The 72,089-nt window shown below is 32.8% G+C and overlaps 1 protein-coding gene and 1 long non-coding RNA gene across 3 annotated transcripts; both read left to right on the top strand.

Moving 5' to 3' along the window:
- Positions 1–43,114: 43,114 nt before the first annotated feature.
- Positions 43,115–63,311, top strand: LOC143078892 (uncharacterized). The gene is made up of 4 exons (XR_012979296.1): positions 43,115–43,486; positions 47,840–48,001; positions 50,201–50,311; positions 63,244–63,311. It is a non-coding gene; the product is annotated as an uncharacterized LOC143078892 (long non-coding RNA).
- On the top strand, positions 57,127–61,724 carry LOC143078891 (uncharacterized). 2 transcript variants are annotated; one of them, XM_076253921.1, is made up of 9 exons: positions 57,127–57,331; positions 57,650–57,826; positions 58,055–58,231; positions 58,461–58,637; positions 58,866–59,042; positions 59,272–59,516; positions 60,006–60,063; positions 60,566–60,728; positions 61,345–61,724. In XM_076253921.1, the coding sequence occupies exons 1-9, from the start codon at positions 57,128–57,130 to the stop codon at positions 61,350–61,352; spliced, it is 1,386 nt and encodes a 461-aa protein (XP_076110036.1). In that variant the 5' UTR covers position 57,127; the 3' UTR covers positions 61,353–61,724. The 2 variants fall into 2 exon arrangements, 1 of the variants encoding a protein (XP_076110036.1); XR_012979295.1 differs by lacking the exon at positions 60,006–60,063 and having other exon boundaries at positions 61,345–61,721.
- Positions 63,312–72,089: the final 8,778 nt, after the last annotated feature.

Here is a 72,089-nt window from a genome sequence, read left to right as displayed (position 1 = left end):
ATTATTTGTTTATATGGATGCCACCTTTAACCTTAATAAAGGCAATATGCTTAAACCATTTACCGGTATGTTAAATAAAATGTCAGCCTTAAGACGAATTGAACTTAACCTCCGATACAAAAAGGTAATTCAAAAGAAAAACTAAGAAGTTTAGGAACAAAACTTTGTGACCAAGCTATGTAGTAGCAGAAATTTTAGTAAAAGATCTTCAAAATTCAGGAGAAGTTTGAATAAAAGATTTGCAAAATGTCTAAATGAATGAATGAATTTTTTTTCAGGGTAAATTCCCTTGAATGACAATTTTGAGCAATTTGAATGGTTTGCCTATTATTCACAAACTATTGTAGATATGAAAGTAACTTTACAAAACAAATTGATTGCCAAAACTGGAAAGACAAAAACTTCACATGGCCTTGACTTTTTATTAGAGTTATTGCCCTTGAATAACCTTTTGTATCCATTATTGCATTTTGTTGAAAAGATCTTAATTTCCAAAACTGCTGAACCAATTAAAACCTTAAATCAGATATGAATGATCATTAGTGCCTAGATCTTAGATTGTGAATATTACATTTGGTTCATCAACCAACATATTGCCACTAGGAATATAATACACACTTAAAAACTTGTGAAGATCTGACAAGGGTACATGATTATCATATTCTAACTTTCAAATTGGCCAGGTTCCATATTAGGGTTATTTGCTTAACATGATGATTTTTATCAATTTTAGATTATTTGACATTATTTTGAAAACAATAATAGAGACCTGTTTACAGCAAAAATGAAAAACAGCATACTAAGATAATATATTGATTTTTAATGACCACCTAGAAGAGGGCTGTTTGAATTTAAGTGTGTGCTCAGGGAAGAAGTTGAAAAGAAAGGATTTACCCAAATATTCTTGTAAATTATAATCGATTTTGGGTATTTTTAAAAGTTAATATTAAAGGGGAAGTAACCTAGAATAATTAAGAAAAATATAAAAATAAGGACAATACTATAAATGAAATTTGAGACAAAATATGTCATGTGTCAAGACAATAAGTGGTTCACATCATTAATATCTAATGTCCTTTAATAATTAGACCCAAGTCTATCAAACAAGACCAATTTACAAAGATGCATGTGCGGAGGCAATAAGTACAAGGTTCTATACAGTAAAGTTTCTTTAAACATCAATAGACAATAAAACAGTACGATAGATGTTGATTAAAAGCTTTGACTGAAATTGTATCATTAATTATTAAAAGAGTCTATTCCCTTTCCTACAACTCAATTTTCACATGATTACACAGTTAGCAAACAATAAAAGTGAAAAATGACCAATAATAAAAAGTAAAGTGCAGAGATTCACGCCAGTAAACTGCAGTTCTATTATCATTCCATTCATTACTAGATATTGATAGCTGTTTTAATGTCTCTTTGTCCATCATGCCGTATTTCTAGCATTTTTCATTTTAATCGTGAAATTTGTCATTTTGTCACTAAATAGAAAAATAATACTCTATAATGTGAGATTTCAAAGGGATTCGGCAAAATGAAATTATTTTTATATGATTTGAATTGCAGTTAATGAAAGTAGTAAGTTCAAACGAAGCTCTTAAATGGTTGATTTTTGCATTTCTATTGAATGCAAGTTGTTTCTAGTTTAACATGGATTAACAACGGCTGATCTTGATGTATTGGGAAGTAATTCATACTATTTCTTCTTAATGTTCCCTTTTGCAAAGATCAACCTAGAAGTTCTTAAGTGGGAGGGTTTGACAAAACTTCTCTTTGGCCTTGGAATCAAAAAAGAAAATAAGAGTTGTGTGTTAATTTATTCCTTAGATCATTACAGGACATTAGTTCAAGACATATTATTGTTTGAAATTCTAATTCTTGCATATCTTTTTTTGACATTTAAGACTTATTGAATACAAACAATAATTAATACTTGGCAATATAACCTAAATATAAAAACAGGAAAAAATTAGCAATTTATCAAGGATCTTTGTATAAAATAAATCTCCATGTTTCTGACAAATTGTGTTTTGTTTGGAAAAAAAATGGTCCTGGTCTATTATAAGACCACAGACTGTGCAAACTGCAGCAAAAGTTACTAGTTTGATGGCCTAGAGAAGTTGGACATTTTCGGTCGATTAAGTATTTGTCAAAACTTTGTTTAGACACATAAGAAAAATGTTGAAATAATGGTCTCTGGACTAGTAGTTGGATACGATTTTTGTGTAGACTGTGGAGTTGTACTATTCAACTGGACTTTTGTATGATTTAACTGAATCTTTATGATCTCAAATTAATTGAAATAGACACATTGTCATGGCAGTTCAGTAAAAACATTAGACAACTATATTTTTATGACTCAATTGAGACATTGGTTTTCTGTGATAAAATAATTACAAAGTTATTACTTCAAAAACAAGTTATAATGGTAATAAACTGTCCTGATAAAACATGGGAGTAAAACTTTATATGTAGAAATCAATAGAGACCTGGCCAATTACCTCACTAGACTTATGTCATTTTGAGTAGATAAAGAACTCCATAAACAAACTGTTAGTCCAATTGCCAATATAAACATTCGTAGAAAAATATGAAAAGCAGAACGCTTGATATTGGTATATTCTCTGGCGTTTATATTGATTAGGTTTGATAGAATTCAGTGCCATTGCATATTGCCTTATCTTTTATTACATACAAAGAATATAGATTGTGACTTGTTGTGAATATAAGTCCCATAGGAAGGCAATTACCATCCATAAACTTGATGATATCATCTGCCTTCGATGAAATATTTTACATGAGAGCGAGTACTATAATTACATTGAACAGAAAGTAACATGTATCAATCTACATATTATAAACTTGTTAAATCAAGATATATGTTTTTTACAGCTTTTATAAACTTGTTAAATCATCATAAATGTTTTTCTCCGCTTTTTTTTCAAATAGTGAAGTTACAGTAATTAAATAATTCCATTTCTTCAAAGTGACAAATTACGTACTAGATAATGCATGTTTTGTAACTGATACTATCAACAAACTTATTGTTGACTTTGATCGGATGTAATTTTCACACCACATTAGTAAGAATAGAAACATACAATCACACGTTCTTGGTTGTATCGTTTACTGTTACAATGGTAATGTACGAGATAATATCAGTGTTCTCTGTACTTTTATAAATTTAACACTTTATAATGGCTTTTAAGCTTATCCTGTAAACAGAAGCTCTGATGTACAGGATATAAGGAAATCAAGGCAGAATTTGTTCTAACTACATTATGAAGATTTTTTTATGGGTATTGAAGTGCCATTATAGAATTTACATCAGGGACAACATTTTTGATAGCGGTCTCTTTCTGCATGATTGATTATAGGATTGTACTTGTTTATCTTTTGATTTTGTGCTGCTGTTTCTTTCTTTCTGATGTATCTTTTATAGATACTCCTTTGAAAGTTTTACCGCAGAAAATTTCTCACAGATGATTCCAAGATAATAAATATGCTTGCACGTTAAAATTGTCCTATGCCTCATGAGATATATTGTAACAGGTTAAGATGTCTATGTGTAATGCAAGGATTGGTTTTTGATTACAAGATAAGCTATAGATCCTGTCCTTAAGTTTGATATTTTGTAATACAGGTCTACATAAACTGGTTAGATTTTTTATCACTATCGCATCATTGAATATTGATAAACATATATAAGTATTCTTGTTGAGGAGTGTTTAACATATAGGGATATTTTTAAGAAGTGTTTTAACTTTAGAGGATTCCAGTCGGGTCAAACTAATGGCTTCATAATTGGTATTTTCTTCTTCACCCCTAAGCATGTGGCTTCAAGGATTAAGAGCAAAGTCAGATTAACTTGGAGTCAGATTGATATATCTGAGTAGGATGATATGTCTTGGTGTGTACTGTTACCCTGTGAACTAGCACTTTTTAAAAATCTAGTGTTGTTCTAGTATAAAGCATGGTTTATCTTCATATGGCATTCTTATGTTCTTTTTTCTACTCTTGCACAATTAGTTTAATAGCCATCCATCAACATCACTATTCAACAGTATTTTGGTCTCCTTGACCTTCATGTGACACTTGTTTGACTTTGGATAAGTTTTACTAAATCCAATAATGGTGATGTTCTTGCTTTGTAATCATTGGTTTAGTCTAAGATAAGATCAGCAATGATTAGTTATTATGCCCTTCTACAAATGTTACATATATTGTTTTCCACCCTTGCCCATCTTTCTGTACTGTGATATACAAAGGTACCCCCCAATGAGACCCCCACTCAACACTGCTTTTTATGAAAAGCTGCAGAAATAGACAGTTTCTCGTTTCATGTTTTTTATATAGATTAGACTTGGTTTTCCCAGTTGAATGGTTTTACAATAGTCATTTTTGGGGCCCTTATAGCTTACTGTTCCATGTGAGCCAATGCTCTGTGTTGAAGAACGTACTTTGACCAACAATTGTTTTTATTTTACACTTTGTGACTTGGATGGAGAGTTGTCTCATATGCTCTCAAACCACATCTTCTTATATCTATGGCCTAATTCATCTTTCAAAGAAAGTGTAATTCTAGAAATTCTAACTTTGAATACCTGTGTTACATCATCTGGCTTCTATTCATTATAAACAGAACTACCGACTCAATTCTACTGACTCAATTCTCTATTGATTAACAGTAGAATTGTCTATCGTATAATGATGGAAATTCCATTTTCTATGTAACACATCGCGATTTATATTGAATATTATATACATGTTTTGTGAATTATTATCCATATTGCTATGTATAAATGAATTTGAAAAATCTAGATTTGTTTGTCTCTGCCAGTTGCATGTCTGCAAACGACAAAAAGCTTAAAACTGGCAATGAAATTGATTATTAAATCACAACGAATTAATCTTTTTTTATATATGAATTGAATTATGGTTTTTATATTTGACTCATACAAGAGGTTTTTTTATTTTATTGGGATAATTTTAATCTTATTAGGAATGTCAGACTGTTGATGCTTTTGGCTCCATGCTGCTTAACAAATTCATGTTATGTATAAAGTCATGAATGATAAGGAAATACTTCATGTCAACTCCCTCAGATTTTCATTTAATTTAAATCTTACGTTTTAGTCTCTATCGGTAATGGCATTAACACAATTTTCATTTACATTGAATCTGGCTTTTTAGTCTCTGTTTACAGTAATGATATTCACACAGGTTGAGGTGGTCCCTTGAATCTGACATTAGGTTGTTTTTTGTGATAAAATATAAGATCTCTCACAATTTGCCTTTAGTACTAGAGTGATTTAAGACTTGCCATATATAGTAATTTTTTTTCTCCATTTGAAGGTATCATTGTTATGTTTTCTATCTTATATGGACATCATAGACAACCTGCCTATAGATATTAGAAGATGTGGTATGAGTGCCAATGAGACAACTCTCCGTCCATGTCACAACTTGTAAAAGTAAACCATACTGAACTAGTATATATAATTGTTTAGGGGCCAGCTGAAGAACACCTCTGGTTGCGGGAATTTCTCGATTTGTAATCATTGGAGAAGCAGAAGGGAAATTAGGTTTGCACTCTATCCGGTCAGTCCATCTAAGAAGTTTCCCCCCTGACACCTTCTTGTATAATGCTTCTATTATTAGAAATTGCTATACCCTATAGTCATATCATTAGAAGTAACAGATTAAATTTGATATGTTTCAACTGTCCTAGCTACAATTCCATCCTCTTTTCCTCTTTGCTTAGATTATGACATAATTACAGAGTTAATATTCAACTATTTTGTGCATGTATCATAGTTAAATGAATCTGAGTAAAATGTCTCAAACAAATTTTTTTGTTACCAAAGAGACCCAATCTCCTTGATTTAAACAAAATTTTCAGGTTGGTTTTTGCAGAGTTGGGGACTTAAAATGAACTTTAAATGAACATTTCAAAAATGTATGTCAAGTAATGAAACTATGTATATATCCTTGCATTTATTCTTCAGTAGAAAATTACATAAATCAGAAAGCAATTATATCTTATGATTATGTTGTTGTTGCATGATCTTGGTGAAAAAGACTTTGTTGACTGCAGTAAATTCAGAAATTTTTGCGTGCATTTATTATTGCTATTTTGTCATGCGATTTTAATTTTAACGATTTTGAGAAAAATCCTGTTTAACTCATATTAAATATTTCAAATTGCGAGTTTAAATTATTGTGTTTACAACTCTGTCGCATTTTTTGCAATAAGAAAAACCTCGCAATAATTTCTGAATTTACAGCATTATTTAGTACACTATAAGTAACTACATAAAAGTAATGATCATCCAAAGAAAGATAACTAAATAGCAACCCTCCAGAACAGAGGTGTAAATACCAGGCTTTAGATAACTAAATAGCAACCCTCCAGAACAGAGGTGTAAATACCATGCTTTAGATAACTAAATAGCAACCCTCCAGAACAGAGGTGTAAATACCAGGCTTTAGATAACTAAATAGCAACCCTCCGGAACAGAGGTGTAAATACCATGCTTTAGATAACTAAATAACAACCCTCCAGAACAGAGGTGTAAATACCATGCTTTAGATAACTAAATAACAACCCTCCAGAACAGAGGTGTAAATACCAGGCTTTAGATAACTAAATAACAACCCTCCAGAACAGAGGTGTAAATACCATGCTTTAGATAACTAAATAGCAACCCTCCAGAACAGAGGTGTAAATACCAGGCTTTAGATAACTAAATAACAACCCTCCAGAACAGAGGTGTAAATACCATGCTTTAGATAACTAAATAGCAACCCTCCAGAACAGAGGTGTAAATACCAGGCTTTAGATAACTAAATAGCAACCCTCCAGAACAGAGGTGTAAATACCATGCTTTAGATAACTAAATAGCAACCCTCCAGAACAGAGGTGTAAATACCATGCTTTAGATAACTGAATAGCAACCCTCCAGAACAGAGGTGTAAATACCATGCTTTAGATAACTAAATAGCAACCCTCCAGAACAGAGGTGTAAATACCAGGCTTTAGATAACTAAATAGCAACCCTCCAGAACAGAGGTGTAAATACCATGCTTTAGATAACTAAATAGCAACCCTCCAGAACAGAGGTGTAAATACCAGGCTTTAGATAACTAAATAGCAACCCTCCAGAACAGAGGTGTAAATACCAGGCTTTAGATAACTAAATAGCAACCCTCCAGAACAGAGGTGTAAATACCATGCTTTAGATAACTGAATAGCAACCCTCCAGAACAGAGGTGTAAATACCATGCTTTAGATAACTAAATAGCAACCCTCCAGAACAGAGGTGTAAATACCAGGCTTTAGATAACTAAATAGCAACCCTCCAGAACAGAGGTGTAAATACCATGCTTTAGATAACTAAATAGCAACCCTCCAGAACAGAGGTGTAAATACCATGCTTTAGATAACTGAATAGCAACCCTCCAGAACAGAGGTGTAAATACCATGCTTTAGATAACTAAATAGCAACCCTCCAGAACAGAGGTGTAAATACCAGGCTTTAGATAACTAAATAGCAACCCTCCAGAACAGAGGTGTAAATACCATGCTTTAGATAACTAAATAGCAACCCTCCAGAACAGAGGTGTAAATACCAGGCTTTAGATAACTAAATAGCAACCCTCCAGAACAGAGGTGTAAATACCATGCTTTAGATAACTAAATAGCAACCCTCCAGAACAGAGGTGTAAATACCATGCTTTAGATAACTGAATAGCAACCCTCCAGAACAGAGGTGTAAATACCATGCTTTAGATAACTAAATAGCAACCCTCCAGAACAGAGGTGTAAATACCAGGCTTTAGATAACTAAATAGCAACCCTCCAGAACAGAGGTGTAAATACCATGCTTTAGATAACTAAATAGCAACCCTCCAGAACAGAGGTGTAAATACCAGGCTTTAGATAACTAAATAGCAACCCTCCAGAACAGAGGTGTAAATACCATGCTTTAGATAACTAAATAGCAACCCTCCAGAACAGAGGTGTAAATACCATGCTTTAGATAACTAAATAGCAACCCTCCAGAACAGAGGTGTAAATACCAGGCTTTAGATAACTAAATAGCAACCCTCCAGAACAGAGGTGTAAATACCATGCTTTAGATAACTAAATAGCAACCCTCCAGAACAGAGGTGTAAATACCAGGCTTTAGATAACTAAATAGCAACCCTCCAGAACAGAGGTGTAAATACCATGCTTTAGATAACTAAATAGCAACCCTCCAGAACAGAGCTGTAAATACCAGGCTTTAGATAACTAAATAGCAACCCTCCAGAACAGAGGTGTAAATACCATGCTTTAGATAACTAAATAGCAACCCTCCAGAACAGAGGTGTAAATACCATGCTTTAGATAACTAAATAGCAACCCTCCAGAACAGAGCTGTAAATACCATGCTTTAGATAACTGAATAGCAACCCTCCAGAACAGAGGTGTAAATACCAGGCTTTAGATAACTGAATAGCAACCCTCCAGAACAGAGGTGTAAATACCATGCTTTAGATAACTAAATAGCAACCCTCCAGAACAGAGGTGTAAATACCAGGCTTTAGATAACTGAATAGCAACCCTCCAGAACAGAGGTGTAAATACCATGCTTTAGATAACTGAATAGCAACCCTCCAGAACAGAGCTGTAAACACCCTCCAGAACAGAGGTGTAAATACCAGGCTTTAGATAACTGAATAGCAACCCTCCAGAACAGAGGTGTAAATACCATGCTTTAGATAACTGAATAGCAACCCTCCAGAACAGAGCTGTAAATACCATGCTTTAGATAACTGAATAGCAACCCTCCAGAACAGAGGTGTAAATACCAGGCTTTAGATAACTAAATAGCAACCCTCCAGAACAGAGGTGTAAATACCATGCTTTAGATAACTAAATAGCAACCCTCCAGAACAGAGGTGTAAATACCATGCTTTAGATAACTGAATAGCAACCCTCCAGAACAGAGGTGTAAATACCAGGCTTGAGATAACTAAATAGCAACCCTCCAGAACAGAGGTGTAAATACCAGGCTTTAGATAACTGAATAGCAACCCTCCAGAACAGAGGTGTAAATACCATGCTTTAGATAACTAAATAGCAACCCTCCAGAACAGAGGTGTAAATACCATGCTTTAGATAACTAAATAGCAACCCTCCAGAACAGAGGTGTAAATACCATGCTTTAGATAACTAAATAGCAAACCTCCAGAACAGAGGTGTAAATACCATGCTTTAGATAACTAAATAGCAACCCTCCAGAACAGAGGTGTAAATACCAGGCTTTAGATAACTAAATAGCAACCCTCCAGAACAGAGCTGTAAATACCATGCTTTAGATAACTAAATAGCAAACCTCCAGAACAGAGGTGTAAATACCATGCTTTATTTATCGGCCCATGCTTAAATACTTATAAGGAAAAAAAATTTAAATTTGAAGTGTTAGCAATAATACCAGGTACTTCATTAAGATATGCTGTCAAGGAATACAATCCAGGGGAGATTACCCATGTTTGTATATTGATAAACCTATCGATACAGGTGTTTGACTACCTGTCGAGTTGAGATCATGATGATCAATTTGACGTGGATTTAATGTAATATGTTTGACAGAAATCTGTAAATGATGAGGTGTTAAATGTGTTCAGAGTTTAGCTTGTCGCTAAGGAAGGATCAATTGTACGAATTAATACTCTTTACAATTGCATGGATGGGATAACATTTGCTTGTCCAATGATAATTTTTATATAAATGTGTATTGTAGGGTTGTTTATAAGATAGAGAAAATAAGTTTTTTGATAATAGTTTATGTTAGGCGTTGATAGTAATGTAAAGATATGTTACTGATTTTAGTGATAATTAGTGTTAAAAAGCAAGAGTGCAACACTGCAATGACTGTTTTTTAATTTTGAAATTCCTCCTTGAAGAGGAAAAAACTCATGTTGTAGAGTTAGATCATCCATAACATTTGCCCACATCTCTTTTTATTCATACAACTACTTAGAAAAACTGTAACTATATATGAGGGTGAAGTAACATTTTTTAGCTTTCTGTTGAATCAATTAGATTTAAATTGGTCTCTAATTTGATATGGAAAAAAATAATATAGATAAAGATCATCTCTCATTGTGCTGATCCATTCTGGTATGCTCCAAACAGTTATTATTAAGTTTTTTCTCAGTAAAAATTCAGAAAATATACAACAAAATCAAAATTATTTGGCCATATACTGCCTGATCTGCCCACTACTACAATGTTTGTAACCAGGGTATGAAGGGTTCCGTAGAAAGACGACAACAGAAACCAGAATATCAACGTGGAGCTTACAACAGATACCATGATATGACGATGATGGTTCTGAGCCAACAACAGATATCAGAGAACAGCATAGAGACAACAGATACCATGTTATGCAGATGACAGCACTGAGCCAAAAAAAAACCAAAGAGCAGCATAGTGAAAACAGCTACCATGATATAAAATGACAGTTCTGAGCCAAAAACAGGTAACAGAGAGCAGCATAGATCCATCAGATGCTATGTAGATTGCAACACTGAGCCAACAAAACATAACAAGGAGCTGCATTGAGACAACAGAAACCATGATATAGAAATGGCAAAACTAAGCCAAAAACAGATACAAGGATATATAAAGTCCAGCACAGAGCCAACATCACATATCAGGATTTGAAATGGACAGTGCATAGGCAACAATTCATATCAGAATGAGATATGAAATGGCCAACCCAGAGACAAAACACATATCAAGACGTGAAGGGCAACTCAGAGGCAACAAAACATATCAAGATAGCACAGAGACAACAATGAATGGTGAAGGAACAGCAACCCAGAGACAGCAACACATATCAGGATAAGAAATGGACCACTCAAAGACAACAATATATTAGGTTAGCACAGAGACAACAATGAATGCTGAACAAACAGCAACACTGAAACAACAATGGACAACTCAAAGACAACAATAGTTAACAGGATCGCACAGAGACAACAATGACTGCTGAAGGAACAGCAACACTGAAACAACAATAATGGACAACTCAAAGACAACTATAGATATCTGACAGGATAGTACAGAGACAACAATGACTGCTGAAGGAACATCAACACTGAAACAACAACAATGGACAACTCAAAGACAACAATAGTTAACAGGATAGCACAGAGACAACAATGAATGCTGAAGGAACAGCAACACTGAAACAACAACAATGGACAACTCGAAGACAACAATAGTTAACAGGATAGCACAGAGACAACAATGAATGCTGAAGGAACAGCAACACTGAAACAACAACAATGGACAACTCAAAGACAACAATAGTTAACAGGATAGCACAGAGACAACAATGAATGCTGAAGGAACAGCAACACTGAAACAACAACAATGGACAACTCGAAGACAACAATAGTTAACAGGATAACACAGAGACAACAATGACCACTGAAGGAACAGCAGTTGTTAACTTCTATGCCATTTGGTCTCTGGTGGAGAGTGTGTCCTTTACAATCACACCACATCTTCTTATTTTTATAACAGAAGGCAGTATCTATCAGCAAAGGTTGGCCACAGTTTATTAAACAGCAATTAAACATTTTCTGAAGTATCAATACTAGTCCTAATTGTTCATGTATTTTGTTTATTGTATTTATTTTATAGAGCTTTGAAGCTGAATAGAATAAGGTTAATGTCACAGAGTTCTTCGGTTGTAAATATGTTAACTGTTAAATGATTCAGACAGCTATTATTCTGCTAGTAATTTATTTAGTATCTAGTACTGTTTCCATAAAAAGTTGTATAATATATATTCTAGGATCGTATTATTCTCACTTTCAAGTTAGATAATAGCTAATGTTTCCACTGTTAACATCTATGACGTTATTGGATCTTACTATTGTTGTTAAACAAATGCTGTAACACATAAAAGGCTTTTAGTTAGCACTATGTGGTGTATTCAATTACCTTATTTTATTGAATAACTACAATATAAATTTATAGATATATATCCTTTTTGCATATTGTTTAATGGTTAAATGGTTTCCGTTGGCATCTTACATTCATGTTTCAGCCATAAAATGGCAATATCACACTACTGTTCTACCGTTTCGCTATAAAAATATCGGTATAGATACATACTGCTAGTGAGATATGACAGCTAGAATTAAATTGGTTTCAAAATTGGTTCATAAAGCGTCACATGATTAACGGGTTGTGCTATCTAATATCATGTCCCAAATGAAACATCAAATTCAAAATTCGTAATGGGCTTTAATATTACATAAGGATTGGCACAAAGTTTATTGTTTAGATATATATCGTACACTAGTTTAAATGATGGCAATACTGTTGTCCGTTGCATTGACATGTATAGAAAAGATATTTTTCGTATCAATGAGACAGCTTTCAAACAAAATTAGGAAAAACATTACAGTAGAATGCTTTGAGTGTGTAGGTAAAGGTAGAATCTTTGGTTAGCTTGCTTGCTGGCTGAACCGTGAAGTCATTAGTAACTTCCCTCCTTTAGACTAGTCTGACAGATATCCAATCTGTCTGTCTGTAGGACTAGACTACTCAGAAAGGAGGTTTAGATAGCTTAACCTAATAATTTATTCACGGTTCAGCTAGAAAGCAAGCTTACCAAAGATTCTATCTTTACCTACACGCTCAATTCATTCTGCTGTAAGTTCATATAAGTTGTCATGTTCCTTGTTCATGAAATCTATGTTCGAAAGGATCAAATTCTAACTATACAGAATAGAACCAAAATTTGATAACAAAGCATTCAAAAGGACAGACAGGGTTCAGACTAAGAAAACAAATAGATATTGACAAATAAATTCAGTACAGCAGATGACAAATGATTTAACCTTGAATTACATGTGCATTACTAAAAGGGAGGGATGAAATCAATGCCAGGTGACAGTTACAAGAAAAGTCTTATTCTTTGATGGTATATCAAATAACATGATCAACATGTCTCACCTTCAGTAAGATGGACCTTCATAAATATGTGACATAACTTTATAAAGGCATAGAGGTGTGTTTATGCTGTTGGTGATGCAATAAACAAGAAAAAGTAATTTATATTGCAAAAGGTAAAAGAAATAGTATACAAGGTAGTTTTTCACAAAGATACCCGATGGTCTGTATTTTCTGTACAAATATACTGCATGTCATCTGACCTTGACCTAAGTTTACTGTTCTGTGACTGAATTTCATCATTTTCATGTTTGGTAACTTTCATAGGGAATATCAGGACCAACAGTATTTCCCTTTTTCCGCCTACCCCTAGATTCTTTACCAAGTCATATAAATATTGATATTTGACACTAACCTTGACCTCATTGTCATGATTCACTGAACCATGCATTATATTAATATTTGATGTTTTTCAGACATTTAAGGTAAAAGGTCAACTACAAGACAGATATGACACCTTTAAACTTATTTTCTATGTTCAGAGATTTTTCTTGGCTATATATATATAAATATTGCAATATACATGTATGAATTTATTAACTTGGTCTAATTGTTTACTCCATTATGGTGGACACAGTTGTATCATTAGCATTCTTACCAAATCTATAGGTTGTTGTGAGCAGTTTGAACTTGTCCATTCTCTGAGGCTCCCTACCCTTGGCCGCACTTTCCTGTTTCTGTTCTGAGTTTCTAAAAGCTATATGTAATAGGACAATATGATAATCGGATTTTTCATACTGTGCCATAACTAATTACAAAGCTTTGTTTTAGTGAGTATGAGCAATATCCAGAAATTAACCGCATAGAAATCATTACGGTGTTATAAATTTACACTCTTTCTATCTAATTGTCAGGGAGATAAAAGAGATACAGAAATTCATTCGATTAAAAAATTTGTTATCGTTTGCGCCAAGATTCTGCACGGAGCTGTTTGTTTTAACAGTTTCTTCTATTGATCACAATAGTTCTGACACTTATTTATAGTTAACATTGATTTGAAGAAAATCGTTAAACATTAAAGATTTGCCTACAGCACTTAGAATTCTTATTTAATTTAAGATTGGTGTCTGTAAATTGTAATTACAGTTTATTCTTTAATGAGATTGGATCCACCGTGTAGGGATTTACAATTGATATAAGTCCAATGATTTTTCATTTATTTTGTATCCATGTCAAATGATTAAAACTTGGGAGTTGTAAGGAATCAAGTAATTTGTTTTGAATTAAATCCTGATGACATTTGGGAAACATTTTAAAATTGTGAAAATTGGATTTGAAGAAGGCTAAAAGTTTCTGACATGTAATAAATGTTTCAAATCTAAATCACTGCATCAAGATGTTAGACATACAAGGTTACAGTAGTTTAATCCAAACTCTTTTTAATCTGAACACAACTTTCAGCCCAATTTTGGTTTTGTGTAGACATTTTACTGTAGGCACACAACTTTATTCTAAAATACCTGTTTCTTTGAGATATATATTCTGATATTCTCCTGAAAGTGTCAGTTATATTTTAAGGGTGGTTTGAATTAAATAATCTTTTCAATGTGAATTCTATTAAGTGAGGTTAAGTATTATTTTTTTGCCATATAAGCAGTTGCACTTTTATCATGGAGTGAGTAATACTTTTGAAAGGCAATACAAAAGATATACATTTGAAATATAGGCCTTGTGTGGACACATTGTTTGTAGTTATTGTTTGTTTGAGTGGGTAGACTCAGGCCATAGACCCAGACCATAGACCCAAGCCATAGACCCAAGCTATAGACCCTAGCCATAGACCCAGGCCATAGACCCAGACCATAGATCCAAGCCATAGACCCAAGCTATAGACCCTAGCCATAGACCCAGGCCATAGACCCAGACCATAGACCCTAGCCATAGACCCAGACCATAGACCCTAGCCATAGACCCAAGCCATAGACCCAGACCATATACCCAAGCCATAGACCGAGACCATAGACCAAGACCATAGACCCAAGCCATTGACCCAGACCATAGACCCTGGCCATAGACCCTAGCCATAGACCCAAACCATAGACCCTAGCCATAGACCCAAGCCATAGACCCAAGCCATAGACCCAGACCATAGACCCTAGCCATAGACCCATACCATAGACCCTAGCCATTACAAAGTCAATGACTTATATCCATAGTGTCAAAATCAAAGAACTAAAACATCATAGAGTAGGTGATTTTATCTGAAGTAGCTTAGTGGTTAGTGTTAATTGTCTTTGTCATCGATGATAAAGTAAAGTTTGATAGGAAGGGGCACCTGTTAGCTAATTTCCTGTGGAGGGGAACGTGAGTACATCTAAGTTAATTCAGACAACACCAGTACACTTATGGTATGTGTGTTTGTGTCACTGATGTATTTTTATCCCTTATCTCAAGTCTCTGATGACTGCAGAGCTAAGACGTTTAAACACAGTCTGACAACACTACGGTTTTACTGGAATGTTTGCTCATGGCCATGAACATAGGTTTATCATTAATATCTAGTGCAATGGTCCAGTATTTATGTAAAATAGCAATATAAAACAGTAACCAACTGTCATGTTTAGATTGTAGTGGTGGTATGTTTGTCAGATAATATTTTGGTAGTTAATACTTGTGTATATTTTGTCTGACAGATAGCCTTATAGATTCCCACTTTTACATTTTGTCAAGAGTAGATTTTCTGATATTCCCACATTTAGTTTTAACCATTGACATTTTTTGTGTAAATATGCTCTTCAACCAGGTAATATGAATGTAAGATTTGCTATAATTGATCACTTATTTTTGCCCTGTAAGCGGTGTTGTCTAGTCTGAGAGGCATTATTTGGAGACTTAAGTCATTTAGAATTCCTTTCAATAGAAATGTCATTGAAGTGATGTGAACTTTAATATAATACTGTTGGTAGGTTGGAAGCTATCTTCCTAATAAAAGATAAATCTGAATTCTGTTTATTCTTAACATATAATGGATATGTTTTGCTTCAACTTTAGGACCCTCTATAAATACAGAAAGAAAGGAGTAGGTCCAGTAAGACCTCTTTTTGGCCCCAAAATATAGCAGTTTTACAAAATTGTTTAAACTACTTATAGTTATTTTTTAGAAAGTAGGTTACTTCTGTTACATAAATAAGGGCTGTTTTCGACAATATGCACATGTATCTGGTGCTACCATCATAAAGTCATGCTTAATTACTGAAATCTTTGACAATTTAGCATTATTGTTAATTTTTAGACTGTTTCCATCTGAAATGGAAGTTCCTGCATTTATGTTCATTCTTCATATCAAAATGTAAGTTGTATTTGACGATAATACATAACATATATAAAGGTTGAGAATGAACTCGGATGTGGTCATTTTCATTTTTGACAAAAACTATCTGAAAAGTGACATATTATGGCGTATTTGATGATTTTCCATATTTAACTTTGAATTTGAGTGTCTTTAATGACTAAATCAGGTCAAATCTTTCACATACACTAATTGAATCGATTGAGGTAGACACTTGAGTGGTTTAAAAGTGTTCAAAATCTTTCATCAGATGAACTTAAACTTTGAGGCCAAAATCAGTCCTTACCAGACCTACTCCTTTAAGAAAGTGGAACTTCATGTGATTTAAATCTAGGATGTATGTGTATACAAAGTTTATTATTATGTAACCATGCAATTATGTTAAGAATTTTAATAATGAAATTAGTTTCGAAATTAGTACAAAATAAAGACAGCAACCCAATGACCTATACTAATCAAATGACTTAGTCTAACCCAAATGACACATTCAAAATAAAGACGTCAACCAAATGACAAACAAAAAACCTGGCAGCAACCCAGTGACACAAACAAAACAAAGACAGTAACCTGATAACAAATATAAAACAAAGACAGCAACCTAATGACACATGCAAAACAATGACAGCAAACCAATGATGCATACAAACAAAGGACACAACCAAATGACACATACAAAACAGAATAACAGCAACCCAATGACACATCAAAATCAAAAGACATCTTGTGATCAATATACAGTCTTCAACTATAGAAAGTGCCTGTACAGTATTTTAAGCTTTAAATTGCCAAGTGTCTAATAAGTAAGGTGAATAAATCTAGCAGAGACTATCAAAGATATGTCCCAAAAATACAAAAGGTAAATAGTTAACTAATTAATGATGCACTCATAGAGAATTTTTTTTAAAGATTAATGCTGTAAACAATTTCTAATTATATTACTGGGGGAAAACTAATAAGCTTAAAATCAATGTAGACGGAATTCAGTGACTTAACCCAAAAATAGTTATGAATTTGTTCTGATACAACAGTGAAAGAAGAAGGTTATAGACAGTGGAATATTTTAACAATTCTTTTTATCAGTGCTTAAGCCTCATTGGCCAAGTGGTTTTAAGTAGTTTATTTACTGTGAGCTAAAGTCTGTCAAGTCTTGAGTTTGCAAGTCAGTGTTGAGGTATGTTTGACTTGTATCTTATTTGACATGGTTGCCAGTTTTCTTGCCAAAGGTCAATGGTCCAAACTTCATGATATAGCTTGCTGAAAGTGGTGCTAAACACCATCAAATAAAAAAGCAATCAAAGAGGCACTTGTTTATTAATATTTATTAAGCTATTGGAATAAAAACTTGTGTTGATTTACATGTTTGTACCAGATGCAATATCCATGATTTATGGAAAACAGAAAAAAAGTTTCTATGATTGAACAAGCAGTGCTTGTTGTACTTTAACTATGTATGATATTTTCACTTTGCTTGCTATTGCCATATTGTAATGCTGTGTAATGAGGAATTTAATTTCTTATATACTTCTTAAATACATTAAATCTGACATTGAAATTATTGCTGTTGTAGATAGATAAGAGAAAAATATAACATATTACATGTAAGCAGCTTGTGTAGTCATTTCGTGTTCAGAATTACATGTGCACTAGAGCACCTTCTTAATTTGAGACTGAGAAAAAATACTGGCACCAAAGCTGCAAAAAAACAAGACATGCAAACACTCTTTCTGTCATTCTAAAGTTCTTGCATCTTATGTGATAGAAGTTTTATTGCCTTTTTTTTTTAGATTGTAAGTTTTTGTAGCAGAATAAAAATCAAGAGAAATACATATCAAAAGTTTTATACACTTTGTGTTCAAGAATCTGTCAGTTGGAATAGAGGATAACTAAAAGGTATGTCATGTTATGTTGTTTTGTGTGTTTCTATATTCTGTTTTGTATATCTTCCTTATTATAACAATCATAAAATGTGGTATGATTGCCAATGTTACAAATGTAGTGCATGTTATCAAATTATAGGCAACCATAGGGTTTTTCCTTCTAAATTGAGAAAAGCCTTTACCCTATAGTGTACTATAAGTGACCACAATTTGAAAAATGTGAAACATTTTCAAAAGAGAAAACCATTGACTGAAAACAAAAAAATGATTTGAACCAATGACAACAGTGTTACAACAGATTTCTGATTTTGAAAGTCACATATAGAATGTGGTGGGATTAAACATGTTTGTGAACCCTCAACCCTACCCCTAACCTAGGACAGTGGTGTTACAGCACAACATAAGAACTCTCAACCCTACCCCTAACCTAGGACAGTGGTGTTACAGCACAACATAAGAACTCTCAACCCTACCCCTAACCTAGGACAGTGGTGTTACAGCACAACATAAGAACTCTCAACCCTACCCCTAACCTAGGACAGTGGTGTTACAGCACAACATAAGAACTCTCAACCCTACCCCTAACCTAGGACAGTGGTGTTACAGCACAACATAAGAACTCTCAACCCTACCCCTAACCTAGGACAGTGGTGTTACAGCACAACATAAGAACTCTCAACCCTACCCCTAACCTAGGACAGTGGTGTTACAGCACAACATAAGAACTCTCAACCCTACCCCTAACCTAGGACAGTGGTGTTACAGCACAACATAAGAACTCTCAACCCTACCCCTAACCTAGGACAGTGGTGTTACAGCACAACATAAGAACTCTCAACCCTACCCCTAACCTAGGACAGTGGTGTTACAGCACAACATAAGAACAAACTGTAATAATCACTTAAAATTAAAGACCTGTTACAGCTATTGTTATCATTTAGACTTTGTTCTTTGAACATGTTTCGTGTTACCTTTGAGCTAATTTATGTTATAAAAAAATATTGTTTTCCCTGCAAAACAATTGGTTTAATTTGCTATAAACTTGGTCTGAAAAATGCGTGAAAGGTTTTGTTTGGATAACAAACTTTATATGAGGGATTATTTTATAGTTGTTTTTTAACAAAGTTGTGTCAATCCTAATTGATATTCAAGATGGCTGTTATAGTCATATCATAACTCATTAAACTCATGTATGATTTGCATCTTGTTTTGTGATTTTATTGAAAAATGATTTCCTTTCATCAAAGTAAAGCAGCTAGTTGGCTAACTTTGTGTCATGGTTTTAAAATTGAAAATAAAATGACAATGCTGTGCCCAAAAGACTAAAAGACCAAAAGACTAACAACAGTATAGGGAACACAATTAAGAAATCTAAAGACTGAGCAACACAAACCCCCTTCAAAATAAATGATGACCTCAGTTGCTCTGGAAGGGTAAGCAGATTCTGTTCTACAAGTAGTGCCCTTTGTGTTGCTAATGGTAGTACAAACCCTGTTGTAAAGTCTAATTTGGTAGGGAACAATCAGGAAAAAGGGGAAGGGATTGTGGTTAAAAGGATTGGAACATATCTGTCGTCATCTGTGAAACACAGATACCTGTTGTCTTCTGTGAAACAGATATTCTTTTCCATTTAAGATATGCATTGATTTTTTTCCATTTAAGATATGCATTGATCTGTGCATTTGAAGATTAGGCATTGCAATAAGAATGACATGATGTAAATCTTAAGAATGATAAAAAAAATATGATGTTTTTTAGAGGATATGAGTTATATTGATAAGTGTTGACAGTGACTGACGGGTAGGAATATTTGTGAGGTTTTATGTCTTTTGTGATGGTTACATAATATTGTTAATTTACATTACAAAAATGAGGTACAGGTGTTGCAGCAATTAAACATGGCATTTTATTTTCTCAAAAATACAGTGCCAGATATTGGTTAATATGCAGATGGGATTCATGCAGTTGATTTAAGAGTAAATGACAACTAACATTTACTTACTGAATTAATTGTGTTGTATATAAGACTGCTTGCCAAGGACAGTGGAACAATGTTTTTTTGGGAGATTTTACATGTAAAATTGACATGTTAAACTTTAACAAAATATATAAAATAATAAGGTATTGATTTCTTTTATGTTCTGAAATGTATTTGAATGATTTTCTTTTTAAATTACATTTGTATAGAATGAATATAAATCAATGTTTTTTTTATTCTTAAAATTTTCCGAAAGTTGTCAAATTGAATTCTAAATTTGTTTGCAAATTTTTACCAAAATGTTTGTTGTAAAACTTGAAAGTTTTGCCAAGTGTGAGCCATTCAATGCTCTTCTTTGCAACTAACAAAGTTATAGATTGAAACTTGAAATAAAGAATGGCTATCTGGATTTTGCAACCTGTAAAATAATAATAAAAATTCTCTCTTGTCTTCACCCGAAATAACATAAAGATTTTATTATTGTTACAAAAATGTCTTCTTACTTTTTTCTCAGTATTGAGAATTGAGTAATTACGGTCTATATTTAACTTATTCGTAGAAAAAAACACTTTAATGACAAACCAATTACTTTTATACAATAATCTGCATTTGTATGGCAACCTAAAGAGGAAGTTTATTTAAGAATGAAGATCATTTACGGATGTTTCACCTTACAATTTAAGGACAAGTAAATTAAATTTGAAAAATGGTATTTATATAGTTTATAATAATGTTGTCTTATAGTCTGACATGTGTTAGTTGACATAAGGTTACAGAGAACTGATAGCTCTGTAGATAAGTTTTTGTTCAGCATACCTTTAACACCTGGACAGGTAAAACAATTTTATTTATCTATCTATTAACACTGATTTAAGGTAAGCAGGTTTCTTATTCTTCCTTTTGTCAGATTTTATCTGCTTGTATCTCTGAAGTGGTCAATCTTGCTTTCCAGAAACTTGTGTGCTAACAGCTTGCAATCTCTATGCTCTTGTTAAACTTCAGAACATCTGTACTGATTGAAGGATAGGATATGAAATAAATGTTTCTGACACATAACCAAAACAAAATTTAAGAAAAATATTCCCCAAAAAGGAAGACTATTGTGTCCCGATTAGAATGACTTGTGTTAAAGCTTGACTTAGTGGTCTTAAAATCTCCCAAAACATCACTGCAATCTGTGCTCTTTTCTTTGTTTTACTGTAAATTGCTCCTAAAAATCTCAAAAGTCACTGCAATGTATTCTTTTTATAGTTTTTACTTTGAATTGCTCCTCAAAATCTCAGAAGTCACTGCAGTGTATGCTTTTCTTGGTTTTACTGTGAGTTGCTTCTCAAATTCTCAAAAATCTCTGTAATATTAGCTTTTCTTAATTTAACTGTAAATTGCTCCTTAAAATCTCGCAATTCATTGCAATGCATTCTTTAAATGGTTTTACTGTAAATTGATACTTAATATCTCAAAAATCATTATTCATTTTTAGATGTTCTAACTTTTTTATTTGTGCATTGCTTTCAAGAGTGTCAAAAGTTTTTGATAATTCCATTTATCTCTTTTATGTCTTGTCAAATAAGTGTGACATGTGTACCTCTTCTTTCATGCAAAACTAGTGATGGTTTTTATCAATTATGCTGAAATAAATAAAATAAGCTTCTACTTATAATATACATTACTAGTAAACTATAGAAACCATAGTCCCATTTAGCATGGCTACTTTACCACAGGATGTTACCTAGAGTTTTACAGTTTAGGCCGTTTTTATTTAATAAGTTGGTTTACGGACATCAGCCCAAAAAACTTCGGGTAGGAGGAGGGGAAAAAAATAAATTTAAACTAGATCTTTCCAGTTTTTGTTTTTTTACTTGGTTTACGGATATCAGCCACAAAAAAATAGGGTAGGAGGAAAAAAAAAAAATAATTTAAACTTGATTGAAAAGACTTATTTATAGTTCTGTAAAACTTGAAAAGCCTTTTGATAATACCTTTTATTCAGCATCTTTTGTAGGTTTTGTGGAATTAATAAATGCGACAACAAAAACACATCACATAGAACAAGTCAATATTAAAAGACAAAGGCAAATCTAAGAGCATATTGCATGTCAACACCTATAAGTTTCAGGTGTAACGGTTCCATTGTCATTTATTTTGTTGTGGTCACTACTGCCGGCCCTTATTTCTTCAATCACAACATTAAAGTTTTCTAATTGTTCATTAATGACTTGACCTATGGTTTCATGACGAAGGCATTTCACAAATTTTTTGTCTGATAATATTGAATTGTTTAGGACGTCCACATCCAGATGGATGTACACTGGTTCATTCATAGTAAACAAACCATGCCCTGATATCGTCTGGTTCCTAAACGGAAGTCAGGGTTTAAGGATGCGCAAACACGTGAACAGCTAACCAGTCACGTTTCCGGTGCACTGGTTCACGATTTTTTAATGCAGTAATAGGAACCAGAATTACGAAACGTAAACACAAAAATACCGTTTAAAATTTTCTTAGTAAATCGATAAATATGAGGTCGGCGGAAATAATTTTTAAGGGCAAATGTGCGTTTATTTTTATTTGAATTAGCGAAAATTCGGGTCGGCAGATCTGTAAACCAACTTATTTAATAAAAACGGCCTTACATGTTTGAAATGTTTCCTTTGTATATATCAGATTTATGGAATTTTTTTAACTTAGGTGCAAATATGAACCAAGTGGTCAGAACTTATGTTTCAATTTTAAAAATTTTTGTCCTTGGTAAGAATTCTGCATTTGTTTCTATTTCTCCCAGTTTTGGGGTTTGCAGCTGAGCAATTTAGTCGTATGCACCTTTAATTTTAAAAGGTCAATGTTTCATTTGTGTTGAATACCACCCATAATTGCAAAGACATCCCTTACTAGGACATTGTCCTATCATTTGAGATTAGAACTAGGATGTAAGTTTTCCTATGTTGACAAATGCCATTTTAAAACCAAACAAATTTCCTCTCCTTTAAATTGAGATGTTTACCTTTAAAATGTAATTATCTTTTAATAAATTCCAAAACATTCAGAAAACATCCAAGTCAGTAAAAAGATAAAACAGTAGAAAATAAGATTTTTTCAGGAGTCTGGGTAAAGACCTTTTAAAGAATGTTTGGATATGTATTCATTTGCTTTCTGTTTTTGTTTGAGCCACATATGAACCACATTATATTCACGTTTATTTTTGTTACTGTATGTTGCCTTCCAGATGACTTATTACTTTTGTTAGGTTGCTGTTTAGTTTACATATACCCCACCTTATTTTATTCCTACATAGACTACAATCTTGAAGTCAGATCTGTTTTTAGTCCCTCAGCGTGCAGTAATTTGAGTTGTTTTGTTAACGGACATATCACTTGTATTGTTATGTTAATCTTGCTTAGATCTTGATGATTTTTTACAATACTGCAGATATTGATTCCAAAATTATTTAAATTCAAATCAGATGAATGCGTTGGATATGGTATTGTAATACTGTATTCAGAGTGGAATTCTGGTAGAACTAAAGTCTCAAATTTGGCGACACTTGTATAAGACCTATTGAGCCATCATTATCAATTTTTCATTAACTGATCAAGTTTAAATGTGTTATATCACTTTTGATTAATGTGTATTTAAACTGTGTAAACAATTATAAAAAATTTTAATGGGTATCTGAAATTACTTTTTTTACAACTATCTTGATAGAGAAATTTTGAGTGGTTCAAGGCATTGACATTAACGACAGGTGTGAAAGGATTTCTGTTGAGGTAATAGAAAAGAAACTCCTTAACTGGGACACCCCATCATGATTTCTGATCTTATATTCATGATCCTATTGAAAATTACAGAAGATCACTTGTGCCATTTGACAAGATAGTTGAAACTTTGAAGAAATGATTGAAATTCGATTAAAATGATAATATTAAATTGTATGCACTATTCTAGTTAGGTTTGGTATATCATTCACAAAGGTATTTATCTAAATGAAAAGAAATTTGAATTCTTAATAGACATATTTTGTAGTTCATTTAAACTGCTGTGACTTGTGTTATGATCCTACCTAATGATCTGGTTAGTAAGTTGATCTGTGTCACGGTCACCGTCACTTTTCTTACATTATTTTATCAATCCAGATACACTATGGTCATCTTTGAAGGCAATATATGACCTATTAATTGTAAAATATCTTGGTTCTGCAGTCAATGGTCAATATTTGTTTGTTTCATAGGCAATCTTACCACATCTCCTTATTTATCATGGATAAGTTGATCTTTCATTTGAAAATAAGGAGATGTCAGATTGCCAATGAAACAACTATCCATTAAAGACAAAAAGACAAATATATGAACAATTACAGGTCACCATTTTGCCAATTACAATGAACAAATCCATACTGTATAATAAACTATTGAATTGGACTGGGCATGACTATTAAAATGTCAATCAGCTGAGAAGAGAAAAAATGTGAGAATATATTGGAGCCATTATGGCCCATATTTCTCTTTGTAAACATTTAACTCTTGCCTTTTCTTTGACCAAGTTTTTCATGAAAACAAATGACTTTGACCAAGTTTTCTTGTTTGAAATTTCTTTGACCAGGGCAAGGCAGTACTCGTAGAAAGCTTAAGTTCAGAGCCCAATGTCAACTATTTAATTAGCTATAAAATTGAGAATGGAAATGGGGAATGTGCCAAAGAGGCAACAACCCGACCATAGAGCAGACAACAGCAGAAGGTCACCAACAGGTCTTCAATGCAACGAGAAATTCCTGCACCCGGAGGCGTCCTTCAGCTGGCCCCTAAACAAATATATACTAGTTCAGTGATAATGAACGCCATACTAAACTCCAAATTGTACACAAGAAACTAAAAGTTAAAATAATACAAGACTAACAAAGCCCAGAGGCTCCTGATTTGGGGCAGGCGAAAAAAATGCGGCGGGGTTAAACATGTTTATGAGATCTCAACCCTCCCCCTATACTTCTAGCCAATGCAGAAAAGTAAACCCATAACAATACGCACATTAAAATTCAGTTCAAGAGAAGTCAATGTCAGAAGATTTAACCAAATAAAATAAAGAAAATGACAATAATACATAATAACATCAGACTACTAGCAGTTAACTGACATGCCAGCTCCAGACTTCAATTAAACTGATTGAAAGCTTATGTATGTTTCATTTAAGTCATCATATTCTACAATTAAAATAACAAAATCTATTATGTAGAATAACAGGAGCAGTACTTTGATTATATATGTAAAACAATAACCTTTCATGATGAAAATCTCTCTGTTAAAATGTTATCATGATAAAAACCAGTCAAAGAGCATATCTAAGAAGTCATGGTGTTGCACAAAGTCACTGGAGTATCCATCAATATAATGCTCCATATTGTTTTGACTGCCCAGGGAATTTGTTAAATTCAATCAGAATGAATCAAAGATTTCTTTAAATATGCAAATTAAACATCTGTCAAATAATCTTGACTTTTCAATATGCCCTTATATGGTAATTAATACTATGTTGACACAGTTACATCTGTTTTATGTAATTTCGTGCTCATTAATTACTATCAATAGTTTAAAAGGGCATATATGAAATAATAGCATAAAAAGCTGAAGTTTATGGAACTATCCTTCCCGCATCTGACATACTAGATTTAAACTGCCATATTTAGCAAGAAATTATCATCAGAATCTGAGACAAACTTAGTTGTTTTTCCCTGACTATTAGCCTCATAGACACATTTGTTCTGGAAGTTTCCGACAGTGCTAATTTTTACGTAAATTACATTGTCAGAAAAAAAAGTTCAACTCTGGTGAGTTTTGTCATCAGGCATGACATCACACTAAGACAATTATATAATCCAAAGACAGATGTGATGGACAGGTCTCGTCTCAAACAGTACTAATGGAATTAGACATTTACAATCATTGTTAAGCATTGAGATTGGTAGATATTATGCAGTGTTTTGGACACAAGTGACACATGTTTTACAGCAGAGGAAACATGAAAGCATTTAAGTCACCATTTGAATAATAAAGGCTGACAGTTGTTTTAAATTCTCCTTTTTGTCATCATTAAAATGTCTAGTTTGTTTTGTCCCCATATTAGAATCTTGATGTAGATCTTTGGCGAACTATAAAAATGTCTTGTTTCTGCTAACGTGTTAATCTTGATTGTGATTTTTTTCATTAATGGAGGAATTGTTATTTCATTGCTATAATGAAAACAAAAACACAACTAAAACTATAAGAATGTCTGAAGGTTGATGGTTGGGATCACAGCATCTGTCACACCGTCTGATAAACATTAAAACTTAACATTGATTATCATTTACGCTAAAGATAATGAAAAGTGCACTATACAGACTGTTAGAAGTGAATAAAAATGTTGGGTCAGCCTGAGAAGAAACTTAACGAGCCATCAATTGTAACAGTAACACTGTAGTTCCATGGTGTATTGATTCCATACTTGTACTTGACAAACCTCAAAAGAGGTAGTACCTTTATTGCTGTTATTCAACTGAAGCTCACATCATACACTTCCAAAATTGCAACATCATTGGTTTGAGTAAAATTCTTTGCTAGAATTATTGACAACATTACTTACATCTGCGCATTAAGCACATAGGAGGATAAGGAGTGTGTGGGGTGGGGGGATGGTGCTTTTGTGGAAAAAATTTGGTTGATTATATTGGGAATCACTGAAGCATGACTGGGGCGGCCCCATCCTCCTTTAGGTCAGTCAGTGGGCCCCCTCCTTATAAAAAGTTCTGGATCTGCCACTGTATCACACATATGCTTGGTCTAGACCATAAATGGGAAAAGAAATCTTAATAATTTAACATTTTACATGAGAAAATAAATAGAATGTCAGATCCGTACATTATGATGTGTTGAATGGTAGGATGTGTCAGATCCCTACAGTATGGTGTGTTGAATGGTAGGATGTGTCAGATCCCTACATTATGATGTGTTGAATGGTAGGATGTGTCAGATCCCTACATTATGATGTGTTGAATGGTAGGATGTGTCAGATCTCTACATTATGATGTGTTGAATGGTAGGATGTGTCAGATCCCTACATTATGATGTGTTGAATGGTAGGATGTGTCAGATCCCTACATTATGATGTGTTGAATGGTAGGATGTGTCAGATCCCTACATTATGATGTGTTGAATGGTAGGATGTGTCAGATCCCTACATTATGATGTATTGAATGGTAGGATGTGTCAGATCCCTACATTATGATGTGTTGATGGTAGGATGTGTCAGATCCCTACATTATGATGTGTTGAATGGTAGGATGTGTCCGATCCCTACATTATGATGTGTTGAATGGTAGGATGTGTCCGATCCCTACATTATGATGTGTTGAATGGTAGGATGTGTCCGATCCCTACATAATGATGTGTTGAATGGTAGGATGTGTCAGATCCCTACATTATGATGTGTTGAATGGTAGGATGTGTCAGATCCCTACATTATGATGTGTTGATGGTAGGATGTGTCCGATCCCTACATTATGATGTATTGAATGGTAGGATGTGTCAGATCTCTACATTATGATGTGTTGAATGGTAGGATGTGTCAGATCCCTACATTATGATGTGTTGAATGGTAGGATGTGTCAGATCCCTACATTATGATGTGTTTAATGGTAGGATGATCAGTTTCATCTTTGTTTTAAACTGAAAAAGGTGTCACTCTGCTCATAGGACTGCTCTTACAAGAGGAAAGGTGTTATCCCTTAAACTGTACTTGTTTATTCTTATATAATCTATCATTTAACAACTAAGAAAACAAGAATGCACTAAATAAAAAAAAAGTCATATGATTTTAACTAAGATAATGATATATTCTTGCCAAGTTTTAAGAACATAGACGCAGTAGTAGGTGTCAAATTAATGACAACATCGTTCCTCAGAAATGACGCTAACAGACAGTACTGGATGTGTTCTCTAAAAAAGATGCTATTACTGGATATTTTTTAGGTTGATTTCATATACATAGATGCTTCTGTATTTTTGAATCAGCATGAAGAAGTTAATTTTTGTATTGAATAATTTTCCAAAAAATCCTATCTGATAGGTGGCAAATGGAGTTATTTCCCTTTGATCAGCATACAGCCTCACAGATTCCTCATCACTTTGATAAGATAGGGATCATTTATCATGTAATACTGTAATTAACACCTGTTGACAGGTAATTAATTTAAACACCTGTAACATTCAAAAAGTGATTAGTTTTTGTTTGAAGTTTGAAAGTTTTCTAAAGGAGAAATAAATTTGGGGTGAAGTTTCATAGTGTTAGACCTAACACTTCCCATAGATATGGATTAGACTGGTATAGAGCGAAAAGATGTAGAGACTGTTTAATTATGGCGGATTCAAAATAGAATGTTATCAGCCAGTTTTAAAACATTTATTTATTCCTTAATAAACATTCATAAATTTTATGTTTTTTCAAAATAGATTTTACGAGATTTCAAATTTTGAGAAACTTAATGACATGAAGATACAGTAGTAAAAATGTAGATTTTGAAAATTGATATTCTAAAATATACATCTTTTATTTCTTCAAATTATGATAGGAAGGTTGTGGGTTATATCTTAGAAAAAATTGTTATCTGTAGAAAGACTTCACTTGATTTATACCTCAGTAAATCTAACATGCTTTGTTCAGTTGTGGATAAAATATCTGTATGAATCAAAACAAAACAAATTTCTCTACTAGGCATTTTTAAGGACCTTTTATAGCTGTCTATAGACCCTATACAGTATGGGTTTTACTCATTGTTGAAGGGTGTAGTGGTGACTGATAGTTATGTCATTTGGTCTCTTATGGAGAAATGTCTCATTGCCAATCATACCAGTCAACTCCTTTTTTAAAATTTTTTATTGATACAGCATTTATAAGAAAGAGTAAAGACTGAACGACTCAGAATATTGAGTCAGTGTGGGTAGAGACTTTTCTATTTTTGGCCCAATGGACTAATATAAAAGGAATGGATATGGGCCGTGGTATCTATATATGAAACAAAACAGTTCATGCACAACAACAAAAAATTGCACCAAAAGCAAAGGAACAGTGTTTTTATTGCACTTTATACATCAGCTCATTGAAAATCTACTCAGGTCTGCCTCTTGTTCTTAGCAGAGTCTAGACTCATTTAACATCAACATGTACTTGTCCATATTTACTTTTTGTCTGTTTGCTGGATCCTTAGTGATTTATGCACCAAACTGTGCAAAAGTTATAAACTTGATTATGACATTTTGTCATGCAGAATGATAATATATATAGTAAATTGTGTCCTTATGTCTGAGCAAAATAATAGTTTAAGCCATTAAGCAGTGGGGTAATAAATTAATTTCAGCTGCCAGATTCTTTTTTGTTCAGAAAAAATATATAGAAATCCTGATAAAATTAATTGATTGTGGGTCTTCTAAAAAGTAAAATCACAAAAATACTGAACTCTGAGGAAAATTTTATAAGTAAAGTCCCTAATCTAAAGTATTTCTAGCAGTCCCCAATTTTTAGAAAAAGTGAAAAAAACAGTTTTTTAACCAATAGCTAGCAACCATGAGTAATAAATAAGACTGTCAAAGTTGTCTGACAGAAAAATGTAAACACTGAAGGTGTATCTTGATTTGTAAAATCTTACAGGTCATTTCTATTTACAATTATTTTGTCACCCCTGCAAAGTTCCCTTCCTTTTATCTTTTCTGGTCTCAGAACTTATAAAAGCACAACAGAAGTACGCTTGACCTGAAGGTTATCACAGGAAATAATAGAAATCAAATTTATAATGGACAGTAATAATTTGTCAGTATGTACTTGACCTCACTTGACCACTGGTAAGTGGACATTAAAGTCCAATACAATTATAATCATGGCCTGACTTTATCAGTGAATACTGATACAAACTGTTTAATGTTTTTATGTCTGCATATTTTATGCAGAAATTCAATAGATCAAAGAGACTTGGACATGCAGAATCAAAACTGGCCTTGTTCTGTAAGTTTAATTCATTTCCCTCATTTTTTGTTCGGTTAATGTTGTTCTGTCATGGATAACAGTGGCGGATCCAGGGGGTTCTGGGGGTTGGAACCCCCCTTTTTTTTGGACAATCAATGCATTTGAATGGGAGCATATAGTTGGAACCCCCCCCCCCCCCCCCCCCTTTTTTTAAAATGGCTGGATCCGCCCCTGGATAATATATAGTTTCCTAGACAAAAATTAATGTATTGTGTTTTGTAGACTTAGATATAAGAAGATGTGGTGTGAGTGCCAATGAGACAACTCTTCATCCAAGTCACAGTTTGTAAAAGTAAACTATTATAGGTCAAAGTACTTTTTTTTTTTTACTTATGAATCAAATTTTGATTGTCCCTGTGTTTGATTCTTTTTCAGCTAATGAATTTAAATAGTCCCTTTGGTAGTTTCAGCTGTAAGAACTATCTTCTGACTTTTCTATCATGTCAGATGGAAGTTCTAAATCTCAAGTCAGAGAAAAATGTTAGAAAAGGTTAAAACATAATAAGTGTTGCATTAATTGTAACACATTAGTCATAAAAGTAATAAAGTTAGACTATTTTGCATGGAGTTCATCAATAAGTCTGCATTGATATTAAATTTCTTTGTCTGGTATAGTCTACCGTACCTTTAGTTCTAACGGAGAGAAATGGAAAAATCATCAGTCAGCTGAATAAAATCTTCTATGCAGTTGTAATAACTAATGCTTTGATAATATTATTAACGCTGAATGTGTATAAGATATTTCTTTGAAAAAAAAAGTTTCAGGTGAAATTAGGTTTTGTTTGTTCAATAAAATCCATCGGGCAGCTGGTAAAGTACATTTACTATAACACTGGAATTTTTCAGGTGGTGTGCACCAAATTAAGAAATTAAAGTTAATTTAGATGTGTTTTTGAAGATGTTACGCTGTTATCATAGGACTGATTATGTAAGTTTTTAAAGAAAGAACCATGGCTTAGTTTTTATGCTCTATTTAACCTACCTTATATTGAATACCACCTATGTATTGCTTGGCTAATTCAGACAGGGAAACAGAGAGGAACTTTTATAATTGCAACTCTGTGTAAAGCCAATGATAATTAATTTCTTATAAACAAAGGAGAACCTTAAAGTTTGTTTAGTAAATGTAGCATTAAATTATGTCTCCACACCCCTGGTGTGACCCCTGGTGTGAAAATGCATTTATGTTAACTAAAGGGTGACAATTTTCTCTAATGTTTTGAGAAGGAACAAATTATGTTTATAAAAAAAGTGTTTGGAACTCATTAAAAATAACATAAATTTGGTAAAATCATGTCTGTTATAATTTATCTGGAATGAAAATGAGAATTGCAAGAGACTTGATAATATGTTTTTGAACCTGCGATGTTAAAATAATTGGTGAACTTGTGCCAGAGTTCTGTGGAGTCAATTTATTTCTTTGTTTTCATGTTATTTTTTACCCCATGCATGAAATTGTCCTAGGACTCTTTCATTTGTACGATGTTTACTAATATTATACCTATTGCTAAGCCTTGGGTCTGTAATTGAGTTTACTGACAGTGTTACAGACAAGATGCTGTATTGTCAACAATCCCTCTGATAAAGTGTTTGTAGTTTTTTAGAAGAGGCTGGTTGAAAGAAAGAATTTTTGGAAAACGATTCAGTTCTTTGTAAATGTTTCTCACTTAAATACATACAAACAAAAACAACATCTTCTCTTTATGTTTAAGTCATTAGGATGATCAAGAATAATTGTGATCAGATGTTTTTTTGTAAAGATGTTTTTTTGTTCTATGTTTGTCACGGGAGACATCTTCAGATGTAGAAGATACAAATCTCCATTTTTTGTCAGGACAGAATTAGACATATTTTTAACGTAATGGGGAAGTAAATGTTAAAAGCAGTTTAATATGTGGTAAATTGTCTTTGGTAATTGAGTTTGGAGACCAAGCGTGTTATTAGTAATGCCTTTATGGACTTATATCTTTTGGAAGATTGACACATACAGAAGGCACAGTTATTAATTCTCGTTTTCATCCTTTTGTTCCTAATCTGTTGAAAGTGATGCATGATTTCTATTTTTTTCTGAAGGAAGAAGAATTTGGCAGCTGAAATTAAATTACTTATCCCACTGCTTAATGGTGTTAAACTATTTATTACCTTAGACATAAGGACACAATTTATTATCATTCTACATATCAAAAGTGTGATAATTAAAAGTTTAACCTTCTGCACATGGTGCTAGATCTTTAGCTTAGATACTGTGATCTTTGCAACATAAATAAGTTTTAATTAAAGTTCTTTCTAGTTTTTAAAATATTTCTATCTAAAACTTTTGATCATAACACTTAATATGAAAGTTACCTCTTCTGCTTTTAATTTTATTGTTGAAATCTAATGAAAATTTAAAATATACCAGTATATATCTGGAGTAGACAGCTAGCTTAGGAGTTACCTAACTTTGTTTTCATAGTTCATAGATCAACCTCAAGTTTTACTTGAAACATGTAGCAATACTTTAATCATCTTCAATGTTAAAGAATCTTTAGATAATGTGATGTTTTAAAATTTGTTGATATCTGAAACATGTTGCAATATTACAATTTTTTTCCCATAGAAAATTTTTGAGAGCATAGTAATCTCTTGGTCTGTCCTTCCTTAGTTTTTTCTGAATCTGAAAACATTTTTTTTTATTACATTCCTGGCATGATTGGAATGAACTTAATACAGATAAAAGTTATAGAGAAATGTCAACTGATTTTGGTGTTGAAGGGTTATAGGTCAAGGTCACTGTTACTTAAAATTAAAGGAAAAATTGTTTCTTGATTACCGGTAGTAACTTGACTTTCCCTTGCCTGATTTGAATACTACTTTGAAAAGATGGAAGGTATAGGAAAATGAATGCATTTCTTTTGATTTTCTGGTCAAATGTCAAGGTCACTGTTACTGAAATAGAAACAATTGAAACAATGGTTTCCACTTAGATCCTTGAGTTTCCATTGATTAAAGGGAATAGGAAGTAAGGAAATTGTTGGCCTTTTTGTATCAATAGGTCTAAAGTCAAAGGTGAAGATCACTTTTAGTTAATATTTAGTATTTTTAGAATTTGCGGGTTGAGAATGGTATCTTTCTATGAATTGTTACATTTAAACGGGTGACTACCAATATAAGTACATGAGTATTTGACCCTCCAAGTGAACTAGTACATTTATATTTAGTAAAATTGTGTTCCATTCATAAATGTTCAGTTTGAAAAGCCTCAGTTGGTAGCGACAGCACTTGACTGTATTCAATCTGATGTTACACATGTTTCAAGCTTTTAATTTGACATCAATGAAACAGGTTTTGTAAAACATTTGTTGACCACATATTATAACAGCTTCGATTGAGACATTTTTAATGAAAAAAAATTAAACACCAGATTGAATGTACCAGGTTGTAAACCTAGGCATTGTCAATGGTCAGTGAGGGCTGAATATGGCAATGTACTAGTGACTATTACTTATAAAATGTTCTGCAGTCTGTGTGTGTCAATCCTTATATCTGCTTATCTATACTTAAAACATTTAGCATAAAAATTGGTCAAGTGGAATTAAAAAAGAGTCAAATTCTACATCTGAAAACATACGGAGTGTCATAGCATACTCTGAATCAATCAGAATTCTAAGAATGTAATATGGTAACATTGACATAACAATCTACCTGTATTAAAAAAAGAATCACATCCTACATCTGAAAACTTAATGAGTGTCACTAAGAATACTCTACAGATATAAGAACGAAGATGTGGTATGAGTGCATCTGCATGAATCAATCACAATTCTAAGAATGTAATATTGTAACATTGACATAATAATCTACCTGTAGATAGTAGTAGTAATCAGACATACTTGTCTTTAATTCGTTGACGACACTCTTTACACCTGCAGGAATACTTTGTTCTTCTCGAGGTGAGGGAACGCTGCCAATCTAACTATACGTTTTTTTGTAACTGAGAATGCATGCTTAATTTAGATGGTGCTCCAGATGAGACGATTATTTCAGCTGGCGTAATCGTTATTTTGTCATACATCCCACAATGCATTACATTAACACTCCATCAGAAATATCATCTCTATTATTCCACCATTAATTGTAGCGTGTCTTAATGATAGAAAAGTTATGAGGCTTTTACAGTTTTTGTTCATTTGTATAGAAAATGGCCGATAAGTCAAACTACTGATGGTTTTATTCATTAAATTCTGCATGTTTTTGAAGGATTATGTTTATTAATCGGAAAAATATAAATTATATTACATCATAGATTACATTTAACAGTGTCAAAACTTCACTTAAAATATCTATAAACATGCATGTCTAATAACAATGATGAACAAAGTGTTTACCTTGCGAATAACTTGTCTATTATACAATGACTTTTAATTATCTAAAGCAGTTTTAAAACACCAATTAAAACACAAAAGTTGATTCTCTAATAGACATGCATACATTCAATTTTTTTATGCATAACATTATTTTATGTATTGTAGAGGTGTGTTTGATGTACATTCCAAGGTGGTGAATTTACTTTATAAAGTTGCAAAACATATCTTGGTCAGTGATTTTATAGAATTTTGGTTGGGGGAGTGTTGTTGCAGTTGGTTGCATTTTATCAAGACACATCCTGTTTGAAGGAAATTGATTAATAAAAAGGTGCACTGTATTACACAATTATGACAATATTATTTTATGTGCACATTGGAATTAGTTAATCCACATGTAATACAATGGCACCATCCAGTCTTTAAAATATAATCTGTTCCAAATCAACCTTGGTAAGACTGTGAACATACCTCTATTTTGATATGAAAGAATGCATTTATGTATTATAAGTAATAAGTAGAAATAATTTGTAATTTCAGTATTTCCTGGGCTCTGTACTTTGTAGCATTCTGACAGTGTGAGAATTCAAATTTTTTTACCAACAAAATTCTGCTCATTTCATCAAATAATGCTATTAGTCAGATAAAAAATATTATTTTCTTAATTCTTCAAACTATACAAATGAACAGTCACCAGAAATAGAGTAAGCAGATGAAATGCAACACATTCTAGGATTCCAGAGATTTTAGAATTTTTATCTCTAAAGCTTAAATTAAATGAGAAAATTTGCAAGCCATCATCTATCATGTTTAGTAACCTTAATTTGTTGATAGATTTATTGCAAATGTCAAGAACTTAATCAGAATTAAACACTGATCACTCATTAACAAGTTTGTAGGCATTTGTCATTCGGTGTTTCTCTAGGGTTTCCTGATTGTTAGGATCTGAATCTTAATCTGGTACAGAGTAAATTAAAGAAGTCACTGTTTGTAATTTGTCAAGTTTTTGTTTTGGCTTCTGATTAAAAGTTTACATGAACTTTTCATTGTGTTTGTTAATGAGGACTTGCAAGTTGAATTTAATTACATTAGGAGTTCTACTAAGATTGTCAAATTAATACCTAGTAATAGTTTATAATCCATCGTTATTATAAAGACATTGTTCATTCGAAAATAAAAACAAAAAAGAAGTAGTGAAGAAGTATCTTTTTATTGCTGGAATCAAAATTCAATTTAACAGTCCATCCACAAATTTATAAGATGTTTTCCTGTCAGTCCATCTGTTGGTAAGTTATGTTTCTTCCAGGCTAAAGTGTTGGTTTAATTAGTCTGCCTCTATCAGACTAAAGTGTTGGTTTAATTAGTCTGCCTCTTCCAGGCTAAAGTGTTGGTTTAATTAGTCTGCCTCTTCTAGGCTAAAGTGTTGGTTTACTTAGTCTGCCTCTTCCAGGCTAAAGTGTTGGTTTAATTAGTCTGACTCTTCCAGGCTAAAGTGTTGGTTTACTTAGTCTGCCTCTTCCAGGCTAAAGTGTTGGTTTACTTAGTCTGACTCTTCCAGGCTAAAGTGTTGGTTTACTTAGTCTGCCTCTTTCAGGCTAAAGTGTTGGTTTACTTAGTCTGCCTCTTCCAGGCTAAAGTGTTGGTTTACTTAGTCTGCCTCTTCCAGGCTAAAGTGTTGGTTTACTTAGTCTGCCTCTTCCAGGCTAAAGTGTTGGTTTACTTAGTCTGCCTCTTCCAGGCTAAAGTGTTGGTTTACTTAGTCTGCCTCTTCCAGGCTAAAGTGTTGGTTTACTTAGTCTGCCTCTTCCAGGCTAAAGTGTTGGTTTACTTAGTCTGCCTCTTCCAGGCTAAAGTGTTGGTTTACTTAGTCTGCCTCTTCCAGGCTAAAGTGTTGGTTTACTTAGTCTGCCTCTTCCAGGCTAAAGTGTTGGTTTACTTAGTCTGCCTCTTCCAGGCTAAAGTGTTGGTTTACTTAGTCTGCCTCTTCCAGGCTAAAGTGTTGGTTTACTTAGTCTGCCTCTTTCAGGCTAAAGTGTTGGTTTACTTAGTCTGCCTCTTCCAGGCTAAAGTGTTGGTTTAATTAGTCTGTCTCTTTCAGGCTAAAGTGTTGGTTTACTTAGTCTGCCTCTTTCAGGCTAAAGTGTTGGTTTACTTAGTCTGCCTCTTCCAGGCTAAAGTGTTGGTTTACTTAGTCTGCCTCTTTCAGGCTAAAGTGTTGGTTTACTTAATCTGCCTCTTCCAGGCTAAAGTGTTGGTTTACTTAGTCTGCCTCTTTCAGGCTAAAGTGTTGGTTTACTTAGTCTGCCTCTTCCAGGCTAAAGTGTTGGTTTACTTAGTCTGCCTCTATCAGGCTAAAGTGTTGGTTTACTTAGTCTGCCTCTTCCAGGCTAAAGTGTTGGTTCATGTAGGCTGTTTCTTCCAGGCTAGAATGTTAGTTTATTAAGACTGCTACCATGAAAAAGTCACTTGAACTTGAAACCTTGTACATATGCTCATTATGGTGCAAACATTTTCCCTAAACTCAAAACACATTTTTGTATAGTAGCCAGCTGAAGCCAGCATCCAGGTGGGGGATTTTCTCTCTGTGTTGAACCCATGATACTGAGATATTGTGACACCAAATCGCCTGGACTGTAACCAGCGCTAGACCACCTGACCACACGACCACGGGCTTCATATATATATATATTCTTTAAAGCTGGGATTTCTCACTGTGTTGAAGACCCAATGTTGGCCTTCAGCTGTTGTCTGACTTTGGTCGGGTTGTTGTCTTTTTGACGTATTCCCCATTTCCATTCTCAATTTTATTTGTCTACCAATATACATATATCTGCATTGTTTAGTTAACTTTATCTAAGTCATAATATATATCAGTGATTTTAGAGTTGTGCTCAGCTCAAACTGTTTTCCTCATCTCTGACTTATAATGAATGAGTTTATAATTAGACCCACAGAGTCTCAGTTGAAATAATTATTGAATAAATTTATTAAATAATTGTTTCCTTTGACATATCAGTATTGTTAAATGATTTTATCACATTTTATCTTAATAGGGGATAATTTTAGATGAATAGATTATAGTTAACATTGATAGGAAAATCACTTGATCTCAATACAAACTCAAAAGATTATAAATTATGTATCTTTTATTGTACTACTGAATACTGCTGATAAACATCACAAAAATGCTATTTTCCTGATGTTTTTTATAAGTAGAGATGTAATTTTATTGATATTACAGAAAAACAGCAAGTACTCTATCAAAAATCTTCCAATTTCTCATCATAAATTATTGTTTTATCGGGAGAATTATTATCTACTTCTGAATAGAGAATAAAACCTATCACAATGGATGGCTGGTTCTTACTTATTGGAATTATATCATGTTTCTATTGTAAAGATACTTTGAGGGAGGCAATATTGATCAGTATAGTTTTGTATGTCGGCTATTTACCAACTTTATTTTGCTAAAGTACTCAATCATAACTCAATGTCAATGGTTAGTCCACCATTTTCACAAATAGAAATCGTATTGAGGAAATTTGAAAACATGCTGTGTAATGCAGGGACAGGTCTTTTTTGTGTTTGTATTAGTTATACATGGTCTTTGTTAATCTTGTATGATTTTTAATTTTAGTTTTTATACGCCCGTCGTCTTTTAGACGGGACGTATTATGGTATACCGTTGTCCGTCCATCCGTCCGTCCGTCGTCCACTCTTCGGACAATAACTCAAAAACACTTTCACCAATGTCCATGAAACTTTAGTGAATTGTTTATATCTATTGATGTAAGCTACCTTTCAATTTTTATAAATTTCAGATTTTAAGTTTTGGATTTATGGGGCTTTATTCATAAAATAAAGGGGGATTTTCAACACTTCGGACAATAACTCAAAAAGGCTTTCACCAATGTCCATGAAACTTTGGTGAATTGTTTATATCTATTGATGTAAGCTCCCTTTCAATTTTTATAAATTTCAGATTTTACATTTCCGTGTTATGAATTTTTATGCTTAAAAAAGGGGGGATTTTCCAATTTTGGGACAATAACTAACACTTTCACAAAATTTTATGCAACTTTGATAAATTGTTTATATCTATTGACATAAGCTCCCTTTCCATTTTTATAAATTTTAGATTTTACGTTTTCTTAAGTAATGAATTTTTATACTTAAAAAAGGGGGATTTTATGAAACTTTGGTGAATATATTAATGTAACATCCCTTTTGATTTGTATATATATTTCTAGTTGATCATATAAATTCATTTAAAGCATAAAAGACAAGTTAAAAGAGCAACGGGCGTATCATGCGCTAAAGCGCAGCCCTTTATTTATGTATTTCAGAGTTTAGTATGATGTCTATTATCACTGAACTAGTACATATTTTTGTTTAGGGCCAGCTGATTCCCTGCTGTATTGAAGACACATTGGTTGCCTTCTGCTGTTGTCTGCTCTTTGGTTGGTTTGTTGTCTCTTTGACACATTTCCCATTTCCATTCTAAATTTTATAACCATAAAATGTATTATATTTGGTCAGGTTTGCCAACTTGTGGTGACAGTGGTTTTCTCCATGTTTTACAAAAACATTTGTTATATAGCTTCTAGAAGCTTAGATTTTTTAAGGACAAAAGGAAGGGGGAGGGGAAAATTTAATGAATATGAAGCATGACTGGAGCAGCCCCCACTTCGGTCAGTCAGTGGGCCCCCCTTATGAAAAATTCTGGATCTGCCACTGGCTTGTATACAGCCTATAATAAATTCATAAAATAAAATGAAATATCCATGTTAAAAGTTTTCCTCAAGCCATGAACATTGGTATCCACAAAATATAGATGAATCCACAGTACCTAGCTATAGATGTAGGAATTATTAAAGACAGAGACTTTAGGTTTTATTTCAGATAGATTGTGAATGGGCTTATTCAGGTTGGCTCTTTTGTGAAACTGAAAACGTATGAAATGTAAATTAATTTTACAACTTAAATAAAAAAAACAACATTGTAAAGAGTTTTGATGATGGAAATCTCTTGAATAACTTGACATTACTTAGGTGAGTTTGACAGAACATAAGTGAGTTTGACCAAGGAGGTTATATTAGAAGGAGAGAGGACGAAAGACGATAATTACACATAAAATGTTACCGACTTTTCTGTAAGTGGGTGTTAATTACTTGAGATCGACTCTGTCACAGAGGGAGATTTTGTCCTAATTACATACCCGAGTAAGAACGGAAACACCCGAGGTGTCATAAACTGACCGGAAATATAATTATTGATATATTAATACGATTTTTTGTGATATTTTTTATTAAGTAATTAAAAATTAAAGTGTTATGCTAAAAGTTAACTTCTAACCAATAGAAATGAAACGAATATCTGTCTTATTGCCGTCAATGTTAATACCAACAGAAAGCACTTTTACGTTGTACCCGATTTTCTCTATGTTTCAATTGCAAATATTCTTTCCGGTCGTTACCGGTCACCGTAACTAAAGTACTTTGCATATTCGTATATTTTCTATGATTATTACCTGCCAATTCTCATCAACAGGAATTGACAGGTGAAGCGAAAATCTTTGTTAAAAGCAATGTAGTGTTGAATAAAAATCGCACACCAACTTTCCTTTAAACCCTCATAACTTTGTCATTTCTTCATCTTTTTTCACGGTAGACAGACGATTGATTTTGAAATTGCGCGTCCAATCTTTTTCCATATCATAAACACCTATATACTGCATTGTTACCAAAAATACACCTGAACTTTAATGACCCACTCACTGATAACAACCACGTGACATATGCGATTTATCTATTAGGCCGAACTGCTCGCGGTAACAGCCCGGTACATCAGAGGGCCATGTCAAGTGGGTGATAAACATGTCGGTTTCTTTATATTTTTATCATTTTTCTCTGATCGAACTGCTATCCTGGGGATGTTAATTTTGTTTCAAGCAGAGTGTTCACTCTCCTTCTAATATAACCTCCTTGGTTTGACAGAACCAAAGTACTGCATGGCCTCTATCAGTTCACACCAAACAACTAATTAATGTCCATTTCAGTAGGAAATAATTAATAATTCCACACTTAAACAATTAAACAGCTGCTTCCTTATAATTGAATAACAAGGTATCCCTTTGACCATTAGATCTGTACAACTGGTCAGAATTATACTGTATTGTATATCCCTTTGACCATTAGATTGCTACAACTGGTCAGAATTATTGGTAATATAGAACTGTATTGTATATTCCTTTGACCATTAGATCGCTACAACTGGTTGGAATTATAGGTGATGTAGAACTATATAGAATGCAGTATGTAGGTAATAATTCTCAATGTTTACTTAGGAGGTCAAATAATTCCAATAATTTGTTAAAATATACCACATTCTGAGATTAAACAAAGATTTCTGACATCTAGGTGTAGTTTAGTTTTATCCAATTTGTTAAGAGAAGTCAGTCATGTTTGTTTATAACTAATTGGCAAATTACAAAATTTTTCTGTGATTTGAAAATAGACAGAAGGCTGATTGAACAAAAATACATCTTGTTTTAGAAATCTAAAACTTCTTATCGCATGCTAACATCAAAAGTAGCCTGAAGTTGTTGGAGGGGTTTCTAACATGTTTTTAATGAAAAGTATACTTAGAAACTGAATGTGTTTATCTGGTTAATCCATGGACAGGATGTTTGTTGAACAGTGTTTAATGGTACATTGTTAGGTATGATCCTTAATTCAATGCATCAATCATAATCTTATTTTATGTATTACAGAATAATTTGTTAAAGTTGAACAGAATAATTGATTCAAACTTAAAAGTTGTTGTATTCTCTTTTATACAGTATAATTTATCTTCAAGAGTACTGGTAAAGTAATATAAGTTATACTGAGTCAAAGACGCTGATCCAAGATTTTGAAAATGGGGATGCCCCCCCCCCCTTAAAAGCCAGCATTTGGATTGATTTATCATATATGAAGCTTCGTAAGGCATAACTGCAAGCTTTGTGGTCAGTGGGAAAGGGAGACAGAAAAGCAGCTTTCTATGCATTTTAAAAGTGAATTCACTCATTGAGCCAGAATATTTGGAATATGATAGGCATGAATTAACATATAGTTCCAATTGAACAGATGCAGCCAAATGGATCCTGTTAACCAACAGCAATAAATACCCCCAGTTACAAGAAACCAAAAGCTCTTACTACCCCCAGTTACTTGAAGATTTATCAAAGGCAGTCAATTATTTACTTATTACACAATTGTAAATTAACATATGTCTTACAAAGGTTATAAGTGTCTGAACCTGACTTTTTATCTTTTGTACATTTGATCATTATATTAAATGTATTTAATGGGGTCCTCTCATGTAATGATGCTATTCTAGTGCACAATCATCAACTATTTATAAGAAACTTGAATCAAAAGATGCACAATAGCTCTCTACTGCCATAAACAACTGCATGTGTCATAGGGCATGCTACTTCAAAAGAAATCTCATTTGTTTGTTGAATTTTATGGCTAAAAAATATGTCCACCCTTGTTGTTCTGTTACACCTGATGTTAATCATAGGTATGGGGATATAAATCAAATGATCATGCATACATTCCTTTCTTGTTACCGAGTAAAACTGTATTAGTCTTGACCTGAGGTGTTCCTCATTTCCATTTAGTCAAATTAATTTTGTACAACAGTACTAATGGATGGAACATTGCATTGTTTTACTCTGTTAATTCATCCAATTTATAGTCCCGAAAAAGAGAGCTCTTTGCCAAACAGTCACTGTTTTAAAAAAAAATAGGTTCTTAGATTTTTTTTCTGATGAGGACAATTTATTGTTAACCCCTTTTGTAAGAGATTAAAGAATATGATGTGAGGTTTAGCAAATGTTGTAGAAATGGTGTGAAATAATTAGTCAGTTGTCATCATTTGATGAAATGACCAAGGTCTTAGGGATGCATTGTCTGTCTGTCTCGACTGTCTTGTCCCATATTTTGGGTCTACACAGGAAAAATTGCAACATATGTTTATCATATGTTTTCAAAACATATGAAAAACATATGAAAATCATATGTTTTTCATATGTTTAGGACAAACATATGATAAACATATGTTTACAATCATATGTTTACATATGATTTGAAACATATGAAAACATATGTTAGCAAACATATGTTAACATATGTTTTATGACATATGTAAACATATGTTTACAAACATATGAAAAACATATGATTTTCATATGTTTTCATATGTTTTAATGTTAAAATACATTAATGAAAATTGGAGAAAATGTCTAAATTAGTATTGAAGCCTATCATCCTAACAGCAGAGCTTTCTAATTAATTTAATAAGAATGTAAAATAAATGAATGAGTTATGATTAATAGATAATAATATGAATAATGAATAAATATTCTTCAAGTTACTTTTTATAGTTTGTTCTTTATTCTAAATTAATTTTTTTATTGATTATCCCATTATTCTCTCTCTGTTCTTTATTATTTATTTTTTATTATTTATTCTGCATTTTTTTTTTCTTATTCCCTTTTCTTAAATCCCTAATTTTGATTCCAGACCCTCGTATTACGTACTTGGCACGTCGAATTGAAAAACCGGGAAAACTCGGAAATATTTTCACCGTTATCGTTTTGTGCACTATGACGCAAACCATGGACGCTCACGCGATCATCTGCAGCAGTCTACAGCTGTTTATTTAAGTTTTAAGAATGGACAGAGATAGATTCTACTTCTTCTTCTACTTATAAACAGATAAATTGAATTGAGTGACTTGTCGATTAAATAGAAGAAACCGGGGAACGAAACATAGAAATGAAAGTCTAGAGAAAGTCAACGCAACGAAAGTTCGAAATGTCGAAAGTGTTTTGTTTTCATGGATTACGTACATTTATGTACCTTAAAAGGGAAACGAATGGTAAATATAATAATGCACCTTTTTTATTATTATAATTGGCCAAAAACAGGAAGATGTGTGTGCAAATTCACAGGAGGTTGAAATCCTATCAATGAGGGTCTATAAATATGTCAACTCGACTATCACAGTAGCGCTTCTCTCTCGCTTCTCTCTACGAGAGAAGCTCTACTGTGATAGTCGAGTTGACATATTTATAGACCCTCATTGATAGGATTTCAACCTCCTGTGGCAAATTTTTCACAAAAAAACTATTTGACTGTTGATTGTAAACCGGAGAACCGGTATATCACAATACCAGCTCTGTCTTAAATATGCTTGATCACCTCCAGTGGCCTACATTAGAATTGAGACGAATACAAACAAGACTAGTGGTATTCTATAAGATCATACACCAACACATAGCAATTTACCCTAAAGATCTTCTTGTTAAATCGGACAGTAGAACAAGACATAAACATACCAACCACTTTACACTCGGCCACCAACAGGTTGGGAACAAACCCTCTATATGGTGATTATACCTATATAGAGGGATAATCCTTCTATCGAGGGGTAAAATTATCCCTCTTTAGAGGGGTATTTTTGTTTAGACTGGATTTAAATCAAAATAGGGCAGAATGGCATTCTCTACTTGTTATGGCAGTAACCTGGAACAGTCGATGCACAAATTCATGTACTTAATTTAATATGCACATGCCCAGTTTGATGCTTATCTGACCAAATATAAAATCTATTGTTCACCATGATTGAAAGCTGTGATGGTCAGGTAAATTCTACTCACCTATGCCTCACTGAACAGAATTTCTATTGTTAGATTTAACATGAAATTTAAAGGTCAACTATATATTCCTTTTGTTGTTGATCAGGTGTTCAGATAGGTTTACAATAGATTGCAAGTTTTGTCACTTTAGCAGAAAACTGGTTATCCCAATTTTTAGTAAAGTGCATATGTTGATGCATATAATGCTAGAGATTATAACCAATATAACTAGATAATGCCATTCTGCCCTAATTTGCTTTAAATCCAGTGCAAACAAAAATACCCCTCTATAGAAGGATAATTTTATCCCTCTAGAGAAGGATTATCCCTCTATAGAGGTATAATCACCATACAGGGGGTTTGTTCCCAACCTGACAATTATAAGTTAAAATACAAGTACAATGTAGTCTAAATAATAATGAAGTCTTGAAAGCTATTATACTTAATTTTATTTACATCTATGTCGCAGAATGGCTGCGTCAATGCAAAAATAATTTAAAAAATAGCCTTTCTAGACGTCATAATAATTTGGACTACATGTTCATTTGTATCTTACAAGTTGACTTCAACAATGAGCAAAGTGCATAATGCAAAGTCAGCTTTATAAGTCAAATGAAGGAACTTACAGACTGATAATGATTTTAAAACAAAACAAGGAACAAATAAACAAACATGATATATACTAGTATAGCAACAAACTACAACATGAACTTAATAACAGACTTCTGACTTGGGACAGAAACATACAGCATGTACAGGATGTGATGGAGTCAAACCAGTTTGTTGGTGCCAAATTAAACCCCCTCCCAACCTTGGATAGTGGTGTGAAAAGGGGTTAACACATTTGCCATCAGATATGTACAAAGCAAAAAGACATCCAACAAAAACATAAACCAGACAGGGTATTTATACATCACCACAGGCACAACAAAAATAACCTCTTTAAGTCCAGATTTGAGAGTTACCTCTTAGTTACTGATAACTAGTTCAAAGCTAACAACAAGTTATTTACCACCAAACCTTGCCTGGTTAAGGTTTATTCCAGATACAAGTAGTAACTACAGCATACAAAATAGTTCAGGTTTTGGTGTAAAATGTATGCAATAATTATAATAGGGCATGAATAAGTCTGCAAGTCTGTGTCTATCAACATGATCAAGGTTCATTTGACCTTGTCTTGATCTCATTTACACTGACCAAATTTAAACATCATTATGTATACATGTACATGTAACTTCAAATTTCAAAAAAGAGTGGAAACAAAAAATCAACAATTTTATTAATTCATTTGTAAAGGAGCATAACTCTTGAAATGTATAAGTAATTCCTCTAGAATTCAAAACTTGATCTGTGTTACAATTTAATATAAGCATTGTGTGTTATTTTCGTTGCATTTGGTCAAAACAAACGGAAACTACAATAAGAAAACGGAAACAAAAAAAATAAGTCATTTTTCAGCGGTGTGTTTATAAGTTTCATAACATTTGGTTGAGGCAACTTAAATTTGAGAGAAAAGAACAATAACAATTCAGCAATGCATAACTGAAGAAAGGTAAAAGTAACACCAGTGACCACCCAATTTTTATACGCCCGGGACAGGACGTATTATGGTATACCGTTGTCCGTCCGTCCGTCCGTCGTCCACACTTCGGACAATAACTCAAAAACGCTTTCACCAATTTCCATGAAACTTAAGTGAATTGTTTATATCTATTGACGTAAGCTCCCTTTCGTTTTTTTTTAATTTCAGATTTTAAGTTTTGGATTTATGGGGCTTTATTCATAAAAATGGGGGGATTTTCAACACTTCGGACAATAACTCAAAAAGGCTTTGACCAATGTCCATGAAACTTTGGTAAATTGTTTATATCTATTGACGTAAGCTCCCTTTCGTTTTTTTTTAATTTCAGATTTTAAGTTTTGGATTTATGGGGCTTTATTCATAAAAAAGGGGGGATTTTCAACACTTCGGACAATAACTCAAAAAGGCTTCCACCAATGTCCATGAAACTTTGGTGAATTGTTTATATCTATTGATGTAAGCTCCCTTTCAATTTTTATAAATTTCAGATTTTAAGTTTTGGATTTATGAGGCTTTATTCATAAAAAAAAGGGGGATTTTTAACACTTCGGACAATAACTCAAAAAGGCTTTCCCCAATGTCCATGAAACTTTGGTGAATTGTTTATATCTATTGATGTAAGCTCCCTTTTAATTTTTATAAATTTCAGATTTTAAGTTTTGGATTTATGGGGCTTTATTCATAAAAAAGGGGGGATTTTTAACACTTCGGACAATAACTCAAAAAGGCTTTCACCAATGTCCATGAAACTTTGGTGAATTGTTTATATCTATTGATGTAAACTCCCTTTCAATTTTTATAAATTTCAGATTTCACATTTTCTTGATATGAATTTTTATGCTTAAAAAAGGGGGAATTTTCCAATAAAAGACAAGTTAAAAGAGCAACGGGCGTATTATGCGCTAAAGCGCAGCCCTTTATTTGGGACATACAACAAAATGTATGTACTGACGGATGGACAAGGTTAAAATTTAACACACCCTTCCTTTTCAGTAATTACCAAACTGTCTCATATAAAACATGTTTATACATGTCTGTAATAACCATGATAACTAGGCTTATACATGTTATACATGTACAAATGTTACAGCTAAGTGAAATCCCTTGTCTCATCGACTAAAGAAGTTACCATGGTTGATTAAAAATGTATACATTTAATTTGAAAATTAGTTATAAAGGCTGTGTATTTAGTTACTGCACATATAAAGTTTCAAAAATTCCCTAGTGCACACCAAAAACAATAAATATATGTTACTACCGAAGAAAATTTTAGAAATGAAGAGTTGACAACTCATGAAATTATCTGGCATAACAACATGCATGTTATTTTCACTAATAACTAATTATTTAATATAAAAAAAAAGATGTGGTTTGATTGCCAATGAGACAACTGTCCATATGATAAGAGACCAAAATGACACAGAAATTAACAACTATAGGGCACTGTACGGCCTTCAACAATGAGAAAAGCCCATACTGCATAGTCAGCTATAAAAGGTCCCTAAATGACAATATAAAACAATTCAAACGAGAAAACTTAGGGCCTTATTTTTGTACAAAAAATGAACACAAAACAAATGTGTAACACATAAACAAACGACAACCACTGAGTTACAGGCTCCTGAATTAAGTTATCCCCTTGCCCATGTACATTTGTACTGTTAACTGATGAAAAAAATTGGCATTATACATTTGTAAATCATGACAAGAACTTATTTAGTCAGAGATCAAATTTAACCACTTTGATACACCATTGAATTCATACAACAGGCATATGGATTTAATAAGATGGATTAGAACATTTAAATAATTTAATACTTTTATATTATACATGTACATGTACATGTATATATAGTACTAGTATAATTTTTTTCCGGGCAAGTCTAGATCTGTTGGTCTTGTTTTAAAAGATCAAAATAAGCCAATTTTGCCATATATAACATGTATAAAAATATTTAAGGCAATTTGTCAGATATTTTAACTTCATTTCATTTTACATTATTTCTTTTAGCATTTTCTATGGAAGTACATGTACGTCAAGAAGAAGAAGAAGCTAAGTAACAGAATGGAATTCTCTCAGGCATTGCTTTCTAGATTATATGATGGATTCATAGATTTTCATATTGATTTATGTGCATATAAAGAGCAGCCGGCAATTATTTTATGACGAGAGGTATGTACATGTAATAAAAAGGATAACTTTGTTTGAATATTTTGTTGTTGTCAGACTATCTACATGTTACACATTTTGATTTCGTGTAAGCTGTGAAAAAATATTTTTTCTACTGGACCATTTTATTGAAAATAGCATTGGAAGCTCTATATACACTCCATTGCTTGTTCTTTTTATACGACCACAAACAATTTTTGGGGATTGTATAATGGTAAGGTGTTGTCGTTATCTGCAGCGTCCGAAGACACATTGGTTTCCGAACAATAACCTGGGTTTAAGTGCATAAATCTTTATGAATTTTGTTTAGAAGGTCCAATACCACAAAAAAAGGTTGGGAGGATTTTGGGGATGATGGTCGGAAGTCCCAACTGTTTAGGAATTAGGGGCCCAAAATGGGCCATAAACAAGCATTTTTCTAGTTTTAGGATAATAGCTTGTTTATAAGTATTTCAATTGCTCTGAAATTGTACCACAATGTTTAAAACCACAAGTACAAGGTTTTGATTCAGTTTAGGGGTCATGGGGCCAAAGTTTAGGAATAAGGGGCCAAAAACAAGCATTTTTCTAGTTTCCAGACAATAACTTGTGTGTAATTGTATAAATCTCTCTGAAATTGTACCACAATGTTCCATATAACAAGGGGAAGGCTGGGATAGAGTTTTGGGTTAGTTGCCCAAAATATGCAGGAATTGAGGCCAAAAAGAAGCATGTTTCTAGTTTCCAGACAATAACTTGTGTTTAAGTAACTCATAGGCGGATTAAGGTGGGAGGCCCAGGCAGCCCTGCCCCCTCCCCACCCCTCTTTTCTGGGAAAATTTTGGTTGATTATATAGGGAAACACTGAAGCATGTCCGGATCATACCCCCTCTTAGGCAGTCACTGGGCCCCCACATATGAAAATTTTTGGATCCGCCACCGAGTGTATGGATCTCTCTGAAATTGTACTACAAGGTTCCATACTACAAAAGAAAGGATGGGATTGAGTTTTAGGGTTATTGCTCCAAGGGGGATTTCAATAAGTTGAGGGGGGGGATAGTTTGTTTACAACTTTTTAAAGGGATTCCTTTTTTTTACAAAATTTTTTAAATTTTTGATTTTTGAAAAGTTTCATGCAATAATGTTCAAAGTAAGATCTACAATGGTCATAAATTTTGGTTGATTATATAGGGAAACACTGAAGCATGTCCGGATCATACCCCCTCTTAGGCAGTCACTGGGCCCCCACATATGAAATTTTTTGGATCCGCCACCGAGTGTATGGATCTCTCTGAAATTGTACTACAAGGTTCCATACTACAAAAGAAAGGATGGGATTGAGTTTTAGGGTTATTGCTCCAAGGGGGATTTCAATAAGTTGAGGGGGGGGATAGTTTGTTTACAACTTTTTAAAGGGATTCCTTTTTTTTACAAAATTTTTTAAATTTTTGATTTTTGAAAAGTTTCATGCAATAATGTTCAAAGTAAGATCTACAATGGTCAACATAACCAAATTTTCAATGGACCCCTTAAGCAGTTGTTGCCCTTTATAGTCAATTTTTAACAACTTTCTCATAAATTTTGCAATCTTTTCCTCTTTTGTGTTTTGAGCAAGAACTAAAGAAGATAAAGAGAAACTTAACAGTCTATTAATAAAATATGTTTACAGGAGTTTTGCCTCTTGGAAATAGATATTGAATTTGTAAGGAATTGCATCCCACACATGTCTACTTTTCTTGTAGATTATTTTTATAATTTATGAAAAATGTTAAAAAAAAAAAGAACATACTTATTTGATGTGGTTATTGCTTTTTGACAGCAAATTTTATATATCCATCAATTGGTGAGGTACATTGAAACACTGTTCTTTTATTAAATGCATGAAGTATACAGATGGTAACACAAATGACAACATGTTATGTTCATGAGTTTAATATTTATATATAAATGTTGTATTTCAACAATTTTGCCTATGAAACAGCAAATCAAGATTTAATAAACCAGAGTTAATGCCTAAATGGATTTTTTTAAACTTAGGCAGAAGAATAGTTTTTTATATATACATGATATAAGAAAAGTTCATGCTATACATATATTTGTTGATTGTTTATAAATTGTTTCCATTAACTCAAAAGTAAATTAATTAGTGAGCATCAGTTCATACTACATGTACATTTAGTTTTTGTCTGGACTTTTGGATTAACTTAAAATTTATAATTTTAGCTTGTTACCAAATGAAAGGAAAGTGCAGTATAAGAATTACTGAGGTACATGCTACGGTGTACATGTACATGTAGGTGCAGATGTCCTGTAAAAAAAAAGACTGGTATCAAAGTAAGTTCATATGTAGAATTGTATTTGATTTAAATAATTTAATGTTATCTATTCAAAACTTTTTCAAGTGTAATTGTACATGTATACAGTTGTTTATTTTTCTGTCATTTTGATGTCAAGTATGCATCGAGGAATCCTTACCAGTCTCATCTGCTTCTGCTGCACATGCATGAGAAATGAGAAGCTCAAATAATTATAGCATTTGCATCACAGACCGTATATTATGAATTGTATATTTAACATGATCAAAAGTTGTTCTTGTCAGTTGTCTTGAATATCTACATTAAATATTTGCCACTGTACCTTAAAATAAACAAGAAAAATTAATTTGATAATTTTCTTTTAACCGTAGAGTGTTTTTAAAGAACTAGAATATTGATATAAGGAGATGGCGTATGATCCTCAATGTGACAACTATCAATTAAAAAACTAAAGAACGAAGATAAAACATTTACTGGTCACTGTTCAGCAATGAACAATAATCAAAATTCATACCATAAAGTAACCTTCAACTTGTTTAAGAATGCAAAATGTGAACCATTGAAAAATTAAAACTACATATTGTATGGCAGACATTAATTACTATGTTTATAGAATGATTGTAAGGTGTTTATACTTGTCTTGCAGGTGCAATTCTTGCCAGATTTTTATAAAACTTATACTATACGAGTCATTCCACGGTAGTGGCTAAAAATAGACTTCTCATTTAAAACAAGTAAAAACAAAGTCTTTGATCTATATTTAAGGTCAATTCGTAATGTCATGCTTTAAATAACATATCAAAGAAATAAAAGAAGATATAATTTCGGTTGTTAATGTTTTTTTAAATAAATTTTGAAACCAGTTTATGATGAAGTAGGGTAAAATAATCGGCCATTTTCTGGGACATCTCTGGTACGGTATTTTCAATTATACACAAATACGTTATATTTGTTTATTTATGTTTTATTGAGTTATCTATGGTGAAGTAGATGGTTTAAGCCGTTATAATACGCGATTTTGTCGGCGAAAAATAAACAAAAAAGGTAAAAATATTGTTTTCAAATTAATGTAAACGATCGCTACTGTCGTGTCCACTGTTAAACCCAAAACTAATGGTCTCAGGATTTTTAATTGTAGGTGCCATGCATGAGCGATTATATCTAAATGCACCAATTATGTCTTCTCTTTGTAAAATGTGAAAACAATAACATAAAGACGTTCCGTTGACACGTGATCGTAATTGAAATGCACCGGCTGACATTCGCGTCCAGTTTGTAACGATCATTCATTCACCTATATTTTCTTACTGCGCATCAGCAAATCATCAATGTTTGTGTTAGTGACGTAGCATGTGCACATGAATCAGTGACGTGTACAAGCGGGGAACACAAATGGAATATGGCGGAGAAATGGTAGGTAACGTTTCTGTGTCCTGAAATTTAACGATCGACACAAGTAACGATCATTCACAGTTTTTTATTAATAGTTGAAGTATTGTATAAAAATGCAAATATTTACCAGTTTAATGAAGAAGAAATGTAGAAAGTCTATCGATATCCACGAACTTTATATTTCCCTCGGTTACAATAAAAAAATGTTTTTACATTATCATGCAAAAAGACACCGTTTTAAGAAACGATTGTTACATACGGACACTTAGATCTTGTGTCTCAGTAACAATCAAGCAAAATTGTGGAAAACACATAATTTTTAAAGCAAATAATAATTGTTAAATATACCACGGACTTTAGTGTCACCAGTTTTCATTTGCATACTTGCAAATGCACTGCAACTATTGTAATGACAATACATTCCCTATTTCTGTGATGATTGTAACATTGAGACACCAAAATATGTAGCGATTGTTACAAATTAGACACAAGAATTCAAAGTGATTGTAACATAGAGACACCAAAATTATGCGTCTCTGTAACAATCATGTTAAATTGCAGAAAAACATGTTTATTTAGAAAATATTTATGTGCAGTAATGCCAACTTCATTTTAATGGACTTTAATGTCAATGTTTTTCATTTACATACTTGTAAAATGCACTGCAAATATTGAAGTGACAATATAGTCACTATTTTTGTGATGATTGTAACATGGAGACGCCAGAATAAAACACAATTGTTACATTGAGACTCCAAAATTTTATGTGATGGTTACAAAGGGACACTAAAATCTTGAATTGCAGAAATAAACATGTTTATGTTAGACTTAATAAATATTATAATGCCATCTCTATTTCAAATGTCAAAAGTTTATTTTTGCATACTCCCAATGAACTGCCACTATTGTAATGATTATATACTGTCATTTCTGTGATGATTGTAACATTGAGACACGAGTCCACCTAAAGATTGTTACACATGGACACGAAGATTTTATATTTAAACAAAGATCTTGTTGCATTAAAGAAATTATTATATTTCAGGAAAAATTTATTGAAATAAACTTTGCACAATAATATCGGATAAAATAAAATGTGGTGTGATTGCCTGATACCGAAGAAACCACTTTAAATCCGCTATAATATATACTTTCACAATATATACTACTTTCATACTATATGAACTAAAATTAAAAATTAGTCCTCAAACACCTTTCCAATATAAATGTACAGAATGACGTACTAGGTCACTAGCTTAACAGTTATGAGTTGAAACGTGTGAGCACTTTTTAGATTTTTTAAAATTCTTGTTTCCCGATACTTTGAAATTTTTATACCCCCGCTTTGAAAAAAAGGGGGGTATACTGTTTTACCTCTGTCTGTCCTTCCGTCAGTCCATCAGTCTGTCAGTCTTCTCAGGAACTATACTACCAGGATTTCTGAAATTTGGTTTCAGGTTTGATATATAAGTCAGCTATACCGTGTGATGCGTTTTCAGATTCATCACTCAACAACTTCCTGTTTACTGAACACTTGTTTGATTTTACACATGAAAGCCAAGTTGAAAATTTTTCGTCACATTTTTCTTAGGAACTACAATACAAGGATTTCTGAAATTTGGTTTAAGGGTTAATATAAGTCAGCTATACCGTGTGATGCGTTTTCAGATTCATTACTCGACAACTTCCTGTTTACCGAACACTTGCATATTTTTACACAATTAATATTATCCTTGTTCAGCCCTTTTTCTGACTTAGGTTACATGGGGGGATATGCTTAGCAACTTATTGTTATAAACAAGACAAAATCGCACTCAAAATCATATCACAAAAAATAAAATGAAAAAATAAAATAAAATGGAAATACCGATCTACCTACCCTATTTTTTTAAAGCATGTAACCTTAAACAGATATTTTATTTCGGCCTACTATCAAAAATGCATATAGGCGAGACATATCCCTGTGTCAACAGTTTATTACATTATCACATTTCTAAGTTCAGTAAACCATAACAACATAAGAATGAGATCAAAACCTTTATTTAACATACAATTAATTTAGAAAGTTCATACCATAAGGAACATGCACATACCAAGTTTTAAGTTGATACGACTTCAACATCATAATAAACAACTTTTACCAAAAACATCCGGGACAGACCAGAAAGCATAATGCCACTGTATTATTTCTTTCAGGTCGTTTTTACGCTTAAAGTTGAGGTCGCAAATGCGGCCACAGGTCAGCAATGATGTCCAAACAAATACCATACATATATCAGAATCTGCATCACAAAAGAAAACTGCTGCACAAAGGTCAAAGAATTACAGAGACAAAATAAAACAAGACCCTGAAAAATATATAACATACTTAGAAAGAGAAAAAGAACGAAATAGAAAATGTAGGGAAAATTGGTCTTCTGAACAAAAAATCCATCAGAGGGAAAAAACGAGATTACGAGTACGTAAATGGAGAGAAGAAAGAAAACCAGAGGAAATTGTTAAATTAAAAAAAAAAACTAAACCAAAAACACGTGCACAAGTAAGTTCACAAAGAGAATACTGGCAGAGAAAAAAAGAAGAACAAAGAGCGAAGTACTCAAGCCAAAAGAGAAGAAGAATTAATGAAAAAAGGCGGTCGCAATACAAATTGGATAAATCCAAGAGCACAACTGAAAACCTAATGCCAGCTGAATCAACAGAAACTCATCAAGGGTATTCAACAAAGGAAGCAGAAAGAAAGGCTATATACAGAGCCTCGTTGCATCTACCTTCATCACCTGAAAAGTTTGCATCTGTAGTTGGAGGGTTGACTGCTAAGGCAACTCCTAGAAAAAGAGAAGCATTGACCAAACATGGCCTTTTACTGACACCAACAAAAAAAAGACATCTTAGGCTAAGCCAAGAAATAATCTGCAAGATGAAAGATGATTTGCATAAAACCAGAAAACATCGCACTAAGGAGGTTTTAAAGAAAAGAAGACTTTTAACTAGCTTCATACTTAAAGATGCTGAAAAGAGAAAGGCTGGCATTTCTTGGAAATTTGCAGTAAAATGTTCAAAACTTAAAGATGTATGGGAAGAAGATTCTGAAACACCAAAAAGAAGTGATGCTTTGACAGAAGATACAATTGACAAGATAGAAAAATTCTACAAAGATTTTGACACTGTATGTCTGCCGGATAAAAAACAGGCATCATTGAAATCTGAAGAACCAAAAAGAATCTTGCAGAGCAGTTTAAGGGACAACTACAATGAATTCCTAAAAGAAAACCAAGAATGTACTTTAAGTTTTTCCAAGTTCACTGCATTAAGACCCAAGACTGTACAGACTATGAGTAAATCAATTTTTAACAATTGTCTGTGCGAATATTGTACCAACATTCAATATAAGGTAAAGGCTTTAAATATACAAGGAATAAAAACCAGATATGAATTATTATCAAGAACTGTATGCCCAAAACCAGAGGGTTCTAGATACTACAAAATTGAATGCGTCAAAAGGTTATGCAAATTATGTGGGGTGGATAAGTTTATATCCCAGTTAGACTTGTACAAAAGGCATAATATACAATGGTATAAATGGGAAACGCAGACATATATGTATGCAAATGAAAAAAAATCAAAGAAGGTTCTAAGTTTAAAGAAAGAGAGTGTCTCTAATTTCCTGGAAGAGCTCAAAACAGAATTACAGCCATTCAGTGCTCACTTAAATACTGCCTGGTGGCAACATGACCAATTCAGACATGTGACACAGAATTTGCCATCTGATTGGACTGTTTTCTGTAGTGATTTTGCCGAAAATTACACATGTTTATACCAGGATGAAGCACAAAGTGCTCATTGGTCTCACGACACGGTCACACTTTTCAGCATTGTTGCGTACATCAGATGCAAATTCTGTGAATTAGTCGTAACGCAAAGCATGATCTATGTGTCAGAAGACAAAAAACATGATGTTCATTATGTTCAACATTGTATTTCATTGGCAAACGAGTATATACAAAGAGTCTATGAGATGAAATCTAAGAGGCAGATTCACTTCAGTGATGGAGCAGCTTCACAGTTCAAGTCTAAAACCCCATTTGCAGATGCTCTTCACAGCAAATCAGACTTTGGTTTTCCCGTTGAAAAACACTTTTTTGGAAGCAGGCACGGGAAAGGACCATGTGATGGTGAATTTGGGGTGATTAAAAGAATTGTAACAAATGCTGTAAAAAACAGAAAAGCCATGGTGAAAAATGCAAGTGAATTCTTTGATTTTGCAGAGGCAAATTTAAGACGTCCAACACTAGACTCACAGAATGAATGTTGTCATTTTAGAAGAAATTTCTTTATAGTAAAGGAAGGTGATGTCAACAGAAAACGCCCAGAGAGGACCAATGTAAAGGCTGTTCCTGAAACCAGACAACTTCATTCTGTGAGGGCTGCCGATGATTCTGCCTCCTTAGAAAAGCGCACACTTAGCTGCTTTTGCTCAACATGCATACAAGGATCTGGTTCCTGTCATAATGCAGACATGGTAGAAGGTTGGATAAAAGAGACACAAAGAAGGCAGTTGAACAAGAAAGACACCTCTAAAAAAAGTAAGAAAGTTGACAAGAAAAACGTCAAAGGTTTGTTAAAGGAAACGCCAAGAAAACAAAGAGCAACTCGTTCAAATAGCCACAAAACAGCAGACTCACAAGAAAGATCACAGGATTCACCAAACCAAAAAGAATTTAACAGACAAGACACGACAGTTGAAGAAGTGCACTCTGTTTTTGATGTTATATTACAAACTTTGAAGAGTTGTACTTCAATAGATGACATCATGATTAAAGGAACTGAACTCGCAAGTGTAATACCAAATCTTAGGTGCAACAAAGATGAAGACATTTCTATTTCTGGAAGTGGGTTACACATTGACAAGTTCGGCATGGAACTGTTGCCGGATGATGTCAAGAAGGAAGGATATTTCCCTGCAAGTGTACTTGGTGATGGAAATTGTTTGCCTAGGTCTGCTAGTGTGATAATGTATGGAACGGAAAATAATCATACAGAACTACGTGCAAGAATTGCACTAGAACTGGCATGCTATTTGCCGCTATATGTGGACCATACATATTTAAGGAGAGGTGAACAACTATCTGATAAAGAAGCGCTTGTTCTCCCAAAGTCTTACGTTATGTATTCAGAGCTGTATACACCTGGAGATATAATTACTTCATCTTTGATAGAAAGAACACTATTTGAAGAGATTAGGAAAGTATGCAGTGCAAATGAATTCATGGGAATTTGGCAGCTTTTTGCACTTGCATCAGTTTTGGGAAGGCCTCTGCAATCAGTTTATCCAAATCGTGGAAATCCAAATGTGAGAAAAGATCTCAATCGATCAATCTTGCCAAGGGAAATGGAAAGCAACACACCTGCATATATCCTCTGGTCATCAAACAGAAGTGATGAAATGACATATGCTCATTGGATTCCAAACCATTTCTGTCCAATTTTGAAGATGTCCATAAATGATGATGTCCTTGAATACAGTACTGACACTCTTGGAGATATAGACCTGGAAAACATCAGTGGGTTATCTGAGCAGCTGGCTCCATGGGTCATGGATTTACTTGATGACAGTGATTCAGAAGTCAGCAATAACCAATATAATATGGTAAATATTTCTATAATGTTAGATGTGTTCATGATCATACAGTAATGAACAATGATGGAGCAACATTTTTTTCAATAAGTTATTTGGCCTTTTAAACTTTATTGGATTCCAGCCTATCTGATGAATCTTTTGTAGACGAAACGCGTGTCTGGCTAGATACAAAATTAATCCTTGTATCTATGATGAGGTTTTTAAACAGTTAATGTGTCGCTTTCACTTGGTACATGGATTTGTTTTCACTTGATTATTAGTGTGTAAGAATTATAAATATGCAATTATATGCTATTAAATGCATTACAATTTCATGCTGTTTTTCAGTATGAGACCACAGCTGATCAACACTCCTTATTGGATACACTGACAGATAACCAGTCCTCGATGACAGTTAAACCCATGGATGTCCAACCTTTTGCTTCAGTTCAACCTGACGAGGCTCTGATGTCCAACTTGCAGGATAACAGTGAACAGAGCAACAAAAGTAGTGTTGTGTCTAAGGTATCTATAATTTATTATGTAAATTGCAGACCCAGACTTTGGGCATGATCATACAGTTATAATGGACAATGATGAAGCCACTCATTTAAAAAAAAAATTAAATAAGCTGTTTTAGACCCATTCATGTATTGATTTCATTTGGTACGTGGATCTTTTTTGTCTTTATGAATAAAGGTGTGCAAGAATTTTATGCCATTACATGCATTACAATTTCATGCTGTTTTTCAGGATGAGACCACAGCTGATCAACACTCCTTATTGGATACACTGACAGATAACCAGTCCTCGATGACAGTTAAACCCATGGATGTCCAACCTTTTGCTTCAGTTCAACCTGACGAGGCTCTGATGTCCAACTTGCAGGATAACAGTGAACAGAGCAACAAAAGTAGTGTTGTGTCTAAGGTATCTATAATTTATTATGTAAATTGCAGACCCAGACTTTGGGCATGATCATACAGTTATAATGGACAATGATGAAGCCACTCATTTAAAAAAAAAAATTAAATAAGCTGTTTTAGACCCATTCATGTATTGATTTCATTTGGTACGTGGATCTTTTTTGTCTTTATGAATAAAGGTGTGCAAGAATTTTATGCCATTACATGCATTACAATTTCATGCTGTTTTTCAGGATGAGACCACAGCTGATCAACACTCCTTATTGGATACACTGACAGATAACCAGTCCTCGATGACAGTTAAACCCATGGATGTCCAACCTTTTGCTTCAGTTCAACCTGACGAGGCTCTGATGTCCAACTTGCAGGATAACAGTGAACAGAGCAACAAAAGTAGTGTTGTGTCTAAGGTATCTATAATTTATTATGTAAATTGCAGACCCAGACTTTGGGCATGATCATACAGTTATAATGGACAATGATGAAGCCACTCATTTAAAAAAAAAATTAAATAAGCTGTTTTAGACCCATTCATGTATTGATTTCATTTGGTACGTGGATCTTTTTTGTCTTTATGAATAAAGGTGTGCAAGAATTTTATGCCATTACATGCATTACAATTTCATGCTGTTTTTCAGGATGAGACCACAGCTGATCAACACTCCTTATTGGATACACTGACAGATAACCAGTCCTCGATGACAGTTAAACCCATGGATGTCCAACCTTTTGCTTCAGTTCAACCTGACGAGGCTCTGATGTCCAACTTGCAGGATAACAGTGAACAGAGCAACAAAAGTAGTGTTGTGTCTAAGGTATCTATAATTTATTATGTAAATTGCAGACCCAGACTTTGGGCATGATCATACAGTTATAATGGACAATGATGAAGCCACTCATTTAAAAAAAAAAATTAAATAAGCTGTTTTAGACCCATTAATGTATTGATTTCATTTGGTACGTGGATCTTTTTTGTCTTTATGAATAAAGGTGTGCAAGAATTTTATGCCATTACATGCATTACAATTTCATGCTGTTTTTCAGGATGAGACCACAGCTGATCAACACTCCTTATTGGATGAACTGACAGATAACCAGTCCTCGATGACAGTTAAACCAATGGATGTCCATCCTTTTGCTTTAGTTCAACCTGAAGTGGCTTTGACGGCCAACTTGCAGGATAAAAGTGAACAGAGGGACAATAGTATTGTACTGTCCCAAGAGAAGCCCTTATATGACCAGCTCTTAGTCTCTGAGCAGCACACTAAAAGATGCAATGAACAACAGAGGTAAGGAAAATATTAGTGATGAATAGATTTGTTGTTTTAATGTACATAAGACAATAACATTCAAAATCAAGGAGTAAACAACAGACATTTACAAACAGTTAAAGTAAGTAAGTAACAACAGGAACTCCACTTAAAACTGGCAGTGAAATCAGGTGCTCTGGAAGGGTAAGCATTTCTGGCACAATATAAGGCACCTGTTGTGTTATTTCTTTGTCCAGTCCTTTAATGATGGAAGGCTTATTGTGACTGAGGATGAATACTAGATACAATTTCTGACACACTGTTGTCATAATGGCAGATCAGCTCATGATGGCTATGATAAAATGTCTTGAGTGATGACTAATTCCTGTCCAAGTAATGCTTCTACATATGTCTGATAACCATGTATGCAACTGTTCATAAATTATTGAAGTTGACTTAGTATCAGTAATTATTTGTTCATAATTCAGCTTTCCAAATTTATTCAACTTTATATTTACATTGTATTAGTTATATGAGTGGGCAGTATTTGCTTATTGCCCAAGGGACAAAAACATACCCTGCTGTTGTAAGTATTGCAGTTTTGTTCAGTTTAAGTTAAAGTTTTATTATGTTATACTGTTATATTTTCTAGGATTGTTTTTCAGAAACTTCTAAATGTATAATTAACCACTATTTTGTATGATACTTTTGTCATTTTTGTAGAACTTTTGAATTCCCTGAATTCTAATAAAGGGTTCTTGTATTCTTGATTGATCTTCAGTTCAAATAATTAGATATTATACATGTAGTAGGTTTTATAATTTCTATATAATTACATAAATTTCTAAAATGTATCTTTAAATTTAATACACAATTTTAGAGGGATAAATAGTTAGTTTACACATATCATAATTATTTGTGATTGGTGTTTGCAACAACATCAGCCTACAGTTGTAATAAGCATTTTCTTTAACTTTTTGCTGATCTGACATGTCTGATGAAATTGAACTGTATGGTATTGATATAGAAGTGGTTGTTATTTTTGATACCTTTTTGAACAATAAAAAATCAATACTGTGTTGTTTTAGGTTGATGTGTGGCCCTATGTGTATTTCTACACCCACAAGAAGGAGGACTTGTGGATAAGTGCATCAATACGCCATTCCATAATATCATCAGAGGTGGTTAAACCAATAGACCCGCCAGATGTCTGTTTGATTGGAACTAGACGATTTATGTACAAATTCAAAGGTAGATATGAGATTATTTATTAAACATAGGTTACATTATCCAAAGATATAGATATAAAAAATTTAGTGTTTAAACTCAGATCACCCTTTGACAAAGTAGTTCACGTCACATGTTTGTGAGTGGTAGGCCAAGTCCACACATACAAAAAGAATAAGTCATAAATTATTATTCCAAAAAATGTTCAGTGATGATTCTGAATTATACCCTAAACTAAATTCAAGATGATCTATAACACATACATTGACATATATATATTGAATGTGTAAATTTGTGTCCTGGCTGAGACAATTGAAACAAATACCTCAATTGAATGTAAATTTTTGTAGCCATTTGTTCACCAAAGTATGTGGACATGTACATGAAGATAAAGTTATAAATCTTTCCGAGAACAACCAAGAAATATGTACATTGTTTGTACTGTACAATGAAAAGTTCATATGTTCACACACACACACACAGAGCAATGTTATTTTATTCATACACATTAATTTGGTTAAAATAGATATTTTGCCACACATGTATCATAGCAAAATGTAATATATATATATATGAATACTATGATGAAAAGTTCAGTTAATATCAAAAGTTAATGCTGTACCATTTTCCTCTTTTTCAGATCTTTGAACTGAATCTGTGCCAGAGAGGGTCCGCCAGAGAGTGTTCCAAGTTTTATATCAAATAAAATATTTGGTTAACATTTTTATGCTTGAGTTTTAACTACTGATAATTTATTCTTGATTCCCTGTGTTGGCATCTCTTCATGGTTTTAATTAGTACTTTTAATGTACATGTGTTCTGGGTAGCCCTTTAAAAATCAATTTTAAAACTGTATTCAAGATTTCATTTTACAGAAACTCCCTCCCAGCGGTTCCATGCTATTGACCAATGCAAATCACTGCCCACCTTAAAAAATTTTGAACTGACATTTCATAAGATCAAAAACGATTGGACAAGAACTGTCATCTTCCTGACTTGGTACAGGCAAATTGTCAGATATCCTATCCAAGGTCTGTGGTCCGTCCGTCTCCCTCCAATAAATACTGGCAGCAACAAAAAAGCCTAAATGCAGTGGTTAAAACACCAAAAACCAATCAATCAATATAGCATAAGAGATATTCTAGATAGAGACAACATTAAAAAACTCAACACAGAAAAAAACAGACCTCCTTTGGTGTTTCAATGTATTAATTACAAGACCCCCTATGGTGTTTCAATGTATTAATTACTAAATTTATTCTTATGGTGTTTCAATGTATAACAGACATTTGGTTCGCCCAAAATTTGTCTAAATAACCTAGATTTAGACTGAAAAGAAAGATTTTTTAATGAGTTCTACACATTTATAGGTCAATGGATGCTTTCTACAAAACTCAGATGACTATTTAAACATACAGGTTCTATAATTGTACGGGGCTGTTCAATTACATTTTGTGACGATTGTTACATGGAATATTTAGACTTGTATTGAATTTCAACATCCTCTTGATTAGTAGATGTTATATCTATTCTTTGTATAACTATTCTGATGGAGTTTCTATAAAATTCATTATCAAAATATAAGAAAACTTGACGGTTATTTTTTTTTATTAGGATATTAGTTTTGACACAATTTTTGGTGTCCATTGTAATGATCGTTACATTTTTTACAAATTTTCTTATTTTTCTATTCCATACTCATAAAAAAATAACTTTTCATATATTTTTCACTAAAACTATGTCTTTAAATAGTTTTCAAAAGGCAGTTTATATTGTGTTGTCTCTGTGTTAATTTATAATAGGTTAAACATGAATAAGGATGTTTCGTGAGGCTTGGTCAAAACTGTAGAGAGTCAAACATCCCCCAAAAATAGTCTTGAGACACTTAACAGAGAAAATGTGCATTAGGTTCAATGGAAAGAACTGAAAATGCATAAACTTAATAGTCACTGTTACAAAATATGTGTATTTAAATCATTTTACTGGACACCAATGTAACCTACGTCACTTTCCCACAGTCATTTTTCAGAAGCACATTTTGGCATTTTATCTGCCTTATTTTATCTTTTTATTATCAATATCATGTAGTTAAATGTTTAAACTATCTGTAATATCCAGTTATTGCATGATACTATCACTTTTAAAAAAAAAAACACTGTCCCACATTTTGATACCACTACTGTGGAATGACTCATACTTTAATATCAGCAATATATAATATTGGTCAAGTTCACTACTTTTGACGGATTGACTATTTTCAAAAGAGTTATGGCCCTTGAAAATATTAAATAAAGGAAAATGGCCTTGTAAGCGCTCTCATCGATTCATTTTTTTTATAAAACACATAGTATACTGTAAGTAATGCCCTTGAAGGTCTGTTTGAAATATTTCGTATACAAGAAAAAGAAGTTTTTTTCCAAGCACACTTTTTTATTTATAATTTTATTCAAGTGCCTTTTTTTAATTATTGCCCCTTGCTGAATAAAATATGTGCAACTCAGTGGACATTGAAACTCTGTTCTGTTATTTTTATTTTCAGGAACTGAAAAGTAAAGAAACAGTACCAAAGAACATTCATTTTAAATTAATACAATATTGAACTCAAAAGTCAATCTAGTTGTCTTTCTTAATTACAGATATAAGAAGATGTGGTATTAGTGCCAATGAAACAACTCTCCATCCAGGTCATAATTTGTAAAAGTAAACCATTACAGGTCAAAATACAGTTTTCAAAACAGAGCTCACACGAAACAGCAAGCCATTAATTATAAGGGCCACAAAAGTGGCAGCATACACTAGCACCTGTAATAGCTAGCAGTGTAGACAATTACATATCAATGTGTATGGTGATATAGCAATAGAGATATCACATCCATCAGAGGGAAATAGAATATAGACAATAGAAAGATCACATACATCAGAGGGAAATATAATATAGACTGTCACAATAGAAATATCACAGACATCAGAGGAAAATAGAATATAGACAATAGAAATATCACATACATCAGATTAGAATAGATTATCAACAATAGAAATGGTGTATGTCACAGAGACAAACATACGAAAATAGAATATAGACAATAAAAATTTGATATGTCATAGAGATGAAAATAGAATATAGACAATAGAATTAGGGTATGTCAAAGAGGCAAACATAGAATGGGATATGTCAAAGAGACAAAACCATGAAAATAGAATATAGACAATAGAAATGGGATATGTCAAAGAGACAAAAATATGAAAATAGAACATAGGCAATAGAAATGAGTATGTCAAAGAGATAAAAATATGAAAATAGAAGAGACAACAACTTAATAAAAAAAAACTAGATATACAATACAAATTATGGAGCACTGACTGTGATAATTATTTTTCTGCATTAAGGAATGCTAATGTATACAGTTGCTTTTTATTTGTTAAGAGCTTTTGATTTTGCCATGTATTTTCTGTGGAGTCAAGTATTTGGGGTTATTAAAATCATCATATTGAAGTATTTACACTCAAAATGAGTTCCTGACAGAAAAAAAAGATGATGAAGAAGAAAAACATCAAAAACATTACCATTAAAAACAAACCAAACAAAAATACATATACATGAAAAAATAAATGCATTTGAAAAATTAAAAAAAAAAAACATAAAAAAAATATTTATTTAGGACCAATATAAAAACATATGAAAACATATGTTTGGGCCGAACATATGAAAACATATGTTTAGGCCAAACATATGAAAACATATGTTTAGGTCTGGGATGAAAACATATGAAAAACATGTTTATAAAAAACGTATGAAAAACATATGTTTTTCATATGTTTACATGCATGAAAAACATATGTTTTTCATATGATTTTAGAAACATATGTTTTTCATATGATTTTAGAAACATATGTTTTTCATATGTTTAACATATGTTTTTCATATGATCAAAAACATATGTTTTCATGTCGGGCCTAAACATATGTTTACATATGTTTTCAAACATATGAAAAACATATGTTAAACATATGAAAACATATGTCGCAATTTTTCCTATGTAGGATCTATAATCTTGCTGTGTCTCTTTGTATTGAGATAATGTCATATACAGTTTTCCATATGACTAAGATGTGTCTTGACCTTCGTCCAAGCTGAGATTTTGGTATCTTTATAGTCTGTTTATCTCACTAATACAGAATACAAGCTTATATCATGATCTTGACCCTCCTCTGTTTGGAAGTGCAGGTTCATTATAAATAGGTCATGGACTTTTACTTGTATTTGAGTTGAATTATATTTTTTTAATAGAATGAAATGTTTCTAATGTAATGTTACCATTTGGATTAGTCTGTTGTAGTGTGCAAGTCTAGTTCCTATAAGTGTATATTCATATCACATTTTCATGTTATTTATCATGCTCAAAATTCATGTTTGCTGCTGAATGTTCTGTTATCCTAAATCATTCTAGTACTCACTAAAGCCATCATACAATAATTCAAAATTGTGTGTCATGACCTTGACTCAATGTTATATATGCTAAGGTTAAGGTCACAGTTTGTAAATTGTTGATATCCTTTATGAGATATCTCAGATTACCTTTTTTTTAACATTAAATGTTTGAGTTTTTTTTTTGGTATATAAGCAGTGCTAGGGGACTTTATTTTGGATAAGCAATATAAAAAAAAGTGATTTATTGGTGCAATGGCACTGATTTTAACAATAAATTGTGTTACAATAGGGATTTTTACTATTGGCAGATAACCTTCGTTTCCCATATTGTTCTCTTTTATTTTTTAATGGAAAACAAATATAGTACTATTAGCACTGATATATATAAAGACAAAGGAGTAGTAAATCACGAAAACATTACAGAACCCCATACAAAATGTATTAAATCATGGCTGATGTTAGAGGTGCAATTGTAAACTTTCTTTACATTAGCTAATAGCATTATCTAATTGACAAGTTAGTGCAAAATCTGCACACTAGATTCAATACACATCCCACATCAAAAGAAAACAAAGTTATCATTAAGCATAGCAGTGTATTGGCTTAGCAATACACAAAGCAGATCAAAGAAAAAGAAAAGTTATGATTATGTAAGAAATTGTTGATCATATTGATATAATAATACCTTTGTTTGACAGTTTATTTATTAGATAAGAGAAGGGTGACAGGTTTATGCTTTCGTTATTTGTTTGGAGTCTGGTATTCTATAATGCACTGATTGTATGGTCATTTGGTTACTGACATTTGGAGTCTAAATTCTACTTTTCTGTAATTGTAAATTTCTTCTCTGGAGTCTGAATTCTATGGTTTAACCATTTATACTGGAGAGAATTAGCAACATTGATTTGTATATTATATTACTTTAAACTCTTGTTTGGTGTGAATAGAAATCTTTTTCAATTTTATTCTTCACTAAGTGCAATTTGTTATGGCACTAAAGCTGTTGTTGATTAAGGAGGACTTTCTGTTTCGAATTTTCCTTGGAGTTTTAGTATTTTTGTGATTTTTTTTTTTTACCTCAAATGTATCAATATGATTTTTTCAATTTTAAATATTTCAATTTAATTTTAGCTATTTTTTAAAAATTTGCATTATATTGGGAATCCCAGGCTTCTGCTTCATAGATATTTGGTAAAAATGATAGAATGGCATTATAAATATAATTTGAAGGGCAATTAAAATAATTTTACTCCAATCAATTCCAGAATCAAAATTTCAAATGTAATTTGAACTAATTTTTGTTCTCTAAATTAATTTAAACTTATTGAAATATCACCTCTAGTTATGTCAAAGTAGGTTGTGTGATGTTTAATAACAGTAAATTAGACCTTTCCTTTTGTTGGACATCTATTTGTCCTTATCAGATGAAAAGGGTGAAATTGATGGCCCTTAATTGTTATTACTATAGATACAAAAGGTACAGGTCAGATTCTTAATTATAATTACCAAACAGAATGAGATATGATGGTCATTTTTGTCTTTGATGAAGTGGAATGTTGTCCCATTATCTGTACATTACATGAAGGAGAACTCCCCTAGGGGGAGATAATCATCACCTTTTGTGTTGTTGCATCATGTACTAATCTATCATTGTTTGTATCTAATGTCATCTCTATTGTAGATGGTGTTAAGATAATGTAGATGTCTTCATTTCTATAAAGGTATAATAGTGTCCAGGAGAAGTTTAAAAAATATTAAGAGTCAAGAGTGAAAACGAATGTCACCTCCTTCAAAATAGTTTATTAGTGATGGGGTTATGAAATATTACTGGTACATAGATTTTAAAATTACACTGCATGTTTATTACCTTGATGAATTAGGAAATATCAGTTTTGGAAAATATATATGTTTTTTTTAAGATATATAGGCTGAGTAGATTGAAGAGATTTTAATTCACCATGAAAAATTGTTGCCTCTTAAAATGTTTATTTTAGTTTAAAAATCTAATAAAAGCTGCAGATATATTTTGAATTTCTTCTGAAGTTTTTTGTTTGTTTGAGAATTTAGATTAACCATAAAATATTCTAGTCAAATTCAATCTTCACTCAAAAAAAGGAAAAAGTTGGTGGAGTGCTTAGCTATGTCTTTATGTTTTGTTTGTATGCTTGGTGATTTGAATTTATGTTTCTGGTTGTCTATATCCCAGACATGTTTATGCTTTAATGTCTGAATATTTAATGAATTTAGAGCATCAAGCTTACTATATCAATTACTGAGGCAATGAAAATTTAATGTCCAACCATAGACTATCGTTGCTTTAATTACTGGGGAGGTTCATGTCCAACTGTAGGTTATTATGGCTTTAATTATTGGGGAGGATCATGTCTGCTTGATAGCTGTAGGGTGTGATGGAGGTTTGGCCACAAATTATTATCTTGTTATACAGTAACATACAGATAATGACAAGATATTTTACTAGTTGTTTGGCCATAATTTGGGTGTTAAATTCATCTTTCCAATTAATTCTGAGGCTGTCTGGTCATATATAATTGGCAGTTTGGTTGCCATCCTTTCAATTAGAAGAGGATTTTTTAGAGCCATAAAAATTGGGAGTTCTTGGCAGTGATCAGTATATATCATTTAACTGTATTGGTTATTTCAAACATTTATGTTTAGAAGTGATACTGATAGTCTATTCTTGGAAGATTTAAAGAATTATATTTCCAAATACTATAATTATAGCCATTTTAGGACTTTCAATAATCAGGTTTATATATTAATGATGGATTTCCAGGTCTGTGATTTGATTAATTATAAATTTATTGATTGTTTTATAGTAATTTATAAGTCGGTCACCCTTGCAGAAGGTGAAGGGAAAAACAAGTTTTAGTTTAGTAGAAATCTACTTTGACAGTTAGTTTTAGGATTCTTTCTTATCATTTATACTTTGTAGTGTACCGGTAAAGATACATGGTAGGGTTAATCTAGTACCATTTAGTAAGTTTAATTACAAGCACAAGAGTCTGGCTAAAAGTTGTTTTTTTATCAATTAAAAAATTAACTGAATTTATGATAATCAAAAAGTAGGTCATAAAGCATAAAATTTATGTCAGCTTAAGGTGGTACAAACAGGGAAATAACTACGTAAAAATCTGCTAAAGAACAAAGACAGTGAGTTAGAAAATAGGAAAGCCTGCACCTTTACCCTAATGCATCAGGACACTCACTCTGGAGACAATTTATCAATGGTTAACATCAATGGTTAACATGTGATGACAATTCTGGGACATAATGAATGCTGATGGGATTTTGATACATCTTTCAATGATGGGGAAAAATGAAGATGGCACTTGATGTTATAAGTAACAAACTTTGACATTACTAAGTAGATGTCAAGAAATAAAATTACATGATGAAAGACTTAATTATGTTACTATTTTATAATCTTTGTCCTTGTTTTACTTTGATTATAAAATGCGTACAGAAATGACCTCTGAAAATTGATGTTTTTGATACTGAATATTTTTCTTGCCTAACGATCCACACACCATTGACCATCCTTTCTTGTGTAAGTTAAATTAGTCAGCAACATTGGAGGTATATGTAGAAAGATGATCATAACACATATGGTTTGAAGTAGTCCACTTGATACCATTGTAGTTCAGTTAACATTCAAAACAAACAAAAAACTCTTTTTTCTCACTGTGTTTAGACTTGATGTCTACAAACTAGGTCAAGTTGACCAGTTGATTATTTTGGCTATGTAACAGTGGAAAGGGCAAATATTTTTTCAGTGAAGGAAATGTTTGTTTTAGATAATATTTGATATATTGGTCAGCCTCCCTGCCAGGCCATCTGTCAATAATCAGGGGGAATGGTGTGAATGACTTAAGAAACCAAAGGGAGATAATTAGACTGGATGCAGGGTACTAATTTGTCATACTCATTCACGTGAAATCTTTAGGTAGGTTGTAACGTTTTCTAAACAAAAACTTGTGGTAGGCCTTCGGCCAGTGATAAATATTGTGAAAAATAATAGTAACTTATCTAAAAGAGATGTCAGTTTGTATGCCAAATAAACTTATTTTACGATTGATGGCTTTTTAAATATCTAGCATTCATTGTTTCTTCTGTAGTGTTCATTGACTTTAGGACTTGGAAAAATACTTTAATATCACATCAATAAGGTACAGGGTAGTAGGCACAAAGTAATACAATTATCACACAATGAGGTTTTTTCATCCTGCTTTGAGGTCACTGAATATCAGTATAGGATATTACATAGTTTTGCTGTAAACTATCCATGAGCTTTTTTTTAAAGTTTGAAAATGAGTTTTTTTTTTTAATCCTATTTGCAAGGAGATAAATTGGACAGAAAAGTGTGTGTTTGAAATTCAGACTCCAAAACAGATCTTGACCACAACATATTTAATTGTGGGGTTATTATGTCTAAATGAGACGCATCCCAACAACAGAAATAAAAAATGACATCTTATTGACAAAATAGGCAGGTGTCCATACATTATGAAGACCATACTTTAACCTATAATGGTTTACTTTTACAAATTGTGACTTGAATGGAGAGTGGTCTCAATGGCACTCATACCACATCTTCTTATATCTATATTATGTCAAAATGAAATTCCCATGTCATATGAATTTCATAAAAGATGGACAACTTTAACAGACTTAATAGAATTGTATTACTATTTTATTAAATTTTTGCCAAGAACGTGCAATTCCATTCATGATACTGCTGCATAGAACTACTTTTCAAAAGTTCAGAAGGATATTGTAAGTTATCTACGTTCATATCCGTAGATATGGATATTTTAACACCCTGAAGTACCCAAGTACACCATGAGGTGTAGCCGAAGGGTGTACAGGGTACTGAAGGGTGTTAAAGGGTTTTAGTTGATGGATCTCTATAAATTTTCACCAGAAGGTTCAATACCACGAAACATGCTAAAGGAAGGTTGAGATTGATTTTGGGGGTTATGATTCTAATAGTTTAGGAATTAGGGGCCAAAATAATATTTTTTTGTAGTTTTCAAACAATAACTTGTGTTTAAGTGTATGAATCTCTCTGAAATTATGCTACAAGTTTCTATACCATTAAGGGATGGTTAGTTATGACTTTGGGGGGTTATGGCTAAAATGTTTTGGAATTAGGGGCAAAAAAAGTGGGGAACTAGGTTTTTTTCAGATAACATACAATGTTTGGTATGTTCGGATTTACCTGCCTTACACTACTTGTAAATAATATATAAAAGAGAGACGAAAGATGCCAAAGGGACAGTCAAACTCGTAAATCTAAAACAAACTGACAACGCCATGGCTAAAATGAAAAAGACAAACAAACAACAGCACACATGACACAACATAGAAAACTAAAGAATAAACAACAGGAACCCCACCAAAAAACTAGGGGTGATCTCAGGTGCTCCGGAAGGGTAAGCAGATCCTGCTCCACATGTGGCACCCGTCGTGTTGCTTATGTGATAACAAATCCGGTAAATAATCTAATTCGGTAGGTATAAAAAGGACTAATTGCAAAAAAAAAAGGGGGACAGTAGTTTTCAATTTTTTTCTCTCCAAAATTCTCAAAATCCAAATTTTTTAAAAGTTTGAAGAAGAAATCTTTTATTGCACAATTTTGCACAATAATTTTGTAAGATCTTGACATTTGTTTTGTTTCAGAAACTCATATTATGTCAAAAATTTTATCACAATCCAAATTCAGAGCTGTATCAAGCTTGAATGTTGTGTCAATGCTTGCCCCAACTGTTTAGGGTTTGCCCTCTGCGGTCGTATAAAACTGCGCCCTGTGGAGCACCTTGTTGAATTATTGTTAGGATCAATTCTGCGAAGACATTTAAAGAAACTCCATTCAAACACTGCTTTAACTTAAGTATCAATTGTTTTGGAATTGCTCAGACATATCAAATATGGACCATTAAGGAGCATCTCAATCAGTCACACTTTATAAAACCAGTAGACAGTCAAAGGATTTAATTTCCAGGAACCAGTTGACTGGTCATTCCTGACAAATTGAGAGTCATTTGAGAGCTCATGTGTATTCCATAGTCTATCACCAATATATAAAAACAAATTTGTCTGAAAATAAATTGTTAAATGTCCTTCTTTATGTCAGAGATAAGGAAAGAAATAGTGATCTAGAGAGAAACGAGCTATAAACTACTTATTATTGGAAAATTACATGGAGTTTGTCTGTAGACTAATTTGTTACATGCAATTGAATGTCAAATTCCAAGATTTTTCTTCACCTTAATAGTCATAAAATAGGGAAAGAAGTAATTTTATGGAGTCTATTTAATGTTTAGATGGGTAGATAATAGTATCAGAACTACATAAGGGCAAAAAGATATACTCAAATCTCTAGCTAGAAATAAAAAAACAATTTCAACATGTATAGACTTTGTAATTGTTGTTTATCTTGTAATATATTTTGTACTTGTATGTTATAAAGGTTTTGTAATTGTATTGATGTGTGGTTACTTTATATTATATGGTTGACATTGCTGTAATTGTGGTTTCTTCATGCAATAGATTGGTATATTGAGACATCATGGACATGGCATAATCAACTATCAAGTCAATGCAGTTTATGTATATAGTCTAATACTGGTAACTAAAACTCTCAGTCCAATGGCATAAAAATAGGTTCTTGTGAAGTACTAAGGTATTTAGTGAATTTTGCAGTAAAACGTACATTGAATTTGAAGTAATTGCGAGAAAACTAACTGTCTTATTTCATTTATTTGGCAAATGATCATTACCATAAGTATACCAGCACATCAAGGCATGGTTTGTCTACCAATTTTCTGTTAAACATGACAGACATACAACATATCCTCATATATATTCTTTATAAAATAATAGATATGCTAGGAGTATAACTACAGCTTCAAAATGTCAACATTTGACTGTGCCAT

Source organism: Mytilus galloprovincialis, chromosome 6 (assembly GCF_965363235.1).
Source record: "Mytilus galloprovincialis chromosome 6, xbMytGall1.hap1.1, whole genome shotgun sequence".
Taxonomy (NCBI): domain Eukaryota; kingdom Metazoa; phylum Mollusca; class Bivalvia; order Mytilida; family Mytilidae; genus Mytilus; species Mytilus galloprovincialis.
Note: the sequence above shows the minus strand (reverse complement) of the source record. Positions and strands in the feature narration are given on the sequence as shown.

Coding starts and splice junctions, on each gene's coding strand:
- LOC143078891 (XM_076253921.1), top strand. CDS start 57,128: ATGACATATGCTCATTGGATTCCAAACCATTTCTGTCCAATTTTGAAG. Junction 58,232..58,460: donor AAAGTAGTGTTGTGTCTAAG/GTATCTATAATT, acceptor GCTGTTTTTCAG/GATGAGACCACAGCTGATCA. Junction 58,638..58,865: donor AAAGTAGTGTTGTGTCTAAG/GTATCTATAATT, acceptor GCTGTTTTTCAG/GATGAGACCACAGCTGATCA.